Below are 72,089 nucleotides of genomic sequence, written 5' to 3'. Positions count from 1 at the left end.
TACACCACTCCACCCGACGCTTGGCTGCTCGGCCATGGAAACCCATTTCATGAAGCTCCCGACGAACAGTTCTTGTGCTGACGTTGCTTCCCGAGGCAGTTTGGAACTCGGTAGTGAGAGTTGCAACCATTTTTACACACATCCTATGACAGAGCCACATTGAAAGTTACTGAGCTCTTCAGTACAGGCCATTCTACCTCAAATGTTTGTCTATGGAGATTGCATGGCTGTGTTCTCGATTTTATACACCTGTCAGCAGGTGTGGCTGAAATAGCCGAATCCACTCATTTGAAGGCATGTCCACATATTTTTGGTCATGTAGTGTACATTGAATAGTGAATATATGCTTTTGCATTGTATTTCAAGTGAGTGTTCATTAACAGTTATGAGAATGAGATTAAACTACCCATTTCAGTTTTCGATTCCAAACTCAAAAGCATTAGGTTATATAATTTAAATATTAGCTGTCGAAAATAAACACAGTTATCTTGTATGCGCTGTCCGTGGTACTGAAGTCTTAAAACTATAGCCAAAACGTCCTGCACGTCACGCATGGATTATAACAGCAAGAAACAACAGACAATGCCAGCAACGTCATGTCAACAACATGTTTTGCTCCAATAAAAAAAATATTAAAAAAACAAAAAAAACAAGTGACAAATCTCCTCGTTCTGACTAACACACTTTCCACATTATTGTGCTGTGTGATTTGTGAATGGTGCTGTGAGATGAGATGCTCAACAGTGAGTAGAATGGACATAAATCCACAGAAATGTAGTGATGTGTGGTTATGCACTTCTCCTGGCGCCGAAGACGTGGATGTCGATTATGGCAGCCCCCCCCCACCTCTCTGATTCAGAGGGGTTGGGCTAAATGCGGAAGACACATTTCAGTTGAATGCATTCAGTTGTACAAATGATTAGGTATCACCCTTTCTTTCCTTTAAAAAAAGAGTAAAAATAAACAATAGTATGTAGCCTCCATGCCTTTATCTCAATCACTCTTATTTTGATTTTTGTGTCAACAAACTTGTAAACTATTATTCCAATAGCTTGTATTCCAAGATAACCGTTTAAATACATGCGTGGGGAAATAGATAGAATACAATTGTAATACAATGTCTTGTAATTAGTGAAATTAAAAAATAAAAACCATAGGGACAGTCTCCTCCTGGTGGTATACATTGGACATGCAGCCTAATGAACAACGTTTGTCTAATGAACAACGTTTGTCTAATGAACAACGTTTGCCTAATGAACAACGTTTGTCTAATGAACAACGTTTGACAGGCCTATCATCATTTCATATGCTTTGAGAGAAAAAAGACCCATTGACAAATATTAAATATATCAAATGTAAAATGTTTCCTAGATTAAATGGAGGCAAGACATGTGGGGAAACAAACATGCTATGGAACAACTTGATATTTACATACAGTTTACTCTGCGTCCTGCCAAAATTCATGCAGATCTGTGCAATAGCCTAAATGACAAGTTATATATAAATTAAGCACCTATGTTTTAAGATATAAAATATACTTCATCAACAGTTAGTAAGTGATTGCAGGTATGCTTGAAACCCAGCTCCTGTCACGTATCGATAACGGAATAAAGCGTCAACTAATAATCAGGAATAATAAGTCTAATGTTTTATAGACCTCTCATAATTAATAATTCATTATAATTATAAATTACAACGGACAAATTTTACTTGTTGGAAACTGTACCCCGTAAAATAAGAAATACAACTATGCCAGAAACACTCGGTCAGTCTACAAAAACGTTTATTTCTATTAATGTGCATGATCCGCAGTAGCATTTATGTAAACACATTAAAGGACATAAAAAACACATGTTGTTAGATCCATTTGGAGAATAATTCACGAAATATAGCATAGCACCAGATAATTATGGAAAACGTGTCCCCAGCACACACATTCGTATAAATCCTTAATAAATTGCAATATGAAATAATTTGACAGTATGAATGAGTAAAAACACGATTTATTTGCGTAAAAGGAATAGAAGTCGAATAAAGTTCAAATGAAACAAGGAAACTCTCTTTTGCTGCATGATAAGACCCACTCTATTGAATTGTAATAAACCATAGGCCTACATTTCCGCAGACACTAATCATCATTTATAAATTAAATTCAATACAATACTATATCTTATACTTTCAAGGTGTAACCGATAATAACTTTATAGTATAATAGTATACCATTTCTAATGATAATTCGAATAATATTATGTCAAACAAATAATAAATACAAAAAACTACTACTACTAATAATAATAATGTTACATTAATAGTAGTATGGTAGTTCTGTCTTCTAGTATTAGGCTGCTAAAATCATATGATCTTTCATTTTTATTGATATTTCATCATGGTTGTAGTTATTGTTAGGCTATTACCATTAAATCTAAACATATAACCATCTACATATGAGGCTATAGCCTAGGCCCAAATAGAGGCATATTTGGTGAATGGTAACCAAAACAAATGAATACGTTGATTTGATTGGACATCCATAATTCTTTGACAAAACCTATCCAGCAAAGTATTGAGTTCCTAGTGGCTAGTGGTGATTGCAGTCTGCCTCCAATTGCAACGAGGGAATGGACAACACAAACAGTTTGACAACAAAAAGTAGGCGCGCTGTGTTTCGATGAGAGAGGGGAGGAAGAGAGAGTGAGAGTGAGAGCGCGCGCGCGCGCGCGCGTGTGTGTGTGTGTGTGTGTGTGTAAAGGGGAGGGAGGGAGGGGAGCAGACACCCCTTACAACAAACCACGACTCAGACGCTGACGAGCTATAATGCTATTTGACACTTCTGTTTGTGATAAATCATTTAACTCAGGACAGAAGAAGGCTATTCACATGTGGAGAGTGGAAGGTCTAGAACTGCACCAAATGACAAATTAAATTACTGGACGTATAATGGACTACTTGCTTGTCTATTGTGCAGGTTATGAGTATTTTATTCTCCAATAATCCTTACTTTCAATAACTGGATCCGCTATATAAAGACGTGACCTATAATTACCGCGCTTCTTGCATTTATATTAAAATGTAGTCTTACCATCGGCATCGACGGGACAAAGGACAGGAGCTTATTCATCAAAACACCTATTAGTAACCGACAGACTACAATTAACATAAGGCTGTTCCTTACTTGGAAGAAGCAACGAATTGACTGCAAGGTGGTGTATTTTCATTCCCAGTATTTGACCCTTTAAATATAGGATATGTTGTACCATATTTTGTGCTGTAATAATATTACCACTATATTCTTGATTTTACTTATGTATTCCCCTAGAATGAGTTAATATTTTTTTCCACAGAAATAACTTATTGCTTTCTCTCAATATATTATAGGCTTCATAATGGACATGCAAAATATATTTGAGGAGATGACCTGGCCATCGCCACGGAGTATATTATTGGCGTCTTTGACCGTTGTCTTTGCCGTGCACCTGTGGCGCAGGATCAGGCGGAACTGGGACGTGTGCAGCCCGCCTGGACCCTTCGCTTGGCCGGTCATTGGGAACGCAGTAGAGGTTGGCAAAACTCCTCACCTCTATTTCTCTCGCATGGCACGGAAATATGGGGATGTCTTTCGAATCAAACTTGGCTGCCGGGACGTTGTGGTGCTGAATGGCGACGCAATCAGGCAGGCGCTCATCAAAAAGGGATTTGATTTCGCAGGCAGACCGGACTTTACTTCTTTTCAATATGTTTCCAATGGCGACGGCATTGCTTTTGGAAAATTCAGCGAATGGTGGAAAGTGCACCGAAAAGTAGCCCAATCTACTGTTCGTATGTTTTCCAACGGCAACAATCACTCCAAAAAGACATTCGAAAACCACGTTGTCTGCGAAGTCAGGGAGCTGCTCCGTCTTTTCCTGGGAAAAACGCAAGAGCACAAATATTTCCAGCCGATGACATACTTGGTGGTATCAACAGCTAACATAATGACCGCCGTGTGCTTTGGAAAGAGGTATTCCTACGACGACGCAGAGTTTGCGCAAATTGTGGGACGAAATGATCAATTCACCCAAACAGTAGGGGCTGGGAGCATCGTTGATGTGATGCCTTGGCTCCAGTATTTTCCCAACCCAATAAAAACCATTTTTGACAATTTTAAAGAGCTCAACCGGGAGTTCAGTAAATTTATCGTTACTAAGGTTGTCGAGCATCGAAAGACCATTCAGCCAAACACAATCCGGGACATGACAGATGCTTTCATCATGGCAATGGACCATTCTCAGGACAGCTCGCCCGGAGTCTCACCAGGCAAAGATTATGTGCCACCTACTATTGGTGATATTTTTGGAGCAAGCCAAGACACACTGTCTACTGCACTCCAATGGATCATTCTGATACTTGTGAGGTAATAGCCTACGTATTAATTTTGAATCAGCTAAAGTGTAATTAAAGTACTCTTTTTCCTATAGGCTATAATATGTTCTATTAACAATGCATTTTATATTTTAGTCATAAAGCCGTCGCTTTTATCCAAAGCAACTTACACTAAGTGCATTCATCAATTCACAATAGCATATATGCTTTAAGTTGAGAAAACCTATGCGTAAAACAGAAAAGGCTATTTTGTCTTGGGAAAATGATCCAACCTAATATACTAGTATGCCGCTGTCTCACTATCTACATAAAACAACGAAAGAGTACTATGCTCTGCTCTTTTATTGCTGGCAGCCTACTACTGTACGTGCTCCTGTGTCCCGCACGTCAGTAGTAGAACTAGGATGTTAGGTAATAGTCTTAAATAGCAGAAGTGCCCAGGCAGGTATTGGAAGCCTCTCATGAGGGCTCCGCTCTACTGAAATTTCGCTTGAGAAAAATAAAGTAATCTGAGCCGTAGAACATCATGATGTGAGTTGCCAGTTTGCGCGGGAAAAAAACCCCAGTTTCGATGGTAATTCATGTTTATTTTGTCCAGTATTTGGTACTTACTTAGGAATACTTAGCATGTTGGCAACTGTAACCATGCTACCAAATCCCCAAATAACAAATTGACAAATAACCTGTAGCCTATATCAACCTGTTGCTCATAGTTACCCATCAAAAAATATTAATGTATTGAGTATGCCCTCAGTGTTGAAATAGAGGTTAGCTTCCCAATAGGAAATTATTATCTCAATGAACAAAGATACCTGTGTTCTGAGTGTTCACCTTTGACCATTTCCTATATAGGTTTCCTCATATCCAGCTGCGTCTCCAAGAGGAAGTGGACAAAGTGGTCTACCGGAGCCGTCTGCCCACCATTGAAGACCAGTCTCAGTTGCCTTACGTGATGGCCTTTATCTACGAGGTGATGCGCTTCACCAGCTTTGTGCCTCTCACCATTCCCCACAGCACCATCACCGACACTACCATCATGGGCTACACCATCCTCAAGGACACAGTGATCTTCATCAACCAGTGGTCCATCAACCACGACCCCGCCAGGTGGACACAACCAGAGACCTTTGACCCCCTGCGCTTCCTGGACCAGGACAGCTCTTTGAACAAGGACCTGGCCAGCAGCGTGCTCATCTTCTCCTTGGGAAAGAGGCGGTGCATCGGAGAGGAGCTGTCCAAGATGCAGCTGTTCCTATTTACTGCATTGCTGGCACACCAGGCCCACTTTAGTCCCGATCCGGACAAGCTGCCCACCATTGACTACACCTATGGGCTGACCCTGAAGCCCAATAACTTCTCCATAGCAGTAAATCTACGGGACAGCATGGACGTCTTGGAGGAGGCTAGCCAAAAGCCCCTCTATGGGGAGACCCAGGAGGACACAGGCAACTCCAGATCAGACTGAGAATATAGTTGCTAAAAGCATTACAAAAACGGTAAATGAAGCTTTTAAGAAGTAGATTCATGAACTGAAATTCGTCCTCATGCGCTATCAGGTATCAGCTATTATACAGTTAAAAATGTATTTATGAACTGAACACTCAGGCAAAATACCCTTCATATACATTATATTTTCTTTGTTTTACCGGTAATCACTCATATGACTATGGCTCACAAAAATGCAACTTTTAAAGATTTTTTTAATAGGTTATTGCACTGATGTTTGTATATCTTTCACTGGAACACGCCAGAACATAAAAAAGCGTGCAGTGTTCATCTGAGGGCGATGGCATGTTCTTTTACACTTGTTTGCCACTTCATTTACTGTATTTACTGGAATATTGACCAATTGGAGTTGATTCAGTCATTTTACTTGCACCCAGCACCTCAGAGAGCACTGTGTGTACCTTTTATGGCCCAAATTATCTCCCAACAAGGTCAATATGATACAGAGAGAATCTTGATTTAAGTAAATATAGGTAAGTAGATAGATAGCAATACCAACCTTATTACTATTAAAAACAAGAATTATGTTTTAAGTGACATAGTGTTGGTAATTCTAATGAGCAGCCATACCCTAAATTTGACATATGCACTAAGGTTTTACAGAAAACTCAGATTATTGTGCTTTTTAAAAAATGGAGTCAACTTTAAAAAACAAAATATGGCAACCAGCTCTCATCAAGGCAAAGGGTGGCTACTTTGAAGAATCTAAAATCTAAAATACATTTAGATTTCTTTATCACTTTTTTGATTACTACATGATTCCATATGTGCTATTTCATAGTTGTGATGTTTTCACTATTATTCTACAAAGTAGAAAATAGTAAAAATAAAGAAAAACCCTGGAATGAGTAGGGTGTGGACAAACGTTTGACTGGTACTGTATATTTGTTAAATTGAAATGGTAATTTTTAAAATCTATATTAGAATAGCGTTTTCTTTTTTATTGTCTTTTTGTTCTCTTCAAGTGTGTGTTATGTCTTCATACGCTTGAACGTTCAAAAGGCTGCTCTGCAAAAGTTCTTCATATATACCATATCATTAAGATTCTTCATTTAAGATACCAGTTATCAAATTATTTATTCTCCATGTTGTATTGAATACAGAACATAATCATAGTGTTACTGCAACTGTGATGATGCTCTTGTGAGAGTATTTTACGATATCTATCTGAACTGATGACATTGAGTTGATGAGTAAAGATAATATGTGTGATATTATACAGTCATACTAAATTAAAGGACATTTTATTCTTGCTTGATTTGTAGCTAGTGTATTTATTATACTGATATGAGTTGGAGTAACAAGAGATTGCGTTTTGTTTTTATTTTAACACATGCCTCAGAATAGGAGGTATAACTAACCAGCTTTTGAGTAAGTAGGGGATCATTCGAACCAAAATAAAAAGTCATGTGGGCAGGTAGAAAACAAAGAGAATGCTGATTCTGCAGTGTTTAGGAATACACAAAGGTTATATAAAAAGTCACTCAACACTTCCATATCTCAAACTCACTATGGATGAGATTTTCTATTTTTAAATGACCGGTTCAATTGTTTCCGAAAATAGAATAACCTTTAATTGTGTATTTTCTGAAATGACAGAATTATTATTAGAAATACACTTTGTCTGGTTGTTTGATACAGTAGATTTCATTACTTTCTTATTTCAGCGAACAAATGTATTGTACTGTATTATGGGCACATAGCCATGTCATGTTGCAACAAATGGGAAGTGTTTAGGAGAGCCCTTTCCCTGCCGTACGTTTTATCTCGCTCACCCAGAACATCCTGTATTTCATCAGCGAGATGCTTGCAGCCAGACAGCCAGCTTGGAGTGCGTGACAAATTCAGATAAAGCCAGATGATTACTGATACGCTACTCCCTTAATGCTCACCCAACAGAAAAGGAAGAAAGTCAAAGAAAAAGATTTGCCTCAGATCTCAGTGTGAAGGAAAAGCATAGATAGACAAGACTCGGAAATTCGGCACATGTAAAATAATTGCGGGGTTGTGAGGGTTTGATTTTTGGAAAGGCTTTTTCAAAAACAAACAAACCATATTCCAACGTGAAGGCAGAACTACGTGTCCAGGGTTCAAAGCTCTCATCAGTCCTCATCCTGCACACATGACCCTATGGATGGTCGTGGACATGTTGAATGCACCTTCAACATCATATTTGGCATGTAAATCTTGGTGGGGCAAAAAACAAAAGTGGGATGCATGCCTGCAAAGCCACTAAACAACACAACACTAAACAATACATTAATTGAACTATAACGGTGACAAACGGTGCCCACAAACTGTTAGAGCCTACATAAAGCTGTCCCAACAGCAGCGTCCCAACAGCAGAGTCCCAACATCTTACCACTGCTAAACCTGGCTTTCAGCAGAGCCTTGTCTGGCAGCAAAACAGTTAATTCAGCCTCATTTAGTGCCATAAAAAAAACATAGCTGATATGGCTGACTTGCTTAAATAAGGGGACGACAAGCGGATGAGGCAATCGGTGATTTCGATTAACACATGAACGAGCAAGCGACGACGGACTTAGTCAATATAACTATTTGTACAGCACTTTTGAAATGTACTGTACATCGACAGAATTCAGAACATGGGCCATTCTTAACACGGAACCCAAACCGGCTCTGCGCGTGCGCCATCGTGCGCCATCATGCGCCATCGTGGGTACATTTATTTTGTCCCCCTACACCAAACGTGATCACGACACGCAGGTTGAAATATCAAAACAAACTCTGAACCAATTACATTAATTTGGGAACAGGTCGAAAAGCATTAAACATTTATGGCAATTTAGCTAGTTAGCTTGCACTTACTAGCTAATTTGTCCTATTAGCTAGCTTGCTGTTGCTAGCTAATTTGTCCAGGGATATAAACATTGAGTTGTTATTTTACCTGAAATGCACAAGGTCCTCTACTCCGACAATTAATCTACACATAAAACGGTCAACCGAATCGTTTCTAGTCATCTCTCCTCCTTCCAAGCTTTTTCATCTTTGAATTTATATGGTGATTGGCATCTAAACTTTCATAGTATTACTACACCGTCCGGCAACACAGTTCGTCTTTCAATCACCCACGTGGGTATAACCAATGAGGAGATGGCACGTGGGTACCTGCTTCTATAAACCCATGAGGAGACGGGAGAGGCAGGACATGCAGCGCGATCTGCATCAGAAATAGAAAGGAGTTCTATTTTAGCCCTTGGCAACGCAGACGCTTGTTGACGCGAGCAGTGTGGGTGCAATTATTGAATAACATAGATTTCTAAATTTATTTTGCAACGCTCGCTCACGACGCAAACGGTGTGGTCAGCCTATTACAGTGTACTCCATGTACCAGTCAGAACCGTAGGATAAATAAATGGGGCATTTAAAACATGATGAAAGCTCTTACAATATTCAATGATTAAATTTCTCTAAAACAGGTTATAGGCTATTTGTGCATCATCAAGTTAGAACAGTAGGCAAGTTAAGAGGTGAAAATAGAGCAAATTATTAGGGTGAGGCCCATTGGACGCCGTTTGGGTCTTTGCCTGTCAAAAAATATACATGTCATATAACACTATTTGACATGTTAAATAAGCTTTTAATTTGACATGTCAAATAACACAATTCTATTATAGAATGTTGTGTGTGCTGAATTTGCACGTGCAAGCCAAGCACCACAACTACTAACGTTATGTGTTTACAATACCACGTCGGTGGAAATAGACCAAATTATTAGGGTGAGGCACATGGGCTACTAACAGCTTATTACACAACATACACTTAGTATTACTTTCTTAGCTACATTATACATTTATCCCGTGCATATTACATCATTTATGCAGCAGCATACAAGACATTTTTGGACTCACCTTGTGAAGGTGGCGCAGCGGTCCTTTGTGGGCAAATTTAGTCATAAAACTTTGTCATCAAAGTCTGGCATTCTCTGGATTTATGGTGGGAACTCGTAAAAAAAAAACACAGCCACTCCATTGAATAGCAGGCTAACATTAGTGTTTTATTTGCAGGCTTGCAGTTGGCCACTGATTCCCTCCAAACAACTCATTGTTGAATTTGCGATTTCCAACTTGTTGTGTAATGTTTATGTGCAATGGCAGATGAGCACCGATACATTTAATCTATAATTTCTCTTCATTATTTCTCTTCATATGGCAAGGATTAAAAAGGATGTGCCAGCATATTGTCGACTTAATGACAACTGATGGTGACTGCTAGCTAAGACTTTGAAAGTAAGATGTTGACATAATCAGTCAAATCAAAGCTATTGTAGATATAACGTGATTTGATGTCATTCTATCTGTGGCCAATGACCTTGAGCCTTTTTGGGTGGGCACTTCTAATATAACTTTATGGCAGGATCCAAAGGGCTAAAGTTTTTGAGCTCTAACCTTAGAATTGGGGATGATGTACTGTCCCATGAGTGACAGAAAACCGAGCCAATCATGACAGAAAACTGAGCCAATCAAGCGCAACGCTCTGTATTTTCTGCTGGCTAGCCCCACCACAGAAAAAACTGAGCTAGTGCTCAAAACAGTGCTCAAAACAGGTGGGACTCAGCCCCAGCTGCTCTGAATGATGGGTCGCCATTGTCCCCAACAATGTCAGCTTCAGGGTTATTACTGGATCACAATACAGCCCCTGCTAACCCCTCTTGGGTTACAGGAAGGCAGACAACACTCTACTATTACATTATTACCCACACAAGCCAGGAGAGAGTAATGAGTGTTGACCTGGCAAATGAAAGAAGAAGCTTTACACCTCTGAAAATCCAGGCCACTTCCTGAAATGATCACAAACATCTGAGAGGAGGGTGGGAGTCATACAAATCAAGAGAGCACGTGGGTTGGGTGTGTGAGGGATAGGGCACATATAAAACAAAGTTCTACAACATGATAAGTCCTCTTCTCCACTGCCCACCTCCAGAACAGCAGAACAGCGACTGACCATCTTAAGACTAATACTTACTTAAAGTGCTTTCATAAAGTATTCACACCCATTGACTTTTTCCACGTTTTGTTGTGTACAGCCTGAAATTAAAATGGATTAATCTGAGATTGTGTGTCACTGACCTACACACAATAACCTACATCAAAGTGGAATTATGTTTTTCAACATTTGTACAAATTAATTCAAAATGAAAAGCTGAAATGTCTTCAGTCAATAAGTATTCAACCCCTTTGTTATATGGCAAGCCTAAATAAGTTCAGGAGTAAACATTTGCTTAACAATTTACATAATAAGTTGCATGGACTCACTCTGTGTGCAATAATAGTGTTTAACATGATTTTTGAATGACTACCTCATCTCTGTACCCCACACATACAAATTATCTGTAAGGTCCCTCAGTCAAGCAGTGAATTTCAAACACAGATTCAACCACAAAGACCAGGGAGGTTTTCCAATGCCTTGCAAAGAAGGGTACCTATTGGTAGATTGGTAAAAATAAAAAAAGCTGACATTGAATATCCCTTTGAGCATGGTGAGATTATTAATTACACTTTGGATGGTGTATCAATACAGCAGGTCACTACAAAGATACAGGTGTCTTTCTTAACTCAGTTGCCTGAGAGAAAGGAAACAGCTCAAGGATTTCACCATGAGGCCAATGGTGACTTAAAACAGTTAGAGTTTAATGGTTGTGACAGAAAAAAACTGAGGATGGACCAGCAACATTGTGTAATGGTTGCGTGCTGGTGGCAGGGAAGTCAGGCGCAGGAGAACGAACTTGGTATAAACGGAGTCGTTTAATAAGTGCTCACAAAACTCCAAAAACCAAAATATACAAAATAATAAAAGTGGGTACAAAACCCATCGCACACCAGAACATAACTTGCACATAACATACAATCAAACAATCACCGACAAGGACATGAGGGGAAACAGAGGGTTAAACACCCAACATGTAATTGATGGGATTGGAACCAGGTGTGAAGGAAGACAAGACAAAACCAATGGAAAATGCGATGGCTAGAAGGTCGGGGACGTCGACCGCCGAACACTGCCCGAACAAGGAGAGGGACCGACTTTGGCGGAAGTCGTGACACATTGTAGTTACTCCACATTACCAACGTAAATGACAGAGTGAAAAGAAGGAAGCCTGTACAGAATAAAACAATTCCAAAACATCCATCCGGTTTGCAATAAGGCACTAAAGTAAAACTGCCAAAAATGTGGCAAAGAAATTAACTTTATGTCCTGAATGCAATGTAATGTTTGGGGCAAATCCAACACAACAGATCACTAAGTACCACTCTACATATTTTCAAGCACGGTGGTGTCTGCATCATAGTATGGGTATGCTTGTCATCGGCAAGTACTAGGGACTTTTTTTTTGCCCAAAAATAAATGGAATAGAGCTAAGCATAGGCAAAATCCTAGTTCAGTCTGCTTTCCACAGACACTGGGAGACAAATTCACCTTTCAGCATTATAAATGTCATCCATTTTGAATTGGCTGTAACACAACTAAATATGGAATAAATCAAAGGGTATGAATACTTTCTGAAGGCACTCACTGTATTTGTTATTTTATTAGGATGAATAATTTCATAAGGATGGATGTATATGGGTGGGGATCTCTTGGAGCACTTGTCACACCCTGATCTGTTTCACCTGTCCTTGTGCTTGTCTCCACCCCCCTCCAGGTGTTGCCCATCTTCCCCATTATCCCCTGTGTATTTATACCTGTGTTTTCTGTCTGCCTGTGCAAGTTCATCTTGTTTGCCAAGTCAACCAGTGGTTTTCTCCTAGCTCCTGGTCCCCCCCCTCCTGGTGCCTGACCATTCTGCCTGTACTTGACCTCAAGCCCTACCTACTGCCCTGTGCCGTTTTGGACTCTGACCTGGCTTTGAACTCTTGCCTGTCCCCGACCTGCCTTTTGCCTATCCCTTGGACTATAATAAATATCAGAGTTCAAACCATCTGCCTCCCGTGTCTGCATCTGGGTCTCGCCTTGTGTCGTTATAGCACTGGGGGGGATTTTTGTACGTTTTGAAAATGATAGACTGTTTGTGATTTGAACACGTCACCCAAAAAATGATAATAATAAAAAGTTACTCACAAAAAAGAAAAAGAACTGGCGGCGTGACTTTCAGATAGTTCTTTTTTGCCATCCGAGAGAGTAAATGTTATTCCGGTTCTTCTGTTCGATTACATTGTTAACAGTTTTGTAACTTTAATGAAGCTTACAAAAATGTAAGAGTTCCTAGAAAGCTTACGCAAATCCCACTGTTGGGAAAGTTACCACTTTGTAACAATATGTAAACAATTATGTAATTAATAATACATTACAATATGTAATGTGTAAAAACGTTTTCATTACATTTTTTATTTGCAGGGTACCAATTTAATATGATGAACAATAATGACATTTACTGTCACGGGTGGCAAAAAATAGCTATCTAAAAGCCACACCTACTGAAAATAACCTATGGATTACATTAAAAAAGACCTAACTGCTGGGTGAACTCAGCATAAAAGTGAATATAAACCAATTGACGGTTAAATTAACCCATGTTTGGGTAAGCCCGACAACCCAATATGTTGGGTTATTCATGCAACACTGGCTGGATCAAAATTACCCAACGTGTGTTCTGTCCAATATTTATCCAGCGCTGGGTTAACAAATAACCCAAATTGTGTTGATTTTAACCCAGAATTTTTTTGTGTATGTGGTGAGGAATATGACCTAATCCTTGATAGCATGACTGATGACAGTTTGGTTTTGTGACTCACAACGTGACAATTTCCCATTAGCCAAAAAGACTGACAGCCGTGTCTGTGATGGTGAATCATAAACTCATGACAGTTCCTCAAAGTAGGATATAGTTGACCAACCTCCCAGACGGTCAATGTGCACATTAGCAGAAGTTCTCCAGTAAACCTTACTTTCAAGATGATTAACTACCGCAAACATTTCTAGTTAGGACTTTATGAGAAAGGAAAGAAGATCATTTCCCAATTATGTAACTTGTAGCTACCCTATGTTGTTCAGATGAGATGTTAAGCCTTAATGATTTTCCCGAGCCACTGGTATATTTGTTTACAGTACGTTAGGGAGAGTTGGTGATTGTGGTATGCAGCAGGGTTGTGGTTAAGACATTTTACATTTTAGTCATTCAGCAGACGCTCTTATCCAGAGCGACTTACAGTAGTGAATGCATACATTCAATTTCATGCATTTTTTTTTGTACTGGCCCCCCGTGGGAATCGAACCCACAACCCTGGCGTTGCACACACCATGCTGGCGTTGCAAACACCATGCTCTACCAACTGAGCCACAGGGAAGGCTTAAGACATTAACATTAACTTTTTAGTCCACTTTGGAAGAGGCATTTGGTAAGAAGTTGCAACAGGATTAGCTCCACTGACATGGAATACTGTAGTTCATTGCTGTGTTGAGGCAAGTTCCATTAATTTGGTACAAATGATAAGGCTAAACCAACTTTCCAAGGATTTATTTTGAGTTATTTTAATACTGAACAAACACCTGTGTTCCGTTAGGAGGTAATTGAATGAGTCTATGCCATAACAATAACGTGAAACATGACCAGACTGGAGGGAAGTTGGACTGAATTTGATCCAGTGACAAATTTAAATTGGCTCTGGAACAAACTACACAGTCTGGACAAAAAGGGGAATGGAAGGGGGGCTTACAAATAAAACACCACACTTTACCTTTGGTAATCAAGCAAGAACTTGCTTTCATACCTTGCTATTCCATTACATTTGGACCGAGACCAGGGTAAATATTTGGATGGTAATAGAATGAAAATGTCCCCATTAGATTTTTATCAAGTGTTGCGTACAAAAATAGTTGTCTCCCCATCTCCCCTCTCTCTCTCTCACACACACACACACACACACACACGCGATTCCACATATTTATTGAAAAATGGCAGACTCAAATAACATTGATCAGTAGTGTCTATAGAATAGTAATTTCCAGAGCCATGCATTTTAATTTCTAAATACATGGCTCGCGTAGTCTATATAATATTTGATGTACTGTATTTAATTTACAAGACATTATAAACTGGGTGGTTAGAGCCCTGAATGCTGATTGGCTGACAGCTGTGGTATATCAGACCATATACCACGGGTATGACAAAACATGTCTTTTTACTGCTCAAATTATTTTGGTAACCAGTTTATAATAGCAATAAGGCACCTCAGGGTTTGTGGTACATGGCCAATATACCACAGCTAAAGGGCTGTATCCAGGAACTCTGCGTTGCGTTGTGTGTAAGAACAGTCCTTAGCCGTGGTATATTGGCCATATACCACACCCTCTCGGGCCTTATTGCTTAAAATTTACTTCACTGGGCACAGACATCAATTCAACATCTTTTGCAAGTTGGTTCAACGTAATTTCATTGAAATGACGTGGAAACAACATTGATTCAACCAGTGTGTGCCCAGTGGGTACAATGTGTACAACACTAGATAAAACAAAATCATACATTCATATTACTGGAACATAGACAAATCTGAGGCAAAATAAATTATAGCATTCCTGTATTTCACCTCTCAGATAAAGTATGCACCAGTTAATGGTTTCCAGAAGACTTGATAGGAAAGAAAACTTGACTCCTAGGGAAAATCTCAATTTCATACTCCTCGCGTCCTTTTTCCTCGCCTCATTTTCAAAACCCATTGAGAAGGAGAAGAGGAGAGAGGACGCGATGAGTAAAAATTAAACTAAAATTGAGATTTCCCTAGGAGTCAAGTTTTCTTTCCTATCAAGTCCTTCATCTTATCCGATGGAACCATCATCTCAGTCTATGTACAAACAGTGACAGGAACACAAAACCTGCCAACCAGCAGAGCTACACTAGTGGTCCACTCAGTGCAGGTCAAAGAATACAAAAAAAATGTCCAAGTCCGCATCTGAAATGGCACCATATTCCCTATTTAGTGCACTACATCTGACCAGAGCCCCTATTCTATATTTAGTGGACTATGGCCCTGGTCAAATGTAGTGTACTTTATAGGAAATAGGGTACCATATAGTTATAGTGCCTTCAGAAAGTAGTTAAACCCCTTGAATATTTCCACTTTGTCACATTCTAGCCTGAATTTAACATTTATTTAGAGATTGAGTCACTGGCTTATTAAGTATATTTTTTAATATTTATTTTTATTTTTTACAAATTAATTAAAAATGAAAAGCTGACATTTTTTGAGTCAATAACTATTCAACCCTTTCGTTATGCCAAGGCTAAATAAGTTCAGGAGTAAAAATGTGCTTAACAAGTCACTGTGGTCAATAATAGTGTTTAACATGATGTTTTGAATGACTTCCTCATCTCTGTACCACACACATACAATTATCTACAAGGTCCCTCAGTCGAATAGTGAATTTCAACCACAAAGACCAGTGACATTTTCCAATGCACTTATTGGTAGATGGGTAAAAACAGAAATCAAATTTTTTTTTAAAGCAGTTCTTAGGCTAGGCTATTTCAGTGTAATAAAAAAACAAATCAAGAATCATTATTGATACATATGCAGTTTACAGGTGACCATATTCATTTCTGAAACTAATAGGGTGAGTATAATTATTAAAATATTTTCTAGCTACAGTATTGCCTGGTCCTCCACACTTGTCTGCAGATTGCTTCAAGGTGAGATGGTAGATAATATATATCCCATTGAACACCATTGATTGACTTACATCAAAGATAGGAACAGCCATTGAAATTGGATTCTGGGTGTGTAACTGCTTGCTGATAGGTCACAACTGTCCCTTTTACCACAATCTCTTTAGCAAACAGACGTCAAAGAATTGTGATATCTGCATCAAGATGTGTCTGTGATGAACTTGTTCTCCAGAACACTGTTCCCTAGCATGCACAGCAGATCCAGTCAATTCCAATCCCAGAGAGTATTAGCAAAAGTCAGGTATTTCAAAAATGTTGAAGCCCCCATTGAAGGTACTGTCCCATCAGTAATCAAAGAAGACATGGACTTGGATTCCATTCATAGTGTGGCTTCCAGTGAAGAGGATCCTGGGTTTCTCCCTAGCGAAAGGACGTAACCATTTCAAAATGTCCTCAATAAACACCTAGCGCAGGGAGAAGGTAGTCAAGCTCCTTCTGTGCCTCCTCATCCTTGGAGAGAGAGAGAAATAAAGAGACAATCAATATCTTTTTGAACCACAACAATGACAAACGTGAGAAAACTAAGACTTTAGAGCACAAGAATAAGCCAGTGACAATACAGTCAGTACCCACCTCTTTGGAAACGGTTTCCATTGAGGCAGCAGCATCCCACATCTTCCTGGCCTGACCTTTCTGCCCCAGGTCTCTGTAACACTGACCAATCAAAAACACATTCCTCCTCCTCATCATTATCACCATCGGTGCACATACAGAGTCCTTTGATTATTGGATATACTGTAGATGAATCTAAGATGCAAACATTACAACAACATGGGCAGTCCGACTTACCTTGGCTAAAAACACATAGTTTAATTTGGAGTACTTGGGACGGATCTCCTCCACCTGTGAAAGAATGAAAATATTATAAAACACGAGAACACTGCACTTGCTGATAATCAACTCTTTCTGGAGTTCAGCTTCCTGAGGCTGGGACAAAATGGCTTCTCCTTGTCCAGAATCTCTGTATTCTGATTAAGAGTCATACTCTTGTGAAAAGGTAGCCCTGCATTGTAAGCACAAATCTCCCCATCAAGCCTTGAGAATGTCCGAGTTAAGTGTTACTATAAGGCCAGAGGAGGCTGGTGGGAAGAGCTATAGGAGGATTAGGCTCATTGTAATGGCTGGAATGGAATAAATGGAAGTGAGTCAAACGTGGTTTCCATATGTTTGATACCGTTCCACTGATTCCATTCCAGCCTCCTATAGCACAATAACATGTCTGTATTCTTCCATTGGACCGGCACCAAAAACACAACCGCTGACAAAAACACTGCCTCACAGTTTACGTTCTAATGGCATCAGATCAGTCCCGGACAGGTACGGGGTTGGTATGGGATTTGGGCAAATAACTGCAATTGAAACATAGAACCTGCTCAGCACACACAATTACAGAAAGGACTAACCATAGAATTATTCTGCCTCTAGCCGTAGAGACAATTCTATTTCACTTGACTCGACCTTAAATTCGGACCCTATATAGCCTGAGCATTAATAGTACAGTGAGAAGAATACTAGGGCAACACCTGGGCACTAGGTAGTGTGTAGTCACTGTTCGTGTACTTGGTTATAGTGGTACAAGTTGTATAACAGCAGGATGTGATTGTTGAAGCTAAACAGCCTCTACCAGAGTCCTTGCGGCCAGAAGAAACAAGTTACAACAGAGACCACTTAAATTCAATTGATGGGTGAGATACACAAGACGTGAGGAAGAGACATGAAGCAAGAGAATCTTGGCCAGGAACAATTTCACATCTCTCTATATAAACATGTGAAATGTGGGAACACATATTAAGCCTCTAAATACTTGGGGTTTGGGTCTTTCAATCTGGGTGCAGAAGTGACCTCTGGGCAAATCCCGACTCAACACAAAACCAATAGGCTGCTGCGCGCTACATGTTTCAATGGGTTGGAGAGAGAGCATGAAAGAGAGCAGAGGATCTAACAGCAAGTGCGCAGAACACAGGGAAGAGTTCTCCGAGTTTAAATGTACAGTGATCAGGAAAGCTGAGTTAAAGAGAGAGAACTTGGGGTGGCAGGTAGCCTTGGTGGTTAGAGCGTCGGCCTAGTTAACCGAAAGGTTGCTAGATCGAATCCCCCGAGCTGACAAGGTAAAAATCAGTCGTTCTGCCCCTGAACAAGGCAGTTAACCCACTGCTCCTAGGCCGTCATTGTAAATAAGAATTTGTTCTTAACTGACTTGCCTAGTTAAATAAAATAAAATAAACTTTTAAAAAAAGTTGACAGGACCGTATGATTCTAACAGGCTAAAGTATACAGTGCAGAACTATGAAAGTAACAGAAACAGTGTAGCTGTCCATATTCAAATCTAGCAGTTGGGCAAATGAGAAATGTACTGGTAAATTACATTTGCAGTATTTGCAAGGCCTGACATGCTTTACTCCACTAACACGTACTGCCAAACACCACAATCTATGGTAGCAAGGAGAATCCCAACACCTTGAGGAAGTTCTTCAGCGCATCTTGGACCGTGGCACTTGGAGGCTCTCCAAACAATGTAGCAGCAATTTTCCTCTCGATCCAGGACAGCTGAGCCACCTGAACAGAACCAATGTATAGAGCCCTTTCAGAACATGGTAAATCAGATAAACATTTAAAACACGGTGTGAACATGACTCTCACACTACAGTGTGTAAACATTGCAAGTAGCATTTAAACAAGGGGGGGGGGGGGGGGTCATGGGAGTAAACGATCTGAAAATGACTTTTTTACATTTTTTCACTATGGAAAGGCACTTCCAAAATACTAACCAATGTTGCTAAAGCCCCGTCACTCAGGATGCGGAGACAATATAATCTGCGATGGAAGCAGTTTCTAATCCTAACACAAACCAACCCATCACGATAAACAGTCACACACACACACACACACACACACACACACACACACACACACACACACACACACACACACACACACACACACACACCTTTTCCATAAAACTTGATTACAGGAATAAGATAATGGGCCTAATGTGACGGACTTGCTGGGTCAAACGCACGCACTTGTTCCTTCCCCGCCCCATTCATCTTAGAAATGTGCGACCGTAGGTGTAGCACTGCCTTGCCGTCACCGTGGGCCCCTTTCAAAGAGGGGCCGCTGCCTGAACGTAAGCAGTGGATCAATGTTTAACGTGAACACGGAGCAGAACGCCCTTTAAATTCACTCTCACAAAACATCAGGAGGTGTGACTTTTTCTCCCTTCTTCTGAGAAATAGCCACTCATTTTTGACTGCAGCTAGCTACACATGGGAGGGTGTTTGTGTGTGTGTCAATGAGTGTATCTGTGTGGGTTGACCACCACCATTGTTCCATAGGCTAATGACTCCTTCTCAAAGCTCACTTTTCAGGGAGTGTATTCCTCACTGTATGGTTGACTTGGGTTAGTGTGTGTGTGTGTGTGTGTGTGTGTGTATATGTCACATACAGCATAGCACCAGCGGCCCAGCAGGTAGTAAGACATAGGATCCTGTGGTTTCAGCTCGATGGCCTTATCCAGATGATCCTGAACACAGAAGAGGACAGACAGCATTAAGTGTTGATTCATGACACCACACATTTTCCTCTGACCTGATCTGTCCTGCTCCACATACACAGCTACCCACAACTATGCCACAAAAATCTCTCACACACGCACATGCATCACAAGCTCCTATTTGTCATGCAACCCTCTCCCTTTTCCCTCCCACTGTTCTTTTCCACTCAATCGCAAAATCATCTCTCTCTCTCTACATAAATGCTGCGTGCGGTTGCCCCAGTCTCAGCCGTTATGCAACCCATAGATCTGGGTGTTTTATTTATTTAACCCTTAATTTAGCAGGTTCTCATTAACAGCAACAACCTGGGGAATAGTTACAGGGGAGAGAAAACAGCCGATTTTAAGTTGGGGATGATTAGGTGGCCATGATGGTATGAGGGTCAGATTGGAAATTTAGCCAGGACACCAGGGTTAACACCCCTACTCTTACTATAAGTGCCATGGGATCTTCAGTGACCAGATAGTCAGGACACCCGTTTAACGTCTCATCCGAAAGACAGCACCCGTCACATGGCAATGTCCCCAATCACTGTCTTGGGGCACTGGGATATTTTTTTAGACCAGATGAAAGAGTGCCTCCTCCGAAAGAGTGCCACTTCCAGCAGCATCTGGTCTCCCATCCATGGGCCAAACCTGCTTAGCTTCAGAGGAAAGCCAGCAGTGGGATGTAGGGTGGTATGCTGCTGGACAGTGAGGGGAGTGATCTGAATAGAGCCAACAGTCAATAAGGTTAACGCCTGTACAGCAGTCAGTGTATATAAGCACTGACAATAACCGTATGTATGGGAACATTTTTTTACATTTCATTTGAGGGATACCTGACCTAAATAAGACCGAGGGTGATTCTTCAGTTGTCAACTTGTAGTTGTATGACAGGGGAGGACCCTCGACATAGCTGGGAATCAACACGGACTGAGCGAGACCACAGGGGAAGTTCTGGGAAAGCACACGCCCCGACCTCACCTCAGTTACCCTCTCTTATTACTGCTAAATTCCCCCATTCCATCTGTGTGCCTGCCACCACCTCAGGTGCTGCTATTGTAAGGTAAGGTCTGACATGCTTCAAGTACACACAAAACAAACACTTGAATCAGTGACTACATAAAAGATATGGCTTTATGTGTAGACGGTCTGTCCAAAAAAAAATTCACTTACTTTGAAGATGTAGCCATTCTTTATCCTGTTCTGCACACTCTCGTACTCTGTCATGATTCCACACATTATGGCGTACCTAGAGAAACAGAGACATAGAATTGAGAAAATTGCTCGACAATGCTGCTTTGGCAATATGAATGTGTCATTTTGTCATGCCAATAAAGCCTTTTGAAAGTGTGAGACAGATACAGTGCCCTCAGAAAGTATTCATACCCCTTGACTTATTCCATATTTAGTTACAACTGAATTCAAAATGGATTCAATATATTTTTTTCTCTCACCCATCTACACACAATACCCCATAATGACAAAGTGAAAACACGCTTCTAGAAATTGTTGCTCATTTATTGAAAATGAAGTACAGAAATAATCGCATTTACATAACTATTCACACCCCTAATTCAATACTTTGTAGAAGAAGCACCTTTGGCAGCGATTACAGCTGTGGGTCTTTCTGGGTAAGTCTGTAAGAGCTTTCCACACCTGGATTGTGCAACATTTGCCTCTTTTTTTTCTCCCTGAAATTGCTTCAAGCTCTGTCAAATTGTTTGTTGATCATTGCTAGACAACCATTTTCATATAACTTGCCATAGATTTTCAAGCAGATTTAAGTTATAACTGTAACTCAGCCACTCAGGAACATTCACGGTCTACTTGGTAAGCAGCTCCAATGTAGATTTGGCCTTGTGTTTAAGGTTACTGTCCTGCTGAAAGGTGAATTAAACTCAGTGTCTGGTGGAAATCAGACTGAACCAGGTTTTCCTCAAAGATTTTGTCTGTGTTTAGCTCCATTACGTAAAACATTTTTCCTGAAAAACTCCACAGTCCTTATTAATGATTACAAGCATACCCATAACATGATGCAGCCACCACTACGCTTGAAAATATCGAGAGTGCTACTCATGAATGTGTTGTATTGGATTTGCTACAAACATAACACTTTGTATTCTAGACAAAAAGTGAATTGCTAAGCCACATTTTTGGCAGTTTTACTTTAGTGCCTTGTTCCAAACAGGATGCATGTTTTGGAATATTTGTATTCTGTACAGACTTCCGTCTTTTCACTCTGTCATTTAGGTAAGTCTTGTGGAGTAACTACAATGTTGTTGATCCATCTTCAGTTTTCTCTGTTTTAAAAAGTCACCATTGGCCTCATGGTGAAATCATTGAGAAGTTTCCTTCCTCCGGCAACTGAGTTAGGAAGGACGCCTGTATCTTTTGTAGTGACTGGGTGCACTGACACACCATCCAAAGTGTAACGAATAACTTCGCCATGCTCAAAGGGATATTCAGTGTCTGGTTTTTAAATCATTTAAAAATGTTAAACACTATTATTGCACACAGAGTGAGTCCATGCAACTTGTTATGTGACTTGTTAAGCACATTTTTACTCCTGAACTAATTTAGGCTTGCCATAACAAAGAGAGAAATTTGGGGGTGCTTATATTTGTCCTGTTACACACAAGTGTGCAATTGAAATGCGTTTCTTTGCATCTCTCAACTTGACCCCACTCCCTACACGTGTCTCAGGGCACGGCCAGGGTCGCCATTTTACAGCACTCATGTAGCAATTAGGGCTAAGTGCGTTGCTCAAATCAAAAATACCTAAAAATAATAATTAAAGAGCAGCAGTAAAATAACAATATTGAGGCTATATACAGGGGATACAGGTACAGAGTCAATGTGCGGTGACACCGGTTAGTCGAGGTAATTTGCACATGTAGGTAGAGTTTTTAAAGTGACTATGCATAGATAATAACAGAGTAGCAGCAGCGTAAGAGGGGGGCGGGGGCAATGCAAATAGTCTGGGTAGTCATTTGATTAGATGTTCAGTAGTCTTATGCCTTGGGGGCAGAAGCTGTTTAGAAGCCTCTTGGACCTAGACCTGGCGCTCCGGTACCGCTTGCTGTGCGGTAGCAGAGAGAACAGTCTATGACTAGGGTGGCTGGAGTCTTTGACAATTTTTAGGGCCTTCCTTTGACACTGCCTGGTATAAAGGTCCTGGGTGGCAGGACTTGGCCCCAGCTTGGCCCCAGTGACATAATGGGCCGTACGCACTACCCTCTGTAGTACCTTGATGTCGGAGCCCGAGCAGTTGCCATACCAGGCAGAGATATAACCCGTCAGGATGCTCTCGATGGTGCAGCTGTAGAACCTTGAGGATCTGAGGACCCATGCCAAATCTTTTTAGTTTCCTGAATAGGTTTTGACGTGCCCTCTTCATGACTTTCTTGGTGTGCTTGGACCATGTTAGTTTGTTGGTGATGTGGACACCAAGGAACTTGAAGCTCTCAACCTGCACCACTACAGCCCCGTTGATGAGAATGGGGGCGTGCTCGGTCCTCCTTTTCCTGTAGTCCACAATCATCTCCTTTGTCTTGATCACGTTGAGGGAGAGGTTGATGTCCTTGCACCACACGATCAGGTCTCTGACCTCCTCCCTATAGGCTGTCTCGTCATTGATCAGGCCTACCGCTGTTGTATCATCGGCAAACTTAAATTATGGGGTTGGGAGTCGTGCCTGGCCATGCAGTCATGAGTGAACAGGGAGTACGGGAGGGGACTGAGCACGCACCCGAGGAGCCCCCGTGTTGAGGATCAGTGTGGCGGATGTGTTGTTACGTACCCTTACCACCTGGGGGCGGCCCGTCAGGAAGTACAGGATCCAATTGCAGAGGGAGGTGTTTAGTCCCAGGGTCCTTAGCTTAGAGGGCACTATGGTGTTGAACGCTGAGCTGTAGTCAATGAATAGCATTCTAACATAGGTGTTCCTTTTGTCCAGGTGTGAAAGGGCAGTGTGGAGTGCAATAGAGATTGCATCATCTGTTGATCTGTTGGGGCAGTATACAAATTGAAGTGGGTCTTGGGTTTCTGGGATAATGGTGTTGATGTGAGCCATGACCAGCATGGGTCGGAAGTATTTAGGCAGGTTACCTTAGTGTTCTTGTGCACAGGGACCATGGTGGTCTGCTTGAAACATGTTGATATTACAGACTCAGACAGGGAGAGATTGAAAATGTCAGTGAAGACACTTGCCAGTTGGTCATCGCATGCTCGGAGTACACGTCCTGGTAATCCGTCTTGCCCTTCGGCCTTGTGAATGTCGACCTGTTTGAAGGTCTTACTCACATCTTCTGCGGAGAGCGTGATCACACAGTTGTCCGGAACAGCTGATGCTCTCATGCATGTTTCAGTGTTACTTGCCTCGAAGCGAGCATAGAAGTTATTTAGCTTGTCTGGTAGTCTCGTGTCACTGGGCAGCTCTCAGCCATGCTTCCCTTTGTAATCTGTAATAGTTTGCAAGCCCTGCCACATCCGACGAGCGTCGGAGCTGGTGTATTACGATTCAATCTTAGTCCTGTATTGATGCTTTGCCCGTTTAATGGTTCGTCAGAGAGCATAGCGGGATTTCTTATAAGCTTCCAGGTTAGAGTCCCACTCCTTTAAAGCGGCAGCTCTACCCTTTAGCTCAGTGCGGATGTTGCCTGTAATCCATGGCTTCTGGTTGGGGTATGTACGCACAGTCACTGTGGGGACGACGTCATCAATGCACTTATTGATGAAGCCAGTGACTGATGTGGTGTACTCCTCAATGCCATCGGAAGAATCCAAGAACATATCCAGTCTGTGCTAGCAAAACAGTCCTGTAGCATCTGCTTCATCTGACCACTTTTTTATTGACCGAGTCACTGGTGCTTCCTGCTTTAAATTTTGCTTGTATGCAGGAATCAAGAGGATAGAATTATGGTCAGATTTTTCAAATGGAGGGCGAGGGAGAGCTTTGTACGCGTCTCTGTGTGTTGAGTAAAGGTGGTCTAGAGTTTTTTCCCCTTCTGGTTGCACATTTTGCACAACAGGAAATTAGGTTAAAACGGATTTAAGTTTCCCTGCATTAAAGTCACCGGCCACTAGGAGCGCCACTTTTGGATGAGCGTTTTCCTGTTTGCTTACGGCCATATACAGTTCATTGACTGCCAGCATCGGTTTGTGGTGGTAAATAGACAGCTACAAAGAATATATATGAAAACTCTCTAGGTAGATAGTGTGGTCTACAGCTTATCAAGAGATATTCTCCCTCAGGCGAGCAAAACCTTGAGACTTCCTTAGATATCGTGCACCAGCTGTTGTTTACAAATATACATAGACTGTACCCCTTGTCTTACCAGAGGCTGCTGTTCTATCCTGCCGATACAGTGTATAACCCCCAAGCTGTATGTTATTCATTTCGTCATTCAGCCACGACTCAGTGAAACATAATATATTACAGTTTTTAATGTCCGGTAGGTAGGATATACATGCTTGTAGTTCGTCCACTTTATTATCCAGAGATTTTACATTGGCCAATAGTACCGATGGCAAAGGCAGATTAGCCACTCGTCGCCGGATCCTCACAAGGCACCCCAACCTCCGTCTCTTTCTCCTGCGAATGACGGGGATGAGGGCCTGTTCTGGTGTCTGGAGTAAATCCCTCTCATCCGACAAGGGCACAGCAAAAGATTTCTTCCCCCACCTTGTCGGCTCTGGTATTCGAACCAGCAACCTTTCAGTTACTGGCCCAACACTCTAAATTCAAGGCTACCTTCCGCCCCTGACCACACCAACCAGGAGGGGCTGGAAGCCAACAAATCAAATTGTACACATTTAGCAATGTTTTTACGGGTGTAGCGAAACCTCCCAGACAAGCTCCTCATTAAACAACTTGAGAAGGAGAGATAAGATCAGCTGATTTCCCTCTTTTCCGTTGTTCTCTATCCCAATTAAAGCTCCAATCTGCACTTTGGGAAGCTGTTCAATGGTCATTTCAATTCTAGAATGGTTTCCAGTGTATAGCTCCAAAATATGGTCAAAACAATCTCTTGGATTTCATGGATTGTTCGTCCAAAACAAGTGAAGTGTTGTGTTTAGTTGTTGTTCGAATCCCAGAATGCAGCTTTAATATACAAGGGACACTGGGAACAAGGAAGGGGCTAAATAAAACAGTGGAAGATGATGTGTTTTATCCCCAGCCTGTAGCTGTGGGTTCTGAGAAAAATGTGTTGTGCCAACCGCTAATGTTCAAATTCTGTTGCCTGATTAGCAGGAAAGTATTAGGATTGTGTGTATGCTCTGTGTACCGGTTTTCATATGCTCCATGTGATTCGTACATTCATATGTGCTTTAAAATGTATACCACCTATACAGTGGATGTTGCAAAATAAGACAGCGAGAAATCAAGTGCCACCCACACCACACTCACAAAAGCATCTTTATCTATTATCTGCCAAAGCATTGGTGGGCGAATTGTATATAACTGTAACAAAACGGTACTTGTTTATTTTCTTATGGCAGCGCGAGGTGCGGCTACACCACCGCTGGTTGGCGAGCGATGAGATAGCGGAGATGCTATCTGCAGCTTTTAGCCGACTGGCTTCCAATGAAAACATTCTGCTGTGTGATGATATGTTTTAGCAAGTCCTACACCACTGACCGACTAGCTACCTGTTAATGAATAAATACGGACGGTGGATGGATGATAAATGGTTTGTTTGTCCCCTATCTGACCTAAGTAGATCTTAGGCATATGTATACACTGAGTATACCAAACATTAGGAACACCTCTCGTTTGCCCCAATTCGTCAGGGCATGGACTCCACACTCTACACCGCCCATGTTGACTGCAATGCTTCCACAGTTGTGTCAAGTTGGCTGGATGTTCTTTGGGTGCTGGATCATTCTTGATACACACAGGAAACTGTTGAGCGTGGAAAACCCCAGCAGCGTTGCAGTTCTTGTCACAAACCGGTGTGCCTGGCACCTACTACCATTACCCAATTCAAAAGGCACTTAAATCTTGCCACACATACACAATGCATGTCTCAATTGTCTCAAGGATTAAAAACCCTTCTTTAACCGTTCTCCTCCCCTTCATCACCGCTGATTGAAGTAGATTTAACAAGTGACATCAATAACGGATCACAGATTTCACCTGGTCAGTCTGTCACGGCCAGAGCAGGTGTTCTTGATGTTTTGTAGACTCAGTGTATGTATTGATGTGTGGGTAAATGTCAGTAATGTGGGTAACTGTTAGGACTTTTATCTGGTTTTATTCTTATTTTAAATTTGTGCAGTTCTGTCCTTGAGCCCTTCTTGTCTATTGGTGTCGTGCATAATTTCATGTTTTATGTATTGTGTGGACCCCAGGAAGAGTAGCTGCTGCTTCTGCAACAGCTAATGGGGATCCGAAATAAAATACTAAATACTGTTCCGACTTCCAACATCATGTGAGTCGTCCGAGGACAAGGAGTTATTACAGTGCAACTGAAAGTGAATGAACAGTGACCACAGCTAGACTAAGAGAGACCAAACAATGCCTTGATGATTCCAGCTGTAGTGGCCCTTCATATTCTTATTAGAGCGGGTAATATGGACCTAACCTACTGACTATTAAGGTTAGGGGAGGTAAAGTAGTCTGCCAGATGGCCTAAAAGGTCCCAACAGTTAGTATCTAAGGAGCCACGAGGGTAACACCTTTCAGAGCCAACATGCCCCAAAACCCTATAACCCATGCATAACACATTTATAACCACAAGTTGTTGTAGTGACAGTGACTAACAAGCCTGTAAAGAAGCAGTGTCTAACCGCCTAGAATAAACTGTACAAATTATAGTTTTAGTCGAGGAACATTAGCGATTGTCAGGAGTGCAAACAATGTAGGGAAAAACAACAACTCTTCAATTTGTTTTTATGTAGTCCTATTCAATATAATATGATTAACAGCTATAAATCTAAAGTGAAGTCAAGGGAGTGGAGTGGAGTTGAGAAACACAGAGCAGCATAACAGAGGTGTGTACTAATCACAGTTCATATGGAACATCTCACAGGTGAGGGCTGTGAAGGAGCAGGATGGATTTCTCAATATTAACCGCAGGACATTTTTCCTGTCTCTCAGTGGTTAGGCCAAGTTAAGTATTATTACTCAGCATGTAACTCTGCTCTGGCATAGCCAACTAAACTCAACTCCATGATTTACGATGGAGTAGCGACTAGCGTGGGCGGACTGGAGCTCTGACGTCACATGAAATGAAGTTAGGAAAAACTACTGATTTCTCCTCCCGAGTGGTGCAGCGGCCTAAGGCACTGCATCGCAGTGCTAGAGGCGTCACTACAGATCCCGGGTTCAATCCTGGGCTGTGTCGCAGCCGGCCGCAACCGGGAGACCCATGAGGCTGCGCACAATTGGCCCAGCGTCTTCCGGGTTAGGGGAGGGTTTGGCCGGCTGTCCTTGTCCTTGTCCCATCGTGCTCTAGCGACTCCTGTGGCGGGCACGCTGACACGGCGGTTGACAGTTGGACGGTGGTTGCCACCGCTGCTATAAAAAAAAAACTAGGGAAAGACTGTTATGCCAACAAAAGTGAAGGTCCGATCTCTATATACCCCTACCAATGCTTCATCAAGACACTTTACAGTGAGTCTTTCTGGATAAGACTGTCCGATAAAGGTTTCTAGGATGTAGGTTAGAAAGTGTCAAAGAAGGGTATTTGCACCTGCCATTTGAGTTTTATTATTATTTTTTTTACGAGTCTGGCAGAAGCTCTACCTTAAGCCAATTTCTCAAGTAGAAATATAAGCCAATGCTTACATTTGCGATGTGTGAAGCAGCACCTTGACTCCAGAGGCAGAGATTGGGGGAGGAGAAACAGAGTGGATGCGAGGGTGAGAAGTGGTGTGCCTGGCCCCAGGGGACTGCCTCATGTTGTTTGTTTTTTTTTCTCCCCCTGCTGAAACAATATCTCCCATAACTTTTTACAGAAAGGAAGCGAGGGAGGGAGAGATCAAGAGAGGTGGAGGGCGTCACAGGAAACAGAGAAAAGCACTGTCCTCTGCCAGGATATTGCGCAAGGTTATTACAATCCACTTCTTCCTTGAAATCCCCCACTCCACTGGCCAAAGACAAAGGGGGGGGGGGCACGTGTCAACTGCTTGGCGGAAGCAGCAGATTAATTTCAGCCATCAGATCCAAACATAGAGAACTCATTGAAAGAGAGAGGACCAGCAGGCAGACAGCACCACAGGCTAAACCTAAACAGCACAGGGGCGGAGGAACTCTGAATCCTGGGCAACCTGTGTGTGGGAGTAGATGAGCTAATGTTCTTAGAAAAGAGCAATGGAACAAGTGGATAGTGTTTTTGTAATTTTTTGGGGACACACCATGACAGTCGTTTTATAGTGTGAGGAAATGTAAATCCTATTTAACAAGCATAAACCAACACCTGCCAAGGGGAAAGTTTGAGAAGTCTGAGGAACGACAATACGTTCTCACGGAAATGGTAAGTAGAATAAACAGTGTTAACCCAGATTTATAAACTATCTTGCAACACCGGAATTGTTTGGCCCTTAGTGCCTCTCCCCCACACTTACGCACGCACTGCAACCTTAAACTGGGAGCTTTATCTAATTTCCCATCTGTCCATTAAACCGGGGCACGTACCCAAACTGCTTTAAGTTTCTTACAAACTCCATTAGTGGACATAGGATTAAGCATAAAGCTGTTGTTTCTTAATTAACTAAACAAACACGGAAATGTCTCCCTCTTTTACTTGACAACAGTGAGCTGTGGTATGTGTGAATGAGCTAATGCTAATTATTTCCTAACGAGCAAGGCAAACAGGACTGTTGGCTCACAGAGCAGGCACAAGGCACCCTGTGACACTTTTCCATGGGAAAATACACACAGCAATTTAAAGAGGCCAATAACATTCACCGAAGATAGGTTTGGTTCACAAATTACAATTTCACTGGTAAATCCTAGAAAATGCACACACTGGGGAAAAGATTAGCCTTTGTAAAACAATGCGTTTGCAAGTACACATAACATACTGCAAGTTACAGTCCTCGCCATATGTATTTGTACAGTGACACTAACATTTTTATTTTGTATCTGCTCAAGCATTTTTGATTTGAGATCGACCGATTAACAAGGGAATAATAAAGTATTTTCATACATATCTTCTTTAGACATAAAAGCACTTTATGTATTGTGGTAAACCGTGGGTTGTTTGGTTTGAGCGCACAGAGATGGACACAGAGACAGGGAGGCTCTAGTCAGGAAAAACACCTTTACTGGGCAACATAAAATAAACGTAACAAAATAAAGTCTCCCTCCTGGTCCGACTCGGGCCCAGCGGAGACCTCTCGCGGCTGGGCATGGGTTGCACAGGCGACAGTGCGCGGAGGGCATGTACTCCTCCCGGCCAGGGCAGCTCCACGCAAGCTTAACGGCCACGGCTGGTTCCGTCTGGGCCCCATTCAGCCCCTCATCTCTCTCGGGGCCCTTTCAGCAGGTCCTGGGTGTTCTGGGGGGTTTCCACCGCAGTCAGCAAATCCTCCAAGCTTTGGGGGTCCTGCATGCTTGTAGGAGAGGGCCCGAACGTACCGATCCAGGACAACCTTATCGATTATTGGGAGGGACAGTACGTCAGTCAGTAGACAGCCCTTGGGTAAGGTGACTCAGGATCTGGCGTTTGAGTCCCTCATAATTCTCTGTCTGGTCAGCGTTCAAGTCGAAGTAGGCCTTCGCAGAGAGGTAGGGTGCCAAAAGGCTGTCCCACTTGGGCTTGGGCCACCCTTCATGCTGCGCTGTCCTTTCGAAGGTGCACAAATACGTCTCCACGTCATCTTCCTCCGTTAACTTGACCAGGAATGGAGTCGGGCTAGACTCCTGGGCCGTACCACCTTTCAGCTGGGCTACGTCCGCTACTAATAGGAGGTTTTGTTTTGGTTGACACGCTCCCCTAATTGGTGCCGTCAGCATCGGGGTGCCCAGCTCAGGTACTCCCAGCAGAGGGAGCCAATGTCGCGGCACGTACCTCCCCTCTATCACCAACCTCCGGGGGTAGACCTCCCGGGATACCGCAGTATCTACTCCCCTTGTTTGACGAAATCATAAGTATTTGGACAAATTAGTGTATTAAAGTAATCAAAATGTGAGTATATGGTCTCATATGCCATGCAGTCACTGACTACATCACGCTTGCAACTCTACAAACTCGGTAGGTTCATTTGCCGTTTGTTTAGGGGTCTTGACAAAACTGGTGAGGACCGTATAGCAGGTTTGATCGGTTCCTTATGCTATCTGTGAGGGAGATGAATAACTAGCAATATTCAGGTCAACAAAATATGATTAACATGTATAGCACACACCATTTATATTGGTGGCAATTTGTATATTTCAGCAATGCATTATGGGAAATAACTTCACAGTTTCAGGAGAATCAGAGGGCTTAATCTAGTACAATCTACTATAGCTGTAATCCATTCGCTGGTCTATGATGAGCAGTCAAGTCCAGACAGGCCCCAGTGTTTCAGATGAGGAATACAGCATTGGGGCCTCCACAAACACAAACAGGACCAATGCGGTTACTTTATACTCCAGAGAACTAATTAAAAGCAAGGGGATTTTTCTCTAAATCACCAACCAAGGTGGTACACTTTTTAATCAAAACCAGGTGGGGGTTTACGTCTACTTTAGCTTTTCAGGAAGTGATGTGCCACAGAGGTGATATAAGGAGAGGTGATTAAATTTACAAAACTAATTGTGGAGTGTTCAATATAAACATCAAAAACTTCTTGAGGAGGACTCTCTTTGAGAAGAAGGTAGATGACATGGGAGACACTATAAGGCTTATTAACATGAACCAATACAACTATCACCAAAACAACAAGTATAACCACACAACATTAAATCACGCGGGTGCTATTTAGCCAATGCCTTCAGAAACTGCTCATACCTCTTGACTTATTCCACATTACAGCCTGAATTCAAAATGGATTTAATATATTTTTCTCCTCACCCATCTACACACAATACCCCATTATGACAAAATGAAAACATGTTTTTAGAAATGTTTGCAAATATATATACAAAAGTATGTGGGCACCCCTTAATTAGTGGTTTCAGGTATTTCTGCCACACCTGTTCCTGACAGGTGCTTAAAATCGAGCACACAGCCATGCAATCTCCGTAGACAAACATTGGCAGTAGAATGGTTTTTACTGAAGAGCTCAGTGACTTTCAACATAGGACCATCATAGGATGCCACCTTTCCAACAAGTCAGTTCATCAAATTTATGCCCTGCTAGAGCTGCCCCGGTCAAAGTGCTGTTATTGTGAAGTGGAAACGTCTAGATGCAACAATGGTTCAGCCGCAAAGTGGTAGGCCACACAAGCTCACAGAACGGGACCGGCAAGTGCTGAAGCACGTTAAAATCGTCTGTCCTCGGTTGCAATACCGAGTTCTAAACTGCCTCTGGAAGCAACGTCAGCACAATAACACTTCATCAGGAGCTTCATGAAATGGGTTTCCATGGCCAAGCAGCCGCACACAAGCCTAAGATCACCATGCGTTATGCCAAGCGTCAGGTTGGAGTGGTGTAAAGCTCGCCCCCATTGGACTGGAAATGCAGCCTCTGGAGCGATGAATCACACTTTACCATCTGGCAGTCCTACGGACACATCTGGGTTTGGCGGTAGCCAGGAGAAGGCATCCTGCCCCAATGCATAGTGCCAACTGTAATGTTTGGTGGAGGAGGAATAATGGTCTGGGGCTGTTTTCCATGGTTTGGGTTAGGCTCCTTAGTTCCAGTGAAGGGAAATCTTAATCTTAATTCTAGACGATTCTGTGCTTCCAACTTTGTGGCAACAGTTTGGGGAAGGCCCTTTCCTGTTTCAGCATCACAATGCCCCCGTGCACTAAGCGAGGTCAATACAGAAATGGTTTGTCGAGATTGATGTGGAAGAACTTGACTGGCTTGCACAGAGCCCTGACCTCAACCCTATCAAACACCGTTGGGATGAATTGGAACGCCGACTGCGAAACAGGCCTAATTGCCCAACATCAGTGCCCGACTTCACTAATACTCATGGCTGAATGGAAGCAAGTCCACACAGCAATGTTCCAACATCTAGTGGAAAGCCTTCCCAGAAGAGTGGAGACTGTTACAGCAGCAAAGGGGGGGACCAACTCTATATTAATGAACATGATTGTGGAATGAGATGTTCGACGAGCAAGTATTTACATACACTACATGACCAAAAGTATCACATTTACATAAGTATTCACAACTTTGATTCAAATTTTTTAGAATTGCCTTTGGCAGTGATTACAGCTGTGATTCTTTCTGGGTAAGTCTAAGAGCTTTGCACATACAGTTGAAGTCGGAAGTTTACATACACTTAGGTTGGAGTCATTAAAACTCGTTTTTCAACCACTCCAAATTTCTTGTTAACAGACTAGTTTTGACAAGTCGGTTAGGACATCTACTTTGTGCATGACAAGTACATTATCCAAAAATTCTTTACAGACAGATTATTTCACTTACAATTCACTGTATCACAATTCCAGTGGGCCAGAAGTTTACATACATTAAGTTGACTGTGCCTTTAAACAACTTGGAAAATTCCAGAAAATGATGTCATGGCTTTAGAAGCTTCTGATAGGCTAATTGACATAATTTGAATCAATTGGAGGTGTACCTGTGGATGTATTTCAAGGCCTACCTTCAAACTCAGTGCCTCTTTGCTTGACATCATGGGAAAATTAAAAGAAAATCAGCCAAGACCTCAGAAAAAAATTGTAGACCTCCACAAGTCTGGTTCATCCTTTGGAGCAATTTCCAAATGCCAGAAGGTACCACGTTCATCTGTACAAACAATAGTACGCAAGTACAAACACCATGGACCACACAGCCGTCATACTGCTCAGGAAGGAGACGCATTCTATCTCCTAGAGATGAACATACTTGTGTGAAAAGTGCAAAGCAATCCCAGAACAGCAGCAAAGGACCTTTTTAAAGATGCTGGAGGAAACAGGTACAAACAAGTATCCATATCCACAGTAAAACGAGTCCTATATATAACAAAAATTGAACTGTTTGGCCATAATGACCATCGTTATGTTTGGAGGAAAAGGGGGGAGGCTTGCAAGCCAAAGAACACCATCCCAACCGTGAAGCACGGGGGTGGCAGCATCATGTTGTGGTGGTGCTTTGCTGCAGGAGGGACTGGTGCACTTCACAAAATAGATGCTATTATGAGGACGGAAAATTATGTGGATATATTGAAACAACATCTCAAGACATCAGTCAGGAAGTTAAAGCTTGGTCGCAAATTGGTCTTCCAAATAGACAATGACCTCAAGCATACTTCCAAAGGTGTGGCAAAATGGCTTAAGGACAACAAAGTCAAGGTATTGGAGTGGCCATCACAAAGCCCTGACCTCAACCCTATAGAAATTTGTGGGCAGAACTGAAAAAGCATGTGCGAGCAAGGAGGCATACAAACCTGCCTCAGTTACACCAGCTCTGTCAGGAGGAATGGGCCAGAATTCACCCAAACTTATTGTGGGAAGCTTATGGAAGGCTACCCAAAACGTTTGACCCAAGTTAAACAATTTAAAGGCAATGCTACCAAATACTAATTTAGTGTATGTAAACTTCTGACCCACTGGGAATGTGATGAAAGAAATAAAACCTGAGATAAATCACTCACTTATTGACTTTATTGTCCCCATGGGGAAATGTTGCAGTGTCATGTACACGTTTAAAGTGGCGTTTAACTACAAAACAAAATTGACAATACAACTTTCATAACAGTTACAAACCAATAAAAAAAATGTTTTAAAGACTAGCCTGCTGGCCTTACTGAGTCGATAGGAACATTATTCTACTATTATTCTGACATTTCACATTCTTAAAATAAAGTGGTGATCCTAACTGACCTAAGACAGGGAGTTTTTAATAGGATTAAATGTCAGGAATTGTGAAAAACTGAGTTTAAATGTATTTGGCTAAGGTGTTTGTAAACTTACGACTTCAACTGCATATACCGATTATTCTTCTAAAATTCTTCAAGCTCTGTCAAATTGGTTATTGATCATTGCTATACAACCATTTTCATGTCTTGCCATAGCTTTTCAAGCAGATTTAATTAAAAACTGTAACTCGGCCACATAGGAACATTCACTGTCTACTTGGTAAGCAACTCCAGTGTAGATTTGGCCTTGTGTTTCAGGTTATTGTCCTACTGAAAGGTGAATTCATCTCCCAGTGTCTGGTAAAAAGCAGACTGAAGCAGGTTTTTCTCTAGGACTTTGACTGTGCTTAGCTCCATCAGTTTATTTTTCATCCTGAAAAACTCCCCATTCTTTATCCATTACAAGCACACCAATGCAGGGTTCATACATATTTTGACAGATGAAATTTCAGGACTTTTCCATTACTTTTAACCACATTTCCATGACCAATCATTGGTGGCATCTCTATGTGTATTGGTATTGACACTAGTCAATGAGCGTCAAATGATGCAAAGCTTATAACAGTTTGATTAAAATAATAAACACTTATAAATTAATTGTGGACAGGAAAACCTTAACAGATACAACAGGAAAAACTGGAGAGAAAAAAAGTACATAACAAGTGCTTTCTTTTTATGGTCTGACAGTTGGAGTTAAAAACACACGCAAACCTGAAGAAGTTGTTTCACATTTAAACTTAACTTACTATTCACATTTTTCACTGTCCTGGATAGTGCAGGAGATATTTTCACACGCACAAACGCTGATGACACAGCAGGGGGTAGGGTTATGAAAAACCTCATGCTCCGGGAACACACACACACACACACACACACACACACACACACACACACACACACACACAACCCTGAACAATTTGTTTGTTTGACATTGAAACTAAGGAGCTAAAATGGAACACACACACACGATGCCGAGGACACAGCAGGGATAGGGTTAGGACAACCCTCATGCACCTGGAAAACACACACGCATACAACTTTCAGTCTGATAAACTGGACACACACATTCCATAAGTGCTTTTTTCTTATTGAATGTCCAGAGATAAACTGAACAGTATTTTGCCAGCTTAGTTCTTCATTGCTACAAGTTTCTCTTTGATCTGTTTTTCAATCTCCAGCAGAGATGTCTTCTCTTTTGCAGTGCGTCAGAAACGGATGGATTTTGCGATGCAAGTCAGTTTGCTTGTAGCATTTGCCTTCTCTGCATATTCCTCAACTGATTTTTCAAGAGCACTGATATCAGCTCCCAACCTGGCCCTCTTCTTCAAGTCGTCCAGCTCATCAATGATACCCTTTCTCTTCAGGTCGATGACTTGTCTCTCCTTTAGTCTTTTCTGCTCATCCAAGCACCCATGGTACCTCAGCCTTGCTCCTGCGGCTGACATCAACAGCTCTTTGGTGATCTGTAGATTACTTTGTCTGTTTACAGAAACATACTCTGTGTACAGAAAATGTCCACGTCAAAAGAGACATGGCATAAACAGTTGAAACAGACACAAACAATTCATGAAAACGACAGCTTACCTGTAACTTGGTTACACCCCCAACGTCTCTGACGTGATCAACAATGAGCCTCAGAGCCACCAGTGTGTTCTCCTTCTGATTCTCTACCACAACCTCCTTATTGATTGAGAGTCAACTCTTCACACTAGGACAAGGACACAGGACAAGCTGGACAAGCTGCACACAGGACAAGCTGCATCTGAACAACATCCCACAGCCTGGAGAAGGCATCTTTTGACCCCATGGTCTCCTGCAGCAGTGTGTCCACCCAGTTTGTCTTGGGGTCAAACTCTCTGAAGCTGGCTTGGAGTGCAGCAGCATCACAAAACTCGCTGAACTCTCTCAGAACATCGTCACACACGGACTCCTCCACGTTTGGCAGTAACGAGTGTAAGCAGTATTCTCTTTATCTGTGGTACGCACAGCTGTTTGGATATTGCCATCCGTCTTGGCTCAAAGCACTGCATGCTTCTCACCATATGGTGGTGCACTGGAGCCTTCTTCATTACCTTCTCCAGCAGTGTGATCACGAGTCTCTTGCAGTCCATCTTGATCTCCAGCACATGCCTCTCTGTAATCTTTCTGGAAGATTTGAGTTGATTGAGGGTTGTTTCTGGTGCAAATCATTGAACTGTCCTTGCGCTGACTGCTGTCCTCAAATGGAACTTGGAGGAGCTTCAGTGTTGTGGTGGCTTCTTTCAGGGTGTTTTCCTTCACAACCGTTCCATGAGCTGTGAGCTAATGAATATTGTTCTTTAGTTTAAGCTCGGATAGGAAACCTGGATTCTAGATTGTTAAAATGTATAGGTTTCATTCCATTAATGTACACATAAAACAGCCCAAATAAATCACAATGTGACGATTGTTTGATTAATACGTTATTTTAGTAAACAGCACTAGGAATGATCCTTTCTGTCCCATGTATTTTGAAGACAAAGCAGCATAAATACTGTATCAATCGTATCACACACATACAAAATGTGGTGAACTTGTCAATAATTATCCATATTTCTTTACCTTTCATCATTTTTAACATGTCCTCACTCAGGAAGGGCAGTATGGGTTTGTCCGTTTGGTACATGGTGAGGAAAGGGGTGATTTGTCTGGCTACGCCATTGAAGATGTCCACTTTCACAGGGAAAGCAGCACAGCTGTCATTCACTAAGTCAAAAAACGTGCACTTTGGATTGGGTAGTTCTCCTTTTCTCACCATCTCCACGTACTGTTTCCCGTGAGGCTAGAGCAGCAGTCTGCGGCCTGAAACATTTACATTTTCTATCCAGTGCTCGCAGAACCGAAGCATACTAGTGCTACAACCTATGGCTCCTACAAAGTCTACGTTACGTGCAGGGAAATCGTGAAAAAGACTTGTGTGTGTTCTACATCTCAGTCAGCGGCTTTGCATCCATCCCGGAATGCGTTACGCAGGATGTACAATACACAGGACCCAATGTCGATCCGTGATTTGTTGACATCTCTCAACATGTTCTTCTGTAGTATGTTGAACACCTAACAGTTGACATTGGGACTGCCAAGTGAAAGTTACAGCAAGTTCTTAACTCCGATCTCATTTTGCTAAGTATATCAACAGCAGAGGAATGTCCCATGAATTCGGACCCAATGCATTTCGTTTTCACCTCTTCACATGACTTTTAAGAATAGTGGGAGTTCGCCACTTTCAGGGCCCACCATACTTTGGCTGCTAGCACTTCATTCTTGTTTACCACGATCGATATTTGCTTGGTAGCAGAGGTGGTGGTGGATACGGTAGCTGATCCTGCTGCTAACTCCGGGTTGAAGAAGCTAGTGATGGGGGTCGGTGACGAGTTCGTCATCTTGCGCGCAACAGCATTGAGGTGTTTCTCCTCCCCCTCCCCCTTTCATGTGGCTAGTTACCGCTGCCTTCCCCATGTTCGAAATGTACAAATCTTTACTGCACGTTGCATTTTGCATGTGCTGGGTTTTGAACTTTCGCCAGTCACAACTCTTACTTTGGCATGTGTAGCCAAGCATTGTTGAAGGAACATTTATTTACCCGGCCTGGCTAGCTAGTTGGTTTGTTAGCAAGCTAGAACTATCTACGAAGACCAGCTAGACCAACATACACGAGCGTGAGACGGGGGAAACGCGCAACCAAAAATCGCGCCAGAGCATTGATCATTGTGTTTCATTCTGATCATGTATATTTTCACTATATTGATAAAATATTTAAAAGTGTGCCTTAATGAACTACATGAACATAAATGATTCAAATAACTCCCATTACTTTTCTAAAACTTTTGTGATATTATTTTCCAAAACATATCAAGGCCTGGAAAACAAGATTTCCAAATTCCATAACTTTCCCATTACCATACGAACCCTGCCATTTCAAATTTTGCTACATAAGACCGAATCGAGGGTGTAGGTCACATAGTTGGGCGGTTGCGATTGGGTTATTAGCAATTGCGGGCGGGTGAACAAACAGCTGACCCACGCACCACTAGAAGATGCATACCCATTAGGGCTGGGAATTGCCAGGCACCTCACGATACAATATAATCACAATACTTAGGTGCTGATATATATGATGTCCTATGTTTTCAGGATATAGAGAAGAAACTGGTGCAAAAGGAGACAGAAACATGAACCATCAGAGACCAAAAATGATATGATACATGTTAGATGTTATAAAATATCGGCTTCTACAGTGCAACAGGAACATATTCAGGCCCCTTCACTTTTTCCACATTTAGTTACTTTAGCTTTTCCCCCTCAATCTACACCCAATACCCCATAACAACAAAGCAAAAACAGGTTTCTAGACATTTTTGCAAATTTATAAAATAAAAAAAAAACTGAAATATCACATTTACTTAAGTATTCAGACCCTTTACACAGTACTTTGTTGAAGCACCTTTGGCAGCGATTACAGCCTCAAGTCTTTGAGGGTATGATGCTAAATGCTTGGCACACATGTATTTGGGGAGTTTATCACATTCTTCTCTGCAGATCCTCTCAATCTCTGTCAGAATGGATGGGGAGCGTCGCTGCACAGCTATTTTCAGGTCTCTCCAGATATGTTAGATCGGGTTCAAGTCCGGGCTCTGGCTGGGACACTCAAGGACATTCAGAGACTTGTCCCGAAGCCACTCCTGCGTTATTTTGGCTGTGTGCTTAGGATAGTGGTCCTGTTGGAAGGTGAACCTTCGACCCAGTCTGAGGTCCTGAGCACTCTGGAGCAGGTTTATCAAGGATCTCTGTACTTTGCTCCGTTCATCTATCCCTTGATCCTGACTAGTCTCCAAGTCCCTGCCACTGAAAAACATCCAAGGCATGATGCTGCCACCACCATGCTTCACCGTAGGGATGGTATTGGCCAAGTGATGAGCAGTGTCTGGTTTCCTCCACATGTGACGCTTGGCATTCAGGCCAAAGAGTTCAATCTTGGTTTCATCAGACCAGAGAATCTTGTTTCTCATGGTCAGAGTCCTTTAGGTGCCTTTTGGCAAACTCCAAGTAGGCTGTCATGTGCCTTTTACTGAGGAGTGTACATACTTCTGTCTGGCCACTCTACCATAAAAGGCTTGATTGGCGGAGTGCAGCAGAAATGGTTGTCCATCAGATTCTTGGTCACCTCCCTGACGAAGGCCCTTCTCCCCCTGACCGAGCGGCCAGCTCTAGGATGAGTCTTGGTAGTTCCAAACTTCTTCCATTTAGGAATTATGGAGGCCACTGTGTTTTTTGGGACCCTCAATACTGCAGAAATGTTTTGGTACCCTTCCCCAGATCTGTGCCTTGACACAATCCTGTCTCGGAGGTCTACGGACAATTCCTTTACCTGATGGCTTGGTTTTTGCTCCGACATGCACTGTCAACTGTGGGACCTTATATAGACAGGTGTGTGCCTTTGCAAATCATGTCCAAACAATTGAATTTACCACAGGTGGACACTAATCAAGTTGATCAATGGAAACAGGATGCACCGGAGCTCAATTTGAGTCTCATAGCAAAGGGTCTGAATACTTATGTAAATAAAAGGTATTTCTTATTAATATCTAAAAACATGTTTTTGCTTTGTCATTATGGGGTATTGTGTGTAGATTGATGAGGGAAACAAATTATTTAATACATTTTAGAAAATAAGGCTGTAACGTAACAACATGTGGGAAAAGGGAAGGAGTATGAATACTTTCCGAATGTACTGCTTATTATCTTGAGATATAAACACATCACTATATTATTATCGTGGCAAAACATGTCAGCTGTATCAAAATTTGCAAGATGTCATTTTTAAGTCTTTATTAAATACTACACAGAGTGCACCAGTTTCACTAGCATGGGGTTAACTCAACATAAATTAGATTATCCTCAAGATTAGCTCATACAAAATCAGACAATCTCCTGCCATTGCCTGGTGTGCTTTGGCAGCATAACGAAGACACGAACGAACGCACGCACACACAATCTTAAATGAATCTGTCTGGGGAATATTTTGAGTGATGATTGGCCTTGTCCTATTTTAACTGGCAGGGATTGCAATGCACTCTAAACCCAGATGCATGTAAGGACAAGATTCCAGACACACATTGCAGAGCAAAAAGGCCTGTCACCATTCTAGGGACCGCAGGACAACTCTGTCACTCACCCAAAACCATAGGCTTCTGAACTTCTGTCCTGATGCAACTCAAGCTGCATGTTTTCACTCTGTCTCATTGGCCTTTATTAACATAGGCTTTTCCACTCACAGCTCAGTTTCTCCGCTTCACAGCGCAGTATGGTTTTTGACTGACAGACGTTATAAACTTGAGCACCGCACATGACAAGATGCCCCTATCCCTCCCACTAATTGGGCTACTTTTGCACATTTGTTGTTGACAGAGAGGGAAATGCTGTAAATTGAGAGGAGTCAATGGGTTCTGAAAGATGAGATGTTGAGGATTATAATAAATACCGCTGACGTTATACAAGCAAAACCCCAAATGGGGTCCAAATCTGCATTTCATATTTCCAAACTCATGTCATTTACAGTATCAACGTTCAAGATCATTATGTTTGATTCACATTTACAAGGATAAAATGCGTTATAATCAAATCATTTTATTGGTCACATACACATATTTAGCAGATGTTATTGCAGGTGTAGCGAAATGCTTGTGTTCTTATCTCCAACAGTGCAGTAGTATCTAACAATTCACAACAACACACATCTAAAAGTAAAAGAACGGAATTAGGAAATAAATAAATTAGGACGAGCAATGTCAGAGTGGCATTGACTAAAATACAGTAGAATACAGTATATACATATGAAATGAGTAAAGCAGTATGTAAACATTATTAAAGTGACTAGTGATTTCATGTCTATTTACATAGGGCAGCAGCCTCTAAGGTGCAGGGTTGAGTAACCGGGTGGTAGCCGCCTAGTGATGGCTATTTAAAAGTCTGATGGCCTTGAGATAGAAGCTGTTTTTCAGACTGGCTGCAGCACCGCTTGGTATGGCAACTGCATGGCGCTAAAGAGGGTAATGCGCAGTGGTGTAAAGTACTTAAGTAAAAAGACTTTAAAGTACTACCTTAAGTCGTTTTTTTTGGTGTCTGTAGTTCACTATTTTTGGCAACTTTACCTTTTATTTCACTACATTCCTAAAGAAAATTATGTACTTTTTACTACATACATATTCCCTGACACCCAAAAGTACTTGTTACATTTTGAATGCTTAGCAACACAGGAAAATGGTCCAATTCACACACTTGTAAAGAGAACATCCCTGGTCATCCCTACTACCTGATCTGGCGGATTCACTAAACATATGTCTGAGTGTGCCCCGGCTATCTGTAAATTAAAAAAAACATGAAAATCGTGCCGTCTGGTTTGCTTAATATAAGGAAATTTAAATGATTGATACTTTTACTTTTGATACTTAAGTACATTGATACTTAAGTACATTTTATCAATTACATTTACTTTTGATACTTAAGTATATTTAAAAACCAAATACTTTTACTCAAGTACTATTTTACTGGGTGACTTTCACTTTTACTTGAGTCATTTTCTATTAACGTATCTTTACTTTTACTCAAGTATGACAATTGGGTACTTCTTCAAATCAAATCAGAGTTTATTTGTCATGTGTGCTGAATACAACAGGTATAGACCTTACAGTGAATTGCTTACTTACAGGCTCTAACCAATAGTGCAAAAAAAGGTATTAGGTGAACAATAGGTAGGTAAAGAAATAAAACAACAGTAAAAAGACAGGCTATATACAGTAGCAAGGCTATAAAAGTAGCGAGGCTACATACAGACACCAGTTAGTCAGGCTGATTGAGGTAGTATGTACATGTAGATATGGTTAAAGTGATAATGCATATATGATGAACAGAGAGTAGCAGTAGCGTAAAAGAGAGGTTGGCCGGTGGGACACAATGCAGATAGCCCGGTTAGCCAATGTGCGGGAGCACTGGTTGGTCGGCCCAATTGAGGTAGTATGTACATGAACGTATAGTTAAAGTGACTATGCATATATGATAAACAGAGAGAAGCAGCAGCGTAAGAGGGGTTGGGGGGAGCACAAATTGCAAATAGTCCGGGTAGCCATTTGATTACCTGTTCAGGAGTCTTATGGCTTGGGGGTAAAAACTGTTGAGAAGCCTTTTTGTCCTAGACTTGGTACGCCGGTACTGCTTGCCATGCGGTAGTAGAGAGAACAGTCTATGACTGGGGTGGCTGGGGTCTTTGACAATTTTTAGGGCCTTCCTCTGACACCACCTGGTGTAGAGGTCCTGGATGGCAGGCAGCTTAGCCCCAGTGATGTACTGGGCCAATCGCACTACCCTCTGTAGTGCCTTGCGATCAACCACCCACTCCACGGTTTTGACTGTGTTGAGTTCCAGGTTGTTGTGATTGCACCAGACAGTCAACCTGCCATCCAGGACCTCTATACCAGGCGGTGTCGGAGGAAGGCCCTAAAAATTGTCAAAGACTCCAGCCACCCATGTCATAGAGTGTTCCTTCTGCTACCGCACGGCAAGGGGTACTGATACACCAAGTCTGGAACCAACAGGACCCTGAACAGCTTCTAAGATTGCTAAATAGTTAGTTAATTAGTTAACCAATAGTTACCTGGATGTTCTGCATTGACCCTTTTAACTCATCACATACGCTGCTCCTGTTTATAATATATCATGTTGATCACTCATTGGGTATTTATTCCTCGTGTTATGTTTGTAAAAATTATTTGTATTTTCTTCTCGCCGCGGGGCCCGTAAGTAAGGATTTCCACAGCTAGCTGAAACCTTCGCTTGAAAAAAGTCGCAATAGTACTGTTTGTCCATTTTGAGATACCATAGCCATAACCAAAGAAATCTGTCATTCATTTTGACGTTTTTGCCAAAGCAATCTTAGTCGCACAATTTTACATCTAACTACTATAAGATGTTTGGTCAATGAAAAAATGTGCATGCAAACGAGTTGTCTCTCGTTGAATGACAACAAAGACTTTAATGAAGAATCCCTACTGTTGGCCAATCACCGACGAAGGGGAGTAGACGTCGGATCCGAACTGCAGCTTGCCTCCAGAAAAAATGTAGTGTGCCCGAACGTCACCGATGTCCAAAACAAACAAAAACATCAAAACGTAGTCATAATATATGCACGAACTCTACCAAACTGTTTCAGCTGGGAAGAAAGCATACACCTTTAGTCTATACCTGTTGTTTACGAAGCATGTGACAAACAACATTTTATTTGGATAAAGTTCCAGAGACACACAGTTGTTCAAGGGAGAAGGAAGACACACACAAACACTTTGGCTACTTCACGGACCATGCTTCAAATAGATCGTAACACTAGCCTCGGTTTCCCATCTCAATGTCCTTGTGCTTGCACATGGCTGCAAGTGTGGGTGTGTGCACAGTACACACCACACAGCCAATGTGGTCATGGATGGTTGTTGGAGGAAGTGAAGGCCTGGTAGTCTATGTCCTCATGCGGACACAACATTAAGGCAACAACAACAACGCATGAAGTCAGTGGAGCGGACATCCAAGAAGAGGTAACAATGTTCACTCTTCGGCACTTAAGTGGCTAGACGGACATGGCACCTTGCCACAAATGACATAACCGAATGGCTACAAACTAATTGAGTTGCCCAACTACGACGAACATAGGTTTAAGAGGATGTATGTGTAATGTATGGCTATTAGCAAAAAAAAAGACTCACCACTGATGACTTTCGGCACACATAGGGTTCATCTTCACGGCTTCCTCTCCAACTTTCTTCCCTGAGGGGAGAAAAGAGGGAGGACATGAATAGAGCTACTGCACTGAAACACGAGCTCAGTATACACAATACTGGCAGCACATTTGTTAACGTCATACAGTATACACAAACATATAGGAATGTACCTACATTTAATAGATGAGGAGATTCAACAGAACCACACAGATGACATGGACATCATTCAATGACACACATCACACGAAAACAAAAAGACGCCACACAAAACGAGAGAAGAGACTGGGCATGAGATGATGAACAAATAAAATCAACAGTGATATGAAAGATAATCCAGAAAGACAGCAGGGCCATAAACTTGATGTCTTTATTGCTTTAAAATAGCTAACACTGCATCGCCCTGTTTCCTTCTGTGTTTCCAAACCACTTGACAATGGTGCCTTTTGCGGAAAGCACCTGGCCAGCCTTGATTAGAGGCCCATTAATGAGGAAGTATTACTGTATGAAGAAACAGGTCAAGCCAGTCTGTACTGTTCAGCACAATCACACAACAGTCTCTGTTGAGAAAAAAGAAAGACTAGTCTAGATGGTAAATGGTATAGTGCTGCACGTAATATGCCAAGGCTCATGGCCAACATAATGTTACAGTTACACGAGACATGCAGAGTGTTGTGAGTTATTGTAACTCTGCTTACAAGCACTGCAGGGGATGGAGTATTTGAAAAAGGCAGGGAGAAAATAAAAACATGTAAGCTGAATGCTAAAAAAATAATAAAATAACTAGCGATTTGAGTGAACACCTACACTACCTTACAAACGTTTGGGGTCACTTAGAAATGTCCTTGTTTTTGAAAGTAAAGCACATTTTTTTGTCCAGTAAAATAACATCAAATTGATCAGAACTACAGGGTAGACATTGTTAATTTTGTAAATGACTATTGTAGCTGGAAACGGTTGACTTTTAATGAAATATCTACATAGGCGTACAGAGGCCCATTATTAGCAACCATCACTCCGGTGTTCCAATGGCACGTTGTTAGCAAATCCAAGTTGATCATTTTAAAAGGCTAATTGATCATTAGAAAACCCTTTTGTAATTATGTTAGCACAGCTGAAAACTGTTGTGCTCATTGAAGAAGCAATACAACTGGCCTTCTTTAGACTAGTTGAGTATCTGGAGCATCAGCATTTGTGGGTTCGATTACAGTCTCAAAATGGCTAGAAACAAAGAACTTTCTTCTGAAACTCATCAGTATATTCTTGTTCTGAGAAATGAAGGCTATTCCATGCGAGAAATTGCCAAGAAACTGAACAGCAGCACACACTGGCTTTAGCCAGAATAGAAAGAGTGGGAGGCCCCGGTGCACATCTGAGCAAGAGGACAAGTACATTAGAGTGTCTAGTTTGAGAAACAGATACCTCACAAGTCCTCAATTGGCAGCTTCATTGAAAAGTACCTGCAAAACACCAGTATCAACGTCAACAGTGAAGATGTGACTCTGGGATGCTGGCCTTCTAGGCAGAGTTGCAAAGAAAAAGCCATATCTCAGACTGGTCAATAAAAAGAAAAGTTTAAGATGGGCAAAAGAACACACACTGAACAGAGGAACTCTGCCTAGAAGGCCAGCATCCCAGAGTCACCTCTTCACTGTTGAAGTTGAGACTGGTGTTTTGCGGGTACTAGAAAGTGAAGCTGCCAGTGGAGGACTTGTGATGCAATAGGCTATGCAATTGCGTGAGAAAACAGTGAATGGGCTCTATTAAAATGAGGATCCCATCAACGTTAATAGGCTTACTATATTTATTTCTCAACTTTCCTAATATTAAGCACATTGCTTCTCTTTACAACAGGAGTATTAGCCTACCTGGCTGGCAGGAAAATTAACCACAGGGAATATTAGCCTATCACTTGTGAACGATATATCATTACCAGCTTGTGTGCAGTAAGGCAATAAACGAATACCCTTTAACAATTTAAAAAGAATCCTAGTTGCACACCTCATGTATAGGCCCATAGACCTATATGTTTTGATACGGTTTGTATCACAAATAAAGTTGCCAAATAGTTTAAAGATGTTAAGCACATTAATCCGCTTTACAACGGGTGTAGAGCCTAAATGGCATACATACGCAGCACGTGAGTTTCAAGTTTGGGGAAGATAATTTCAACTGTAAAAATTTACTTTTATAATAAAAGCATTACATGCATAAATCACTTTTGCGGTCACTTTTGAGAATGGGGTTTTCCCGCTAATGGAACATTTGTGCTTACTGCCATGTGCGCATTGCTGCGCTTATGTGAAGAAATAGCCTAATAGTTATCAACACTTAAAGCTAAACATTCTGATCCGTTGAGTCACCCTCATTGCTTAAAAAAGTTTTGGGATGCTAGTGGTTGTATTACTTTGGGATCTATCCCATCCCACCACTGTCACAGACAATGTTTGTAATATTTCTTTCTCGCACAGAATAGGTAAACTTCTGTACTATTGGGGATTATAGATATACATAGGCTAGTGCTTTTGCTGTTCGTTAGGCCTACTCATCTTGTTGGCTGATGAAAAATAAAATGTGGACAGTTCTTCCAATATCTTTAATATGCGCAAATTGGATACGGAAGCGTGCAGTTTCGTTCCGGATGTGTCGGTCTTCACTTGTAGCCTGTGAGAAAGACCCGATCACGTGACGGAGAGCCATTTGAGTGAGAGGTGATTTGGAGCATGCAGCCGGGAGAAGGGAATTATAATTATTATATTCAACCCAAGGGCACAACGGCCACAAAAGACATGGATTTTTTTAGGGGGCATTATCAAGTGCTTGTCAAATTGTGAATGAGAGACAGATGAAGTGTGTACAGCCTGCGCAAAAAAAAGCATGACTTTCATGAGACTTTTTTAAAATCATCATTAGAGTTGCATCAAGCAGCCTTAGGATGTATTTAATAAATCTAAACATACAGCCCAATGTTTGTTTCACAACTAAAGTTACATAAATAACTCTAAATTAAGCATATAAGAATGCCTGTTTCTTTGTTAACCGCTCAACACAGAATAGCCGCATGTGCGCACTCCCTCAAATCGTTTGGAGAAAATATTATTTTGATTTTATTCAGCTATGTTCAATTGTATTCTTCATACTATAAAATAATGCCATGGAATTCTAAGAAAATCTTGTCTGCTAAATGAACTAGTGTAGCTCACAGCCATATGGCATAGCCAGATCAGGGCCTAACATAAGAACAACTCTGAGCATGCTATTCTGTTCTTCTGAAATAGACTACATTCCTTCATATCATGTTTCTTTTGACCTGACCAAAATAAAAAATGTATTTATTGTGATAGTGAAGGCTATATTACATGGATTTATTAGACTTTTTGTTCCAAAGGTCTGCATCAGTGGCTTGTAGGCTATGCGTGGAAGCCAGAAGATACTAAATGTGTTTGTTAATTAACGGTCAATTATCGTGAGACCGGCAGTTATTTGATTGCCAATCACCGGCTGACAAAATTTCATGACCGCCACAACCCTATATGCCACCACAGCTGTATGGTACAAACATTATGGGCAAATGCAGTATAATGCAGATTAGTATTTCAGGTCATTGATGACAAGGTGCAGTAATCAGTCCAATGCAAAGTCACTTAAATCCCTATGAGCCCGATAGCCGGATGATGAGGGCCACAGCACGGGGGAAGAAAAGGTTAAAGTGGCGGACCTAAACCGTCTGCCAGTCTTTGAAAGACGGGGTGTTGGGGTGGGCAGGGTCGGCAATGGTCTTGTACTGGAGGCGTGCAGGTCCGTCATGGAGGGAAGGTGACAGCCGATGACCTTCTCCGCAGACCGGACGATGCGCTGCAGTTTGCCCTTGCAACAGGCAGAACCAGACCAGACGGTGATAGAAGAGGCGAGGATGGACTCAATGATGGTGTAGAATCTAACCAGAATTGTCAGAAAGATTGAGTTTCCTCAGCTGGCACAGATGGTACACATCCTCTGTTGAACCTTCTTGGTCACCGCTGATGTTGTCCTCCCCCTTGAGGTTGTGAGAGATGATGGTCCCCAGGAATTTGAATGACTTGGCCGTGCTGACGGCAGAGCCATCAATCTCGAGGGAGAAAGATGGTGGGGGGGAATTTCCTGGAGTCAACCACCATCTCCATGGTTTTGACTGTGTTGAGTTCCAGGTTGTTGCGATTGCACCAGGCGGTCAACCTCTCCATGGTACTTGGATTTTTGTCGTCAGAAATGAGTCCGACAAGGTTGGTGTCATCAGCAAACTTGAGTAGTTTGACGGATGTGTCGTTGGAGGAGCAGTCATTCGTGTAGAGTTAGAAGAGGAAGGGAGAGAGCATGCAACCCTGTGGCACCCCAGTGTTGAGAGATGTTTTCCCATCTTAACGTGCTGTGTCCTGTTGGCCAGAAGTCGGTGATCCACCGGCAGATGGAGTCAGATACGTTCAGCTGTGCTCACAAACTTCGCCAAAGCTCACCACAGATCCTGCCAGTTATCTTTGTGGCCAGATTTTAAATTGGCTTACTGAGGTCATATTATCAATACTAGAGGTTCACGGCAACTGGTTGGTTTTCCAGGTGTCATTCAGTTGCTGATTTTCACCAGGACTACCCCCAAGCTACTCCGAGGTGTGGACACTGCCAACAAGTGGGTGGCTTGCAGAACCAGTTGTGCAAATGAACATACATGTCGCCAATACCAGGAACTGTTTTGGTTGCATATTTCCAGACACTGAAAAACCTGGGAATTTTGGGAAATAGAAACCTTGGCATTTTGGGAAATTTGGGGAATTGTATAACCCTAATCTTTGGTACATGCTGTGAATACTGGAGATCAAGGGGTCAGTATGTGGTTTATTACCAGTCTCTGCATGGGTCTTCTTCTGCTCTAGGTTGGTAGTGATGTCGTGGACATCCACATAGGCCCGAACTAGTCTCCATAAGAAAGTAGTGTTCTGTCCAAACTGTGAAGAAAAGAGGAGTGTCATTAAACTTCACATATTGACTTTAATTTGGAGGCAGGCTTCACCGAGGAACTTCACTGCTCAGACTTGGATTCAAATAGTATTTGTTTTGCTCTTTGGAAAAATATAGATTTCTTCTATGCAATATTCCATGTAATTATTGTCAGCATTGAGCAAATTTCAGGTCTTGTGAGCGGAAAGTTAAACGTTGTGAGAATTCCGTGCAACCTCCAGCATGTGCTTACTGTGGACACTGAGGCTGTAACCCTTCAAGTTACAGAGACTTAAAAAGAATTATGAAGGGCTTGATGTTAACCTTTTGACAAGGAGATATTTTTTACTTGGTCTGTAACAACATGGGCCAAATAGGTGAGTGGAAATTGCATTGTATTACGTTGTATGATGCAAGAAACTGCTTTACAAAATAAAAGTCATTATTATTACCATACAGAGAATCAAAGAAAAATGTAGGCTACCCTCTGCCTATTGGCTTCTTTGCATATTCAAGCCTGTCTCAAAATACAACACAGGCCCTTTAAGACATATAAAAGCTATTTACCTGACTTGCTTTTCAAAGACAGCTAGAAATGTACAAGTTGTGTGCTCTTGTAGGAAGCAGTCACTCCCCCATTGCTGACCAATAATTAGCTATATCCTAACTGGGCAAATAACTCTCTAACTAGCAAAGAATATTAACAAATGTGCATGTGGCTCTGCACTTTGACCTGAAAAGCGCATCTACTCGCAACCTCGGTTGATGGAAAGACGGCTCGTAGGCTACCCGTTAATAGAATTCTACTCTGTTGCCTTCAGAAAAGTCACCGACTCAATCTTGCAAAGATTAGTTTTGGTTGATGCATTTAAAAAGGGGGATGATATTATGTTGATTCACAAGTCTTACAGGGAAATGTTGATCTAAGTATAGTGTAAAATAACGGGGCAAACGAATAAATTCAGTAACGTTAAAAATATTGTGCATTTCTGGCTGCGCGGGCTGGCATTTCTTCTGTGCGGCAGTCTTGGACATTGCTTCTAGGCCTAGGACATCCAAACTAAAGACTAGGACTGTTGGTTTAAGTGGCCCACCTCTGTCCTCTTATCCAGCATGGTGCGGAGGCACTCCCTCTTGTCTCCATCCGTGCCATTGTGTAGAGCGTCCACCATCTCCAGGAGGGCTGAGAACTCGTCTAGAGGCTCGATCACTGTCACTTCCTCCTGACTCTCATCAGCCTCACTCTTCTCTTCTTCCTCAGAGTCTGTCAGAGCCGTAATGTACCTGGAACACATGGGGAAGCATTCATTAGGGCCACAGCCTAAATTCTCAGTTTCCTTGGCATGTGTTGTCATATTTAAGTTAAGTGGGAGGAAGATAAACTGAAAGTGTGGGTGGTTAAAACTTAAAAGCTTCAATTCTACTCTACTGGGTTATCATATAAAATGTAGCCTATAGGCTACACCTTAGTGTGCCAAGACAGTACAAACTGTACTGGCATCAGGCTATTCATATATAGTGAAGAGGGGTGGGAGTATCTCCAGAATAGGATCCCTCTGGTAATGACTCAGAGAGTGAGTCTTAGTTAACAAGTGCCTTTAATTACCCCCTCTCTGCCAGATGCTGTCAATAACAGATGGACATTCCCTGTTGGTTTACATGCAAACAGCAACACGTTTGATTACACAAGTGGGTTACTTAATTGTGTATAAACGCTGCCTAGCAGTTAAGAAGTCTTGACACAGATACCTGAAGGGTTTCCAGTACCGAACACAGAGACTTGTTTGTCTCTGTCATGGCGTGGCACATAATGTCCCAGCATTAGCCCCGGTTTACCGCTTCCAAAAAAGTCCCCTTTCAATTACTGTAAGTACATACTAACACCCTCAGCTAACACTTGAGTAGGGGAGGTGAAATAGGTGTGTATTAATGACATAGGTAGAAATTCAAAGAAATGGAAGACAAAGTGAAAAGGTTTAAACATGAAAGGCCTCCATTAAGTGCTGGCAACAGCTACATCATCGGTGGTTAAGGAAACGTTTGGGTCTGCGAGCGATGGTTCTGGGCAAGGGGGAGGTGTGTTGGAGCGGGCCGCTGACCGGCACACCGTGGGCCCACAACAGGTGGTGGAAGCCCCATCTTAGATATCTCCCAACTCACAACACTTAGGTCAGGCCCGAATACCTGATTACTTAAAGATGCACTACGCAGAAATCGCTCTGCCATTTCCTGGTTGCTACATTTGTTTTTTTTAATAGTTTGCATAATTTTGTATAAAAAGAAAGTAAAAAACAAAACTTTTGGCTATACCAAAAGTCTATGCACCGCAAGAATATCATGGCTATAGGCCTATTTTCCCCCATTTTCCAATCTAATTGGACCACTGAGTAAAAATGGAAACCAGTCATAGAAGTGCTTTATGTAGGGATTATGCTGCTGTCAATCTCTCTTCTGCCATTTGTGTGGCCAACGAGCCCAGCATGTTAGCTCAGACTCCCTCTGCTTGTTGCTTTAATGCCGCTGTTTGCTCGAGACCACAGCTCTTAATCTGTCCACACACACCTCTCAGCAGAAGAAAGCAAACACACTGCGGCCCTAGCCAAGAATCTGGCCCACTCACTCACACAACACACAGTGAAAAGCCCGGCCGATTGATTCACAAGACATTCATTCTAAAATGAATTATCTTGTGTTACTAAAATAGGGTAAGACTTGTTAAATACAGCATCTAAAAATTCTAACAAAAATGTGGGGGCAACACACGAAGAGGGAATGAATGAATCTGACAAGAAAGACAATCCATGATCTTTATCCTAAAAAACGCAGATTACAACATTTTAATGAATAGACATAGAACCGGCGTACCACAGGGTACAGTTCACTGGCCATTGGCGTTCCTGGGATCTGGAGCTGTGGCTTTGTTTACAAACCCAGATTCCTAATCTCTGCACAGTGACCTCAGAGTAAGCTCCAAACCTGCAGGCTGGTGCTGAACCCATTTACAGAGCATTCGGAAAGTATTCAGACCCCTTGACTTTTTCCAAATTGTTTTACGTTTCAGCCTTAGTCTAAAATGTATTAAATACATGTCTCTCGTCAATCTACACACAATACCCCACAGTGACAAAGCAAAAACAGAAATACCTTACTTAGAAAAGTATTCTGACCCTTTGCCATGAGACCCGAAATTGAGCTCAAGTGCATCCTGTTTCCATTGATCATCCTTGACATGCTTCTACAACTTGATTGGATTCCACCTGGGGTAAATTCAATTGATTGGACATGATTTGGAATGGTACACACCTGTCTATATAAGGTCCCACTGTTGACAGTGCATGTCAGAGCAAAAACCAAGCCAAGAGGTTGAAGGAATTGTCCATAGAGCTCCAAGACAGGATTGTTTTGAGGCACAGATCTGGGGAAGGGTACCAAAACATGTCTGCAACATTTAAGGTCCCCAAGAACACATTAGCCTCCATTATTCTTAAAGGAAGAAGTTTGGAACCACCAAGACTCTTCCTAGAGCTGGCTGCCTGGGAAAACTGAGCAATTGGGGGAGAAGGGCCTTGGTAATGGAGGTGATCAAGAACCCGATGGTCACTCTAACAGAGTTCCAGTGACAGAAGGACAATCATCTCTGCAGCACTCCACCAAATCAGGCCTTTATGGTAGGCACATGCCCACTTAGAGTTTGCCAAAAAAGGCACCTAAAGGACTCTCTTGGCCTGAATGCCAAGCGTCACATCTGGAGGAAACCTGCACCATCCCTTCGGTGAAGCATGGTGGTGGAAGCATCATGCTGTGGGGATGTTTTTCAGCGGCAGGGACTGGTAGACTAGTCAGGATCGAGGCAAAGATGAACGGAGCAAAGTACAGAGAGATCCTTGATGAAAGCCTGCTCCAGGACCGCAGACTGGGGCAAAGGTTCACCTTCCAACAGGACAACAACCTTAAGCACACAGCCAAGACAACGCAAGAATTTCTTCGGGACAAGTCTCTGTATGTCCTTGAGTTGCCCAGCCAGAGTCCGGACTTGAACCCAATCGAACATCTCTGGAGAGACCTGAAAATAGCTGTGCAGCGACGCTCCCCATCCAGCCTAGCAGAGCTTGAGATTCTGCAGAGAAGAATGGGAGAAACTCCCCAAATACAGGTGTGCCAAGCTTGTAGCGTCATACCCACGAAGACTCGAGGCTGTAATCACTGCCAAAGGTGCTTCAACAAAGTCCTGAGTAAAGGGTCTGAATCCATGTAAATGTGATATTTCCGTTTTTGCTTTGTCATTATGGGGTATTGTGTGTAGATTGATGAGGGGGAAATTTTTTTTAATACATTTTTGAATAAGGCTGAAACATAAAATGTGGAAAAAGTGAAGGTCTGAATACTTTACGAATGCACTGTATGGCCAATACAGGACTTAAAATTCTGAATGGACTTGCATTTGTGGTGAGCAGCAATGGCCATTCTCCAAATTGTTGTGCATTAGTTTTTTTTGCACCTGCACACAATGTACTAGTACACGGTTCGATACTGCGACCAAAACAGTCGTATTTGCGACAGTCTGACTTTGCAATGCGACACTGATTTTAAGTGGTCGCAAGAGTGCCATTGAACATTTTCACTGGTCACGTTAGTTTTTAGCTCACAATTCGCTTTTTTTATCATCATGATTTATTCAAACAGTAAATGTGCAAATGACCAAAAATTAACCAACTTTATGAAGAGGCAACAACAGTACGGAAATGCCCGTCTGTGTCAGTGCTCAACATGGGATGTTTTGGAAACCCTCCGGGTCAGTCGATCATCCCGTCAGTGGCCAGTTTGAAGAGGTGCTGTTGCTTCTTCCCCACCCTGTCTGTGTGGGTGGACCATTCAGTTTGTCTGTGATGTGTACGCCGAGGAACTTAAAACTTTCCACCTTCTCCACTGCAGTCCCTTCGATGTGGATGGGGGGGGGCTCCCTCTGCTGTTTCCTGAAGTCCACAATCATCTCCTTTGGTTTGTTGACGTTGAGTGAGAGGTGCCCTCACCGCCTACCTGTATGCTGTTTCGTCGTTGGCGATTTTGCCCACTACTGTTGTGTCGTCTGCAAACTTGATGAATGAGTTGGAGGCATGCATGGCCATGCAGTCGTGGGTGAACAGGGAGTACAGGAGAGGGCTGAGCACACACCCTTGTGGGGCCCCAGTGTTGAGGGTCAGCGAAGTGGAGATGTTGTTTCCTACCTTCACCACCTGGGGGCGGCCCGACAGAAAGTCCAGGACCCAGTTGCACAGGGAGGGGTTGAGACCCAGGGCCTCCAGCTTGATGATGAGCTTGGAGGGTACTATGGTGTTGAATGCTGAGCTGTAATCAATGAACAGCATTCTTACATAGGTATTATTTTTGTCCAGATGGGATAGGTCAGTGTGATGGTGATTGCGTCATCTGTGGACCTGTTGGGGCGGTATGCAAACTGAAGTGGGTCTTGGTGGCAGGTAAGGTGGAGGTGATATGATCCTTGACTAGCCTCTCAAAGTACTTCATGATGACAGAAGTGAGTGCTACAGGGCGGTAGTCATTTAGTTCAGTTATCTTTGCCTTCTTGGGTACAGGAACAATGGTGGCCATCTTAAAGCATGTGGGGACAACAGACTGGGATAGGGAGTGATTGAATATGTCCGTAAACACACCAGCCAGCTGGTCTGCGCATACTCTGAGGAAGCAGCTAGGGATGCCATCTGGGCCAGCAGCCTGCGAGGTTTAACACGTTTAAAATGTTTTACTCACGTCAGCCACGGAGGAGAGGGGGCGCAGTCTTTGTTAGCGAGCCGCGACGGGGGCACTGTACTATCCTCAAAGCAGGCAAAGGTGTTTAGTTTTTCTGGAAGAGTGACGGTGTCTGTGACGTTTTTTGTAGTCCATGATTTACGTCTCGTGTCTGAGCCGTTGAATTGCGACTCCACTTTGTCCCTATACCGGCATGTTGCTTGTTTGACTGCCTTGTGGAGGGAATAACTACACTGTTTATATTCAGCCATATTCCCAGACCTCTTTCCATGGTTAAATGCGGTGGATCGCACTTTCAGTTTCAGGAAGGCAGCCATCCATCCACGGTTTCTGATTAGGGTACGTTTTAATAGTCACAGTGAGTACAACATCTCCAATGCCCTTCTTTATAAACGCACTCACTGAGTCAACGTATTGGTCAATGTTGTTCTCGAAGGCTGACCGGAACATATTACAGTCTGCGTGATCAAAAAAGTCTTGAAGTGTGGCTTCCGATTAGTCAGACCAGCGTTGAATGGTTCTCGTCACTGGTACATCCTGTTTGAGTTCCTGCCTATAAGACGGTACGAGCAAGATGGCGTCATGGTCAGATTTTCCGAAGGGAGGGCTTTGTATGCATCGCGGAAGTTAGAGTAGCAGAGGTCGAGAGTATTAGCCCTGCGTGTCATGCAATCAATATGCTGACAGAACTTAGGTAGCCTTGCTCACAAAATTTGCTTTGCTAAAATCCCCAGCTACAATAAATGCAGTATGCAGATATATAGTATCCAGTTTACATATAGTCCAGTGAAGTTCCTTGAGGGCCGACTTGGTGTTCGCTTGAGGGGGAATTTACACAGCGGTGACTATAACTGCAGAGAATTCTCTTGGTAGGTAAAATGGCCAGCATTTGATTGTAAGGAATTCTTGGTTGGGAGAGCAGAAGGACTTGAGTTCCTGTGTGTTGTTATGATTACACCATGAGTCGTTAATCATAAAGCATACAGCCACGTGCTTCCTCTTCCCAGAGAGGCGTTTCTCTCTGTCGGCGCAATCACAGATTACAAAAGGGAATAGACGAGCCTACCAGACAAGCTTAATGCTTTCTATGCTTGCTTCGAGCAACACTGAGCCATGCGTGAGAGCACCAGCTGCTCCCGACGACTGTGATCACGCTCTGCGTAGTTGATGTGTGTAAGACCATTAAACAAATCAACATTCACAAGGCTGCAGGGCCAGACAGATTACCAGGACACATACTTTGAGCATGCGCTGACCAGCTAGCAAGTGTCTTCTCTGACATTTTCAACCTCTTCTTGACCCAGTCTGTAATACCTACATGCTTCAAGCAGACCACCACAGTCTCTGTGCCCAAGAAAAATTACCATTGTTGCACTCACATCTGTAGCCATGAAGTGCTTTGAAAGGCTGGTCATGGCTCACATCAACACCGTCATCCCAGACACCCTGGACCCACTCCTATTCGCATACCGCCCCAACAGATCCACAGTTGACGCAATCTCTATTGCATTCCACACCACCCTTTCCCACTGTCCTTTCCCAAAATGCTGTTTATTGACTACAATTCAAAGTTCAACACCATAGTGCCCTCCAAGCTCATCACTAAGCTAAGGACCCTGTGATTGAACAACTCCCTCTGTAATCGGATCCTTGACTTCCTGACGGGACTCCCTGTTCACCCACGACAAGAGTGGCTGCACACGTCTCCAACACCATCATTAAGTTTTCCGAAGACATGACGGTGGTAGGCCTGATCACCAACAATGATGAGACAGCCTATAGGGAGGTGATCAGAGACCTGACAGTGTGGTGCCAGGACAACAACCTCTCCCTCAACATCAGCAAGATAAAGGGGATGATCGTGGACTACAGGAAACAGAGGGTCAAGCACGCCCCCATTCACATTGATGGGGCTGAAGTGGAGCGGGTCAAGAGCTTCAAGTTCTTCGGTGTCCACATCACCAAGGATCTATCATGGTCCAAGCACACCAACACAGTCGTGAGGAGGGCATGACAACGCCTCTTCCACCTCAGGCGCCTGAAAAGATTTGACATGGGCCCTCAGATCCTTAAAAGATCCTACAGCTGCACCATTGATAGTAGCTTGACTGGCTGCTTAAACGCTTGGTATGGCAACCACCTGGTACCAGGCGGTGTCAAGAATTGTCCAAGGTTCCAGCCACCGAAGACAGACTCCTGAACAGAATCTACCCCCAAGCCATAAGACTGCTAAATAGTTTGTTAAATAGTTAACCAAATAGCTACCAGGACTATCTGCATTGAGCCATTTAACTTATATGACACATCGCATATGCTGCTGCTACTCTTTACTATGTGTCACTTTGTTAGATATACAGTATGTATATATAGAGCATTCGGAAAGTATTCAGACCCATTCACTTTTTCCACATCTTGTTATGTTACAGCCTTATTCGAATGGATTAAATACGTTTTTCCTCAATCTACAACCAAAGCCCCATAATGACAAAGCAAATACTGGTTTAGACATTTTTGCAAATGTATTAAAAATAAAAAACAGCAATAACTTATTTACATAAGTATTCAGACTTTGCTAGGTGGCTCGAAATTGAGCTCAGGTGCATCCTGTTTTCATTGATCATCCTTGAGATGTTTCTACAACCTGTGGTAAATATGATTGACTGGATATGATTTGTAAAGCCCCACACCTGTCGAAGGAATTGTCCATAGAGCTCCGAGACAGGATTGTGTCAAGGCACAGATCTGGGGAAGGGTACCAAAACATTTCTGCAGCATTGAAGGTCCCCAAGAACACAGTGGCCTCCATCATTCTTGAATGGAAGTAGTTCGGAACCACCAATACTCTTCCTAGAGCTGGCCCCCCGGCCAAACTGAGCAATCGGGGGAAAAGGGCCTTGGTCAGGGAAGTGACCAAAAACCTGATGGTCACTCTGACAGAGCTCTAGAGTTCTTCTGTGGAGATGGGAGAACTATCTTTGCAGCAATCCACCAATCAGGCCTTTATGGTAAAGTGACCAGAAAGAAAGCCACGCCTCAGGTAAAGACACATGACAGCCCACTTGGAGTTTGCCAAAAGTCACCAAAAAGGACTCTGACCATGACAAACAAGATTCTCTGGTCTGATGAAACCAAGATTAAAATCTTTGGCATGAATGCCAAACAACATGTCTGGAGGAAACCATGCACTGCTCATCATCTGGCCAATACCATCCCTTCGGTGAAGCATGGTGGTAGCAGCGTCAGGGTTGTTTTTCAGCGGCAGGGACTCGGAGACAAGTCAGGATCGAGGCAAAAATGAATGGAACAAAATACAAATAACCTGCTCCAGAGTGCTCAGGACCTCAGACTGGGGCGAAGGTTCACCTTCCAACAGGACAAGCCTCAATGTCCTTGAGTGGCCCAGCCAGAGCCTGGACTTGAACCTGATCAAACATCTCTGGAGAGACCTGAAAATAGCTGTGTAGCGACGCTCCCCATCTAACCTGACTGATCTTGAGAGGATCTGCGGAGAACAATGTGATAAACTCCCCAAATACAGGTGTGCCACGCTTGTAGTGTCCTACCCAAGGCGATTTGAGGCTGTAATCGCTGCCAAAGGGGCTTCAACAAAGTACTGAGTAAAGGGTCTGAATATTTATGTAAATGTGATAAGATTTCCAAAAACCTGTTTTTGCTTTGTCATCATGGGGTATTTTGTGTAGATTGATGAGAAGAATAAGGCTGTAACGTAACAAAATGTGAAAAACGTGAAGGAGTCTGAATACTTTGAGGTAGATACAGTGCATTCGGAAAGTATTCAGACCCCTTCCCTTTATCCACGTTTTGTTACGTTACAGCCTTTCCCTAAATTTAATTAAAAAAATTATAATTAAATCCTCATCCAAATCTACACACAATACCCTATAATGACTACAACAGAAATACCTTATTTACATACAGTACCAGTCAAAAGTTGACAAACCTACTCATTCCAGTGTTTTTCTTTATTTTCAGTATTTCTATATATATATTTTTTTAAATAGTTAAGACATCCAAACTATGAAATAACACATATGGAATCATGTAGTAAGAACTACAAAAATTCTTAAACAAATCAAAATATATATGTATTTGAGATTTTACAAAATAGCCACCCTTTTCCTTGATGATAGCTTTACACTATTGGCATTCTCTCAACCAGCTTCATGAGGTAGTCAACTGAAATGCATTTCAATTAACATGTGTACCTTGTTAAAAGTTAATTTGTAGATTTTATTTTCTTCTTAATGCATTTGAGCCAATCAGCTTTGTTGTGACAAGGGAGTGGTGGTATGCAGAAGATTGTCCTATTTGGTGAAAGACCAAGTCCATATTATGGCAAGAACAGTTCAAATAAGCAAAGAAAAATTACAGTCCATCATTACTTTAAGACATGAAGGTCAGTCAATTCGGAAAATGTCAAGAACTTTAAAAGTTTCTTCAAGTGCAGTCGCAAAAACCATCAAGCACTATGATAAAATTGGCTCTCATGAGGACCACCACCAGAAAGGAAGACCCAGAGTTACCTCTGCTACAGAGGGTCAGTTCATTAGAGTTACCAGCCTCAGAAATTGCAGCCCAAATAAATGCTTCACAGAGTTCAAGTAACAGACATCAACATCAACTGTTCAGAGGAGACAGCGTGAATCAGGCCTTCATGGTCGAATTGCTGCAAAGAAACCACTACTAAAAGGACACCAATAATCAGAAGAGACTTGCTTGGGCCAAGAAACACGAGTAATGGACATTAGACTGGGGGAAATCTGTCCTTTGGTCTGATGAGTCCAAATTGGAGATTTTTGGTTCCAAACGCTGTGTCTTTGTGAGACACAGAGGAGATGAACGGATGATCTCCACGTGTGGTTCACCACCGTGAAGCATGGAGGAGGAGGTGTGATGGTGTGGGGGTGCTTTGCTGGTGACACTGTCAGTGATTTCTTTATAATTCAAGGCACACTTAATCAGCATGGCTACCACAGCGATACGTCATCCCATCCGGTTTGTTTTTCAACAGGACAATGACCCAACACACCTCCAGGCTGTGTAAGGGCTATTTGACCTAGATGGAGAGTGATGAGGGCTTCATCATATGACCTGGCCTACACAATTATCAGACCTCAACCAAATTGAGATGGTTTGGGATGAGTTGGACCGCAGAGTGAAGGAAAAGCAGTCAACAAGTGCTCAGCATGTGGGAACTCCTTTAAGACCATTGGAAAAGCCTTCCAGGCAAAGCTGGTTGAGAGAAAGCCAAGAGTATGCAAAGCTCTCATCAAGGCAAAGGGTGGCTACTTTAAAGAATCTCTAACATAAAATATATTTTGATTTGTTTAACACTTTTTTGCTAACTACATGATTCCATACATGTTACTTCATAGTTTTGATGTCTTCACTATTATTCTACAATTTCTACAACTTGATTGGAGTCCACCTGTGGGAAATTCGATTGAATGGACATGATTTGGAAAGGCACCTAAAAAGGTCCCACAATTGACAGTGCATATCAGAGCAAAAACAAAGCCATGAGGTCAAAGGAATTGTCCGTAGAGATTCGAGACAGGATTGTGTTGAGGCACAGATCTATGGAAGGGTACCAAAACATGTCTGCAGCAATTATATAGTGGCCTCCATCCTTCTTAAATGGTAGACGTTTGGAACCGACCTGACCAAACTGAGCAATCGTGGGAGAAGGGTCTTGGTCAGGGGGGTGACCAAGAACCCAATGGTCACTCTGACAGAGCTCCAGAGTTCCTCTGTGGAGATGGGAGAACCTTCCAGAAGGACAACCATCTCTGCAGCACTCCACCAATAAGGCCTTAATGGTACAGTTGCCAGACGGAAGCCACTCCTCAGTAAAATGTGCATGACAGCTCGCTTGGAGTTTGCCAAAAGGCACCTAAAGGACTCGGACCATTAGAAACAAGATTCTCTGGTCTGATGAAACCAAGACTGAACTCTGACCTGAATGACAAGCGTCAAGTCTGGAGGAAACCTGGCACCATCCCTACAGTGAAGCATGATGGTGGCAGCATCATGATGTGGGGATGTTTTTCAGCAGCAGGCACTGGGAGAGTAGTCAGGATCGAGGGAATGGTGAACGGCGCAAAGTACAGAGAGATCATTGATGAAAACCTGCTCCAGAGCGCTCAGGACCTCAGACTGGGGAGAAGGTTCACCTTCCAACAGGACAACAATCCTGAGCACACAGCCAAGACAATGCAGGAGTGGCTTTGGGACAAGTCTCTGAATGTCCTTGAGTGGCCCAGCCAGAGCCTGGACTTGAACCCGATCAAACATCTCTGAACAGACCTGAAAATAGCTGTGCAGCAACGCCCATCCAACCTGACAGATCTTGAGAGGATCTGCAGAGAAGAATGGTAGAAACTCCCAAAATACAGGTGTGCCAAGCTTGTAGCGTCATTCCCAAGAAGATTCAAGGCTGTAATCGCTGCCAAAGGTGCTTCAAAGTACTGAGTAAAGGGTCTCATGTAAATGTCATTTTATTTTGGAAAAAAAAAATACTAAAAAATGTTTTTGCTTTGTCATTATGGGGTAGATTGATGAGGGGTAAAAAGATTTAACACATTTTAGAATAAGGCTGTAAAATGTGGAAAAAGCCAAGTTATCGTTACTCATTGTGTATCTATTATTACTTTTATTATGTGTTTTACTTTACTATTATTTATTTTCTTTCTCTCTGCATTGTTGGGAAGGGTGCGTAAGGAAGCACTTCACGGTTAGTCCACACCAGTTGTACACAAAGCATGTGACAAATAAAATGTGATTATAATGGAGCATAATAGGGAAGCCTGGATCCAAGCACGTTAGTGTTACGCTAAAAGAGAACTGAAAGGAAACTGTGACACTGGGGGAGGGGGAGTAGTGGGTGGTCACAGTCCAAGTGGTACAGTATGCAGGTGGAGGGTAGAGGAGGGGTCTCCCATGCCCTGCAGACATACTTACTATACGTAGAAGCTAAACTGCCGGAAATTCACAGGAATGGGGGTATCAGAACATCAACAGTGATTTGGGTGCAAGATTTTCATCTAATAACATGTAGGCCTACTTTCTAGGGGAAAATACTGCATCTCCGGTACATCAGTGCCTTCCATGAAGTTCAAAATGCGAAAGACGGAGAGAGACAAAATGTGACTGGCCTGGACACTCATCACTAAATCATGACATCATTTTTTTTTTACATTCGAAGCTTTTAATTACAAAAGACAGACAAGGTCATTTTTCACTTGAAAAACCTCTGTGTGTGTGATCAGACATGCCCGTTACTAAATAAACAAAAGTCTTCTCCTTAAAATAAGCAACTATCCAATGCCAAACGCGATCATTTTAAACACAAAACGTTATAATATCCTCTAGCCATGGGCAAACAGCATGACGTGGGTAAACGGCATTGGGAACTGTTTGAGAAATGACAAGTTCCGACATGACACTTTACAATGAGACCTTTGACAGCTCGGCATACAGACTGGGAGATTGATGGGCCTGCTCGGTTGAGGTGGGAAGTTCGAGGAAGCGGTTTTGACAAATGAACGGTGCAAACTGCTTGAGCTTTCCACCTTGCGAATGTGTGTTGCTAAACTGAGCAAACACAATCCTTATCAACTTTGACCTGCTCCATAATTGAGCCGCCTTCTTTGTGGTCCTTTGTAGCTCAGTTGGTAGAGCATGGTGCTTGTAATGCCAGCGTAGTGGGTTCGAATCCCAGGACCCCCTATACGTAAAATGTATAGATGCATGACTGTTAGGAGATCTGCTAAATTACATATATATTGCCACACGTCTGTGCGGTACGGCGTAATGTCTGTACCACATTATAGCCGCTTCATGTTTCAGCAAGACCCAATACAACCTGCAAATATATCACTGCTGGTCATGGTCTGTATATCATATATTTTTTACCCCGTTTTTCCTCCCCAATTTCGTGGTATCCAATTGGTAGTTACAATCTTGTCCAAATCACAGCAACTCCCGTATGGACTCGGAAGAGGTGAAGGTTGAGAGTCGTGCGTCCTCTTGAAACACAACCAAGCCGCACTACTTCTTGACACAATGCCCACTTAACCCGGAAGCCAGCCACACCAATGTGTCGGAGGAAAGACAGTGCACCTGGCCACCGTGTCAGAATGCACTGCGCCCGGCCCGCCACAGGAGTCGCTAGTGCACGATGGGACAAGGATATCCCTGCCGCCCAAACCCTCCCCTGATTTTAGAGTCTTTTTTTACCAAAAACAAAATGTTTTTATTTATTTTATATATATAAAAAAAAAAATTGGGGGGGGCTCAGCTGTAGGACCTGCCTCTAAACTACATAAATCATTGCATTCTAAACTCAATCATTGCCTAAAAAATATATATATATAATATCAGCGAGAATGCTAAAAAGCATGAAGCCTGCCACACCCACCATAGCATGGTTTTCTAATAAAAATATCTCAGCAGTGAAGGACACAGTCAAGTGCTGTTATTTCCTACAGTTCCAAGCCACGGTGCAACAGACAACCAAAACACTTTAAATGAAGGTGATGTGAGGTCTATGGGTGTAGCTGGCACCTCTGGGTGAGTACCAAGCATTCCCTAAGGGCTAGAAGCTAGAATTTGTCCATTGCACCATCACCCCCTTCCCGCTCTAACAAATCATGGGGGAGAGGGAAAGGCACTTCAATTACAGTAGGTGTGTGCGTGATTTGATTTCTTTCAAACCATAATAACCCGGGATGTAATTTAGAACATTTGATGGGGCCGACAGCTGCCACTCAAAGCAAGTTGCTGGAGCTGCTGGAGGGCAGGCTGAGGCACCATACTTCGGTTTGCATCTCTTTCTCCAACAGGGAGAAAAATAAACTAAACTCCATTGATTACAGAGTTGGGAGAACCGATGACCTGATATAACCTAGTCCTCATGTGGTACAGTAATTTATACCTTATGAAACGTATATTAGGCCAAAACTTCCAGTCTAGGCGCTTTTTCACTACAAAGATAGGAGAGTAGTACGCTTCACAATAGACCACCTGATTATTGTATCACTCAAGTATGGCCTGATTCCTTCAGTCTAACTACTACAACATACCGTAAGTCATGGCCTGAGTAAGAATGCAAACTAAAGGACCTCAAAGTCTGTAAACTGAGAGGCAAAGCCAAAGAGACAGATACACTGAAGACAGCAAAACACAAACAGTAATTAACTACCCAGAGTGTTCAGGCTGGCTGTTAGCCTGCTTGTTATGTTGTTACTAGAAATGCGCCCAGGCGACTGCTGCTAGATTTCTGCCAGGATACAAATCTGGAGCAAACCTAACTGGGGGAGGTGCCATGATCCAGCTCTGATCTGCAGCCCATTACACTCCTCTGCCCCGCCCACTTTGCTGGGTTTGGATAGCCAAGCCAGGTAGGGTGCTTCTTTTTCTTGGCACACTAATTTACGCATGCTTAGTGAAAGTACAGGAAAAGTCAATCCAGGTGATGCTCTCCTAGTCAGAGTAAAGTCCTGCAACGCTATAACAAGTTATTAACCCACAGCATTCTTGTTTCAGGGGAAGTCTCAGAACATCCCTATCGCTTTACTCTTTTTATATTCACCACTAGAAAACATCAGACACGCTTTGATATGTTTTTTTTTCAGAGATCAAGACCATTCTGTGAATACGCCTAACAGAATAGCCTCACACATCTTTTCTGTTCTGTTTTGTGTAAATGGGACATAGTGGAAGACTGCAATTATGCTATTAGAAACCATCTGGTGGTGACTTGTAGTTAAAAAAAATCATGTACGTGTATTGGACATGAAAAAGAAAAAAGCCATAACTTGGATGGCCGTTAGGTCATTCTTGTCGCAACGTCAGAGTAATCCTCATACCCAAAGGAGACTGTGCTGGAAGTGGTATTGGAGGGCCAGTAGGAGGCACTCTTTCCTCTGGTCTCAAAAAAAATATACCAATGACCCAGGGCAGAGATTGGGATCATTGCCCTGTGTTGGGTTGCGTCTTTCAGATGGGACGTTAAATGGGTGTTCTGACACTCTGTGGTCACTAAAGATCCCATGGCACTTAAAGAGTAGGGGTGTTAACCCTGGTGTCCTGGCTATCTATCTATCTATCTATCTATATACACACACCACACACACACACACACACACACACACACACACACACACACACACACATACATACATTACACACACACACACAGTTGAAGTCAGAATTTAACATACACCTTAGCCAAATACATTTAAACTCAGTTTTTCACAATTCCTGACATTTAATTCGAGGAAAAAATCCCTGTCTTAGGTCAGTTAGGATCACCACTTTATTTCAAGAATGTGAAATGTCAGAATAATAGTAGAGAGATTTATTTCAGTTTTTATTTATTTCATCACATTCCCAGTGGGTCAGAAGTTTACATGCTACCAAATACTAATTGAGTGTATTGCCTTTAAAGTGTTTAACTTGGGTCAAACGTTTTGGGTAGCCTTCCACAAGCTTCCCACAATAAGTTGGGTGAATTTTGGCCCATTCCTCCTGACAGAGCTGGTGTAACTGAGTCAGGTTTGTAGGCCTCCTTGCTCACACATGCTTTTTCTGTTCTGCCCACAAATTTTCTATAGGATTGAGATCAGGGCTTTGTGATGGCCACTCCAATACCTTGACTTTGTTGTCCTTAAGCCAATTTGCCACACCTTTGGAAATATGCTTGGGGTCATTGCCCATTTGGAAGACCCATTTGTGACCATGCTTCAACTTCCTGACTGATGTCTTGAGATGTTGCTTCAATATATCCACATCATTTTCCTACCCCATGATGCCATCTACTTTGTGAAGGGCACCAGTCCGTCCTGCAGGAAAGCACCCCCACAACATGATGCTGCCTCCCCCGTGCTTCACGGTTGGGATGGTGTTCTTCAGCTTGCACGCCTCCCCCTTTTTCCTCCAAACATAACAATGGTCATTATGGCCAAACAGTTCCATTTTTGTTTCATCAGACCAGAGGACATTTCTCCAAAAAGTACGATCTTTGTCCCCATGTGCAGATGCAAACCGTAGTCTGGCTTTTTTATGGCGGTTTTGGAGCAGTGGCTTCTTCCTTGCTGAGCGGCCTTTCAGGTTATGTCGATATAGGACTCGTTTTAATGTGGATATAGATACTTTTGTACCCGTTTCCACCAGCATCTTCACAAGGTCCTTTGCTGTTGTTCTGGGATTGATTTGCACTTTTCGCACCAAAGCACGTTCATCTCTAGGAGACAGAACGCATCTCCTTCCTGAGTGGTATGACGGCTGCGTAGTCCCATTGTGTTTATACTTGCGTACTATTGTTTGTACAGATGAACGTGGTACCTTCAGGCATTTGGAAATTGCTCCCAAGGATGAACCAGACTTGTGAAGGTCTACAATTGTTTTTCTGAGGTCTTGGCTGATTTCTTTTGATTTTCCCATGATGTCAAGCAAAGAGGCACTGAGTTTGAAGGTAGGCCTTGAAATACATCCACAGGTACACCTCCAATTGACTCAAATTATGTCAATTAGCCTATCAGAAGCTTCTATAGCCATAACATCATTTTATGGAATTTTGCAAGCTGTTTAAAGGCACAGTCAACTTAGTGTATGTAAACTTCTGACCCACTGGAATTGTGATACAGTGAATTATAAGTGAAATAATGACTTGTGTCATGCACAAAGTAGATTTCCTAACCGACTTTCCAAAACTATAGTTTGTTAACAAGACATTTGTAGAGTGGTTGAAAAGTTAACGACTCCAACCTAAGTGTATGTAAACGTCCGACTTCAACTGTATATACCCCAAAAATATATGGGGGATTAGAAATGATGCAGACAATTACATTGATGGAAGCTACAATCTATCTGCAATATTAAAGCTGATCCAGCACCTAAATTTGCTTTAAAAAAAATAAAAGCTACAGTAGCCTATGTGAATAATATGAATATCAAGTAATAGGCCGGAAATTTCCCATAAAGCTTTGAGACAAGAAGACATTCTGAATGCATTCATGTACAAGAAAAGCTGTGCAAGTTAGGCCTGACTGTTAACACAAGTGCCTTGTTTTAATAGTCCCTACTTACCTGTTAATATATTGTTTTCATAAAGAGGAATTTTAAGAGGGAGAGCATTTAAAAGCAGACATCTGTTGTTTATGTTATTCAAGCCTGGCGTGTGATCCAAGGTATTTGGCTGTAGATGGAGGATGACTGGGCGTGTGGCGCTAGATTCCACTCTCTGACACCCCAGGCACATTCACATACAGTACTTCTTATTTTACCACAGATAACAACTGAGCAAATGAAAAAGTCTGGTGATGCAGGGTGAGCATGTGACTTGGGCTTATTAAGATATTGATCAAGTACAGGTGGGATAGTTAGGGTGATGCAGCTGGCAAAGAGGAAACCAGAATTTGAGTATAAAAGGCCAAAGGGTGTGGTGGATGCTTGGACAGAGACGATTATGTAGCAAACTACAATCATATCATTATGAGTGAATATGAGTGTATCGTTGTAGGATATTTTAAATGAGATCTCATGCCAAAACAAGTCAGAGTTTTGGAGCTGTTCCATTGAACATAGAAATAAAGGCATTTCAAATACTATGAACATTTCCTTGTTTTTTCTATGAAATCATTCTGATGTGTGAATTTCCCCCCTGTATCTGAAACAACCAACATGTGACGATGCCAGACAGAAAGATGGGACTCACCCTCCTTCACTCTCAGCCCCCTCCTCTGAGCTTTGGCCTTCAGCTCTGGCTACTCTCCTCCTGCGTGTGGGTATAGTGCGGTTTGGTGGACCTGCCCTGATGCGAGCCACGCCCCCCTCGGCCCCGCGTCCTCTCAGCTCATCCCTCACGTGGTCCTGCAGCTTTGGGATGGCACTCTTTAGCGCCCGCACCTCATCTTTCAGTTCTGACACACACTGGATCAGGGCTCCGAGACGATCTAGAACCTCAGCCTGACCCAGCATTCCCCCAACCACCATACTGGCTCCAGCCGCCCGCTGGTCGTTACTGCTGAGGTACTGCTCACTGTGTCCACTCTGTGGCATGGCCCTCCGGCTGTTGTACAATGCCACGGCACCCAGGCTGAGGCCAGCCGCTCCAGCCAACACACCCAGGACCAGAACCTTGTTGTCTGATGACTGGGCCATCGTGCCAACCTGGAGAGAATGAGGAGGAATGAAAATGACGCATATTAATAATGAATTTGCTCTGTTGTGCAGGGACAACTTCTGATTTTAGGAATTGTTTACTTGAGTATCCCGCAGCAGAGAAAGCAGCATTGCAAAAAGTTCATCAGAGTTGACTGAGCAAGGAGCTGAGTTGGTCGGCCCTTAGCTCTTGTTACTTGTAGAGTTTGACCTCTTTGATCTTAACCCAATCTGCACCTCATTTCTAATCATTAACACATCCAATGTCCATTTCCTACCAGTCTACATGACAACTGATTTGATAGTTCCTGTCACACGAGCAGCTAAATTGTCTGTGCCTATTAAATAATACAATTTAGGCCATTTGGCTAAGCTCTTAACTGTTTCCACAAACACTGCGCAAAGACCTGCGGTCAAGGCCTACAGATAATGGGGACCTCAAGCCCATTAAGGACACTTAATCAACAGACAAATCAGGGCATTGTTTAGGACAGTATAGTAAGATAATTGATTGGGTTAGCTGTCAAATGTGGAGAGCCTCAGCTGAAAAGTCAAGCAAACTAGTTTGAGGTATAGAAATGTAGCAAAATAAAAAGCCACTTAACTTCTGAAATCCACCAGCCAGTGACAGTTTGAGAAAGTGACCTAGTGACTAGTAGCAAGCTGTCAAGATAAAGCTGGCAACGTCATGGGGAGGGATTAGTCACTCTCCTGTTGGGTCCTCCCATTCAACTCAGTGTTAGACTAGCTAGTTACGTTTCCACGAAGGACTAACGTTAACAGGATTAGTTAGCTAGCTAACACTTGAACCAGTACCTGGGTTTGAAGAGACAAGATCTCATCTGACGCCCAGGGATCCTGCAATTCAAAGTCCCATCAACCAGCTCTGCAAACGTTATGTCAAAATACGTTCGGTACTCACCAGAATATTGAGTTTTGCAGAGCAACTATCGTCAATACCGCCGTTCCATACGGGATGTAGTTCCAAAAAAAAGGTCTAAATAAAATTAAATCAATGACCTTTCGGGATTGTGGAACATAGATTTGGCGCATGCGCACTTGGTCAAAAACAATAATTTTAATTTAGACCTTTTTTGGAAGTAACGGCAGTAATGACAATAGATGCTCGGCGAAAGTCTATATTTTGGTGAGTACCGGTCGTATTTTCACGTCATAACGTTTGCAGAGCTGAATTTAAGGATCCTGGATCTCGTCTCCTCAAGCCTACTGGTTCAGCTAACACTCAAGCTAGTCAGTTAGCGAGACAGAATAATGTCAAAGAAAGGGCATGTAATGGCATGGACAGAGCCACCTAGCTTGCGAACTAATGCCTGGCAATGGTGTTGACGATGTGTTGTTTACTATAACTACACAGAGAAAATAGATCGCTAGCCTAAGTAGCTTTAGCTCAACATTAAGCAGTGTATTTGAGTGTGGCACCCTTATGCTATCGCATAGTTGTGGACTTGACTATAGTTAAATGTAAAACACTTTAATTAATTAAGGTTCAATAAAATAATATTAAACAAAAAAAAAAGGTAGAAATTGTAGCTGTCATTGACCTTACTGCGGAGAAGCGAGCAGTCTCTGTACACCTGTAGTTTGAGTATTATTTATGTGCAACAACCAAATATTCCGTCGTATCAGGAGAGGTTGATACACCATCGAAATGTTCCGACCTCAACCGCAATGACTGTGTGTCAGTTTACCGATCAAGGTAGGGTGATATGGTGATACTTTTTAACGCATCAAACCTGTTGACGATTATTGCATTTGCAATGGAACAAAGTAACACCCTGAAAACCGTACTACATGTGTTCCTCTACAATTCAGATAGAAGCGAGCAGCCACACCATTTTTATTATTGTTCACTACCCATCACGGACGATTGTGATACAGCCGGGGATCGAGGAATCGAACCAGGGTCTGTAGTGACGCCTCTAGTACTGAGATGCAGTGCCTTAGGCCACTGTGCCAATTCTGTAAAAAAAAACATTGATTGGGTAGTCATTGGGAGTAAGCTATCGCTGATATTAAATGTGTTTATATTTAGCTGTCTGCTATATACATTTTCTGGATATTATTAACCCCAGATATCTCAAATAATGATTGTATCATGTCATTCAACCCACTGGACAGTGGGCACAGATGCCAGTTCAACGTCTAGTTTTGATTGAGTTACCAACTAACTTGAATTAAACTTAAAATCAACCAAACATTTCCCCATCTCATTGGAATTTGTTGAAAAGTTTGTTGAAAAAAATACTAAATTCCCCTACATTGATGACTTTTTGAAAATCCAATCCATTTTCCACAGAACATCATCACATTGAATTATTTTTGTTTAAATGACGTGGAAACCTTGATTCAACCAGTTTTTGCTCAGTGGGAAGGGTCCATGTGGCGTTTAAACTAACAATAATATTGTGGTCTTTGATCCTACAATGATGGACTACTGCATTTCCAAAACATTTCAGAGGTTGAGGTTTAAAGATCTGCTGGAAAACAGAGACTGTCATGTAATAGATTTGAGCAAAAGACTAATCCAGCGGCTCAACTGAACGGCCAAAGTACACTCCAACAACAACAACCCCCATGTACCTCTGTGTTAACTAGGTTGAATACCAGACTGCACCCTGAGAACAGTCAATGAGATCAGTCTCTGAATCCATTGACAAATCAGTGTAATATTATGTTAATGAAAATAGCATTTGTACAGAATAAAGTTATTTCAGAATATAGGTTCAAGGAAGCCTACAGCTGAAATTCCGTAATCACAAAAATCAGTCCCCATTAGGCCATGCTTTTTTTATGTTATTGATCAACTTGAAAAACACCCCTTATTCATTTAAACTGGATAAGAAGATGAATACATTGCAAAAAACAATGGCAACTCACCTCCAAAAGGGATTTTTGTCTCTCTGTGGGAGCTGTTCTCACACTGTGCCCAGACAGAGTGTGTACGAGGGAGGATCACAAATGCACTTAATCTGATCAACTTTGAACCTGCAGTCAGTTCAAGCGGCGCTGTCCTCGTCAGCTTTTCCTTTCAGGGTTATAAAAGGGTGTTTAATTTCTACCTTTATTTAACTAGGCAAGTCAGTTAAGAATAAATTCTGATTTTCAATTACGGCATAGGGTTAACGGTGGGTTCTGCCCCTGCCTTGTTCAGAATGACTGATTTTAGTTTTTTGTTAACAGATTTTTTGTCAGCTCGGGGATTCGATCTTGCAACCATTCGGTTACAAGTCCGATGCTCCAACCACTAGGCTACCTATGCGGTGCTATAGTAGTAAAATTGAAATGTTGGTATTTCAAACAGATTCTGTACAGTAGGAACAT

General features: G+C 42.4%; 2 protein-coding genes across 4 annotated transcripts; one reads left to right on the top strand and one right to left on the bottom strand.

Moving 5' to 3' along the window:
• The first annotated feature begins 2,796 nt into the window (after positions 1–2,796).
• On the top strand, positions 2,797–7,120 carry LOC115193979 (cytochrome P450 1B1). Its single transcript, XM_029753170.1, has 3 exons — positions 2,797–3,200; positions 3,376–4,390; positions 5,212–7,120. Exons 2-3 carry the CDS (start codon positions 3,384–3,386, stop codon positions 5,822–5,824), a joined length of 1,620 nt encoding a protein of 539 aa, XP_029609030.1. The 5' UTR covers positions 2,797–3,200; positions 3,376–3,383; the 3' UTR covers positions 5,825–7,120.
• Positions 7,121–16,314: 9,194 nt separating this feature from the next.
• Positions 16,315–71,751, bottom strand: LOC115193978 (regulator of microtubule dynamics protein 2). 3 transcript variants are annotated; one of them, XM_029753168.1, is made up of 11 exons: positions 71,646–71,751; positions 68,302–68,756; positions 50,888–51,077; positions 49,699–49,801; positions 44,811–44,871; positions 21,258–21,333; positions 19,992–20,069; positions 19,004–19,102; positions 17,336–17,389; positions 17,120–17,222; positions 16,315–16,996 (listed from the first exon to the last, which is right to left on the bottom strand). In XM_029753168.1, exons 2-11 carry the CDS (start codon positions 68,745–68,747, stop codon positions 16,992–16,994), a joined length of 1,215 nt encoding a protein of 404 aa, XP_029609028.1. In that variant the 5' UTR covers positions 68,748–68,756; positions 71,646–71,751; the 3' UTR covers positions 16,315–16,991. The 3 variants fall into 3 exon arrangements, with proteins under 3 accessions (XP_029609028.1, XP_029609026.1, XP_029609027.1); XM_029753166.1 differs by having other exon boundaries at positions 17,120–17,200; XM_029753167.1 differs by lacking the exon at positions 71,646–71,751 and adding an exon at positions 70,310–70,374 and having other exon boundaries at positions 17,120–17,200.
• Positions 71,752–72,089: the final 338 nt, after the last annotated feature.

This window comes from Salmo trutta, chromosome 5, assembly GCF_901001165.1.
Source record: "Salmo trutta chromosome 5, fSalTru1.1, whole genome shotgun sequence".
NCBI classification, from domain to species: Eukaryota; Metazoa; Chordata; class Actinopteri; order Salmoniformes; family Salmonidae; genus Salmo; species Salmo trutta.
This window is presented reverse-complemented; position numbering and strand designations above follow the sequence as displayed.

What these genes read in the sequence shown, in the direction of transcription:
- LOC115193978 (XM_029753166.1), bottom strand. Translation starts at nt 68,747, where the DNA reads ATGGCCCAGTCATCAGACAACAAGGTTCTGGTCCTGGGTGTGTTGGCT. An exon ending in TGTGCCGAAAGTCATCAGTG is followed by an intron (nt 21,334 to 44,810) that starts GTGAGTCTTTTT and finishes CTGTTTCTCTAG; the next exon opens with GTACGCCATAATGTGTGGAA. An exon ending in ACTATGTGTTTTTAGCCAAG is followed by an intron (nt 17,201 to 17,335) that starts GTAAGTCGGACT and finishes TTGATTGGTCAG; the next exon opens with TGTTACAGAGACCTGGGGCA.
- LOC115193979 (XM_029753170.1), top strand. Translation starts at nt 3,384, where the DNA reads ATGGACATGCAAAATATATTTGAGGAGATGACCTGGCCATCGCCACGG. An exon ending in ATCATTCTGATACTTGTGAG is followed by an intron (nt 4,391 to 5,211) that starts GTAATAGCCTAC and finishes TTTCCTATATAG; the next exon opens with GTTTCCTCATATCCAGCTGC.